General features: G+C 39.4%; 3 protein-coding genes across 4 annotated transcripts; 2 read left to right on the forward strand and 1 right to left on the reverse strand.

The window, feature by feature from the left end:
* The first annotated feature begins 7,584 nt into the window (after window positions 1-7,584).
* On the forward strand, window positions 7,585-13,916 carry LOC146710091 (tribbles homolog 2-like). The gene is made up of 4 exons (XM_085457360.1): window positions 7,585-8,120; window positions 10,690-10,968; window positions 11,164-11,456; window positions 11,906-13,916. Exons 2-4 carry the CDS (start codon window positions 10,690-10,692, stop codon window positions 12,393-12,395), a joined length of 1,062 nt encoding a protein of 353 aa, XP_085313486.1. The 5' UTR covers window positions 7,585-8,120; the 3' UTR covers window positions 12,396-13,916.
* On the reverse strand, window positions 13,575-32,990 carry atrip (ATR interacting protein). 2 transcript variants are annotated; one of them, XM_085457359.1, is made up of 18 exons: window positions 32,650-32,990; window positions 31,935-32,275; window positions 27,873-27,955; window positions 27,320-27,490; window positions 27,119-27,231; window positions 26,036-26,160; window positions 25,817-25,903; window positions 24,937-25,042; window positions 24,297-24,458; window positions 22,662-22,929; window positions 21,819-21,872; window positions 21,527-21,693; window positions 20,203-20,339; window positions 19,820-19,911; window positions 18,578-18,664; window positions 18,416-18,494; window positions 17,490-17,711; window positions 13,575-14,903 (listed from the first exon to the last, which is right to left on the reverse strand). In XM_085457359.1, the coding sequence occupies exons 2-18, from the start codon at window positions 32,272-32,274 to the stop codon at window positions 14,830-14,832; spliced, it is 2,367 nt and encodes a 788-aa protein (XP_085313485.1). In that variant the 5' UTR covers window position 32,275; window positions 32,650-32,990; the 3' UTR covers window positions 13,575-14,829. The 2 variants fall into 2 exon arrangements, with proteins under 2 accessions (XP_085313485.1, XP_085313483.1); XM_085457357.1 differs by having other exon boundaries at window positions 25,817-25,906; window positions 32,650-32,988.
* Window positions 32,991-38,241: 5,251 nt separating this feature from the next.
* Window positions 38,242-47,675, forward strand: LOC146710093 (uncharacterized). Its single transcript, XM_085457361.1, has 6 exons — window positions 38,242-38,577; window positions 40,536-40,759; window positions 42,393-42,495; window positions 43,047-43,142; window positions 43,902-44,416; window positions 44,796-47,675. The coding sequence occupies exons 1-6, from the start codon at window positions 38,536-38,538 to the stop codon at window positions 46,249-46,251; spliced, it is 2,436 nt and encodes an 811-aa protein (XP_085313487.1). The 5' UTR covers window positions 38,242-38,535; the 3' UTR covers window positions 46,252-47,675.
* Window positions 47,676-54,475: the final 6,800 nt, after the last annotated feature.

Raw genomic sequence — 54,475 nt, forward strand, 5'->3', positions numbered from 1 at the left:
ACTCAACTGGAGGCATTACAAAGCCTGATGATGTCATGGTGGCTACATCCATCTTTCAAATACAGTCTATAGATCTCATAGACATTTGCCTAAATGTAGGTGGAGAGTATAATACAGACACAATAGCAACATTAATTGGAAAAAACAAAACAAAACATCAGGCCTACAGTGATATACAGTCCCTAAAAAGAAAGGTTATATACTGTTTATTGCTGTGAGTTTTAAAAGTGAGAGACCATAAATGCATGTAAACAGTTGATTATGTAATGAACAAAACCTGTTATATTGCACTTAGATGTGGTGGCACCAAGTGGCCTAGTTGTAATACATGAAAGTACACCTATAATATTCATGTAGCTCTTAAATATAGCCAATAGGAAACACTACTGTGGAAAAAAAATCAGCTATCAATTGATTTATGCAGCACTTAGCACAGACCACAGAGCGAACAGGTCCCAGGCGAAGAATACGCTCAAGGGTGTTTTATTGTCTAACCACCTCAGGGCTTTAACGGTCTTTAAAAGCTCCCACTGTTAGCCAAATTTTAAACTCAGTGTGTTTCCCTGAGGCTCAACAGATCAGGATGCCCTGAAGCGAAACACAGAGAGGGAGAGACAGACACAGAGAGAGAGAGAGACCACCAGAACAGAGCAGAGACCAGCAGCGGGTCCAAATACAGGAAGTCGATTGAAAGCTATAATACACAGACAGCTTGACTGCAGCTTTAGTCAGCTGGAGATCAAAATATCAGTGTCACAGCAGCACAGGTGTTAGACAGGTGGTAATCCAGAGACTAAGGACGGTGTGTGTCAGAAAAGAGAACAAATGTGTGTGTTTTAAATGAGTGTGTGTCTCTGCGTGTGCGAGTTTGTGCATGCTGTGGAGTGTTGTTCTCGGTCTGTGTGTGTTCTTGTGGCAGGCCGTAGTTGAGTCAGACACTTGGCCTCTGATTTCATCACGTCGGTTATGAAAGAGACAGTAAAGTTTAACACACACACATCAGACACACACATTCCTCTGTTTCTTCAATATTTCATCATGTGGCATAAAAACACGCTAACCATGTGGAGATAACCTGCTATGTGTGTGTGTGTGTGTGTGTGTGTGTGTGTGTGTGCGCGCATGTGTATATAACCAGGTCACTCATTCTCTTTACCTGTCACTTGAAATCTGTCCAATCAGAGCAGAGCTGCATATACTCAGAGGTGACAGGTCACCACACATGGGAAATCTACTTAACAAGGATGGGACCTCATTTCCTGTGGAGCAGCTGGTGTCTGTCTGTGATTACTGTGAGGATTAAAGGACAAGTTTGCCCACAGGTCCATACACACATGCTGCTCCTTCTGTTCTTCCTATCTGAGATGCTGTATAATACCCACAGCCCTCATTATGTGTAAAAATGACTCCTAAAGTTCAACTGAACATAATATAAAGCTCAGGCACTCTAAGTCAAACAAATCAGGAGCAGAGTTTCCGCATTTCTATTCTGTGCTGAGATACATATTACCTGTGCTGAGTAACGACATTCATTCGAGTAGACGCTGTTTTATTTTTCTCCTAAAGTGAAATAAAAATGTATATATTTGTAAACAAAAAAGAAAAGATTTTACACATAAATATGATTTTTTTTTAAATAAAATTATTTTAAATCATAAACTTCTTTTTGACTTTTTCCATTTAACTTTAATTTTGTTTGCTGGAGTGATAGTTTGTTTGTCCACGCTTACTTTTGTCCCTTTATTAGGTACACCCGTTCAGCTGCTTATTTAGGCATGTGGACATGGTCAATACAACCAAGCATGTGAATTAGGAAGAAAGGTGATTTTTAGTCACACTGAACGTTGCATGGTTGATGATGCCAATGTTTTAGAAACTGCTGATCTTCTAAAGCAGATGAGCTTCAGCAGCGTGTGACAAATGCCACAGATGCAACTCCTGTCTGCTAAGAATGGGAAACTGAAACTATAATTTGTATAGGCTCACTAAAATTGGACAACTGAAGGTTGGAAAAATGTTGTGCAGTGTGAGAAATCTGGATTTCTGCTGCAGCATTTGCATGGCAGAGTCAAAATTTGGCGTAAACATGATGAAACACCACTGCCTCCGTGTGTTGTGAATCGGAGATTTAGGTCATGGCTGGGGCTGACAAATCTGCAGTAACTGAAGAAAAAAAAGAATACAAAGAAAATATGAGCTTGAGTACATTCATGTATAGGGTGCAATCATTGTTTAATGTGTAAAAGTGAAGGGATTCACATTACATTTTTGTAATTCAATGGATTCTGTTACTAATAAAGAAAAATGTCATTTACTGCATATACTGCATTAACCTGTGTGCAGATCTGGGCGAGGCGGGGAGGGGCTGAGGCATGTCAGCTGAAATCAAACAGGAGAACGTCACTGGAAACAAAACAAAAATTTAATTAAAGCCAAACGATACGTAAACAAAGCTGAATTCACGTGTTTAAACTGTGTTGGATTGTTAGAACACTGAATGATAATTTGTCATCTCAGACAGGTTGTTTATGGATCTAAATATACCCGAAAATGTCAGAGCTGCAATAATACACACATGTGCAGTGCAGTGCTGGTGAGAGGTGTGTTTCATAGGTTTTAATGCCTGAAAAAACAATCAGACTCAGACAAACCGACACAAACAAGTGCAACTGCTGAGTGTCTGATTGCTCCAGGCTGAAAGGAGATTAAGGTGAGGGGTCAACAGGTGTCTGAAGCTGTGCAGGTCAGCAGTCTGTCTGAATGACTCCAGATTACAGACAATATTGCGATTAGTCTGTGAGTGCCAGAGGAAAACCTCCTAGCTAGTTGATGGTGTTAATCAGAATCAGAATGAATTGTTTTCATATGTAAACAATGGGATTGTGTTTGTAACAATCTAAACATTGTACATGAATGTTGGATTGTCTATAATTTAGCAGCAATATAGAAAGTTTAATAACTTTCTTCAAGCAGCAAATGATGAGTTTTCCATCCTGACAAATTTACTGATTCTTTTTTCTACTGTTAAGACTTAGCATAAATTTTCAAAATATTTCCAAAGACATAAAACTTACGTGAATAGGTTATCAAAACAGCTGGATTCTTCTCATTCTTTTAGCTTTGCGGAACCAGGAGGGGGTGGGGAGTCTTCAGGTTCCCTTTTCTGTGAAACTGTGTGTTCAGCGCAGCTGCCATTAACTTGGGATAAACTGGTGCATTTTTATAGACAAAGGAGGCCTGTCAAAACCCTGGAAATCATTAATAACCTTCCTTTCTGTGGTCTTCATCAGAAGTTTACATACACTTATGGGCATAAATCTCATGGAAATGTTTTTTAGCTGTTCTGTTGGTTCCGGACAGGATTTAAATTGGCTAATATTTGACCGCTCTTCCTTTGTAAACAACAAGCTGGGAATTTCTCCTTGGCGGATCTTCACTGAGTTCTTTGAATTTTCCCATTGCTCTGAGTATTGGCCGATTTCACGAGTGCTATCAAACAAGAACTTTTTATGCTGGCAAAGAGAAACTACCAGTTCTCATCACTCATGTCATATTTGAACCAACATGTTTTTAACCATGTGTAGACTAGAGAAAATACAAAATAAACTAACTTATACATGGAATTCTTATCTTTAAGGTTCTACAGTGATTCTACTCTGGAAAAAGAACATTTCAACCATTAAAAGCCCCAAATTACTATGATATTCAAGCCTATGATGATTGTGTGTAAACTTCTGATCACAACTGTACATCACTAGTGAAAAGACTGTGTTCACTCAGTCTGACACACATGTTGCATTTCTGCTTTCCTAAAAAATGTTCATTTTATTCACGTTTTTTGTCCTCTTTTTGTCTCAGTTTTAGTAACTGCTTCTCGCCTGTGGAAGAAACTTCCAGGTGACTTAAGAACAGACACAAACTTAAAGAGTTCCTACAAAACCTTTCACTGTTTTTGTGATGAGTCATATTTTGCACCTAACGATAATACTCTGTTTGGATTAAATGTGAAAAAAAGACATTAAGCCACAGATTTCACAAGCAGTGAAATTTTTTTATAGTCTTACATGATAAGAGTAGCCACTTCCTGTTAATTCATAGACAATGAGCATTTATTTAAGGAAACACAAAATAATGAAATATGAAGTAGCTGCTCTTTTATTGGTAAACAGTCATAATATAAAGCAGCTTCACTCCCCCGTTTAATAAAAGTTTAAATCATTTTTACTTTTTATCAGGAGTTTCTGTATGAAATTGCATTCTTTCCTTTCGTAACTAGCTTTGTGCAACTTATTCAACAACGTGATACATTTTTTGTTGAATCATACATTTCACAAGTTATCTTCAGTGTTTATGACACAAGCGGCTCTTTTGTGAAATCTGACTATTGCAGCTTCTGACGTCACATCAGTGCTGTTACAATATTTTCAAAATAGTTTGTTAACACCTGCTTTTTCAGAGAGCTGCCTCCCTTTCACATTAGTTGGAAAATGTCTTGTTCTCTTCAGGATAAGACCAAAGAGGTTTGACACAAAATGATCTGCAAATATCACACCCCCAGATACTTTCTACTTTGGCATAAAAAGGAGCTTTTGGTAAAAGGCATTTAGAAACTTTGACTCAAACTATGAAAGTAGACACTAATGATGTAACTTGCGTTATAAAAAAGAAAGCTCTGAAATGACTGACTATGTTGCTATTTTCTTTTTCATTAAAGCCATTCAAGGACATCTTGTGATCCTTCCTGCTGGAAGAAGTCACTTTCATTAGGACTGAAATGTCTCAGGATTAAAAGTTATAATCAGAATAACTTTGTTTTGATTAGCAGAGACCAATATAGCAATACAGAAGTTGGCCAGGTGGGTGTCACAAATAATAAACAACCCACAGCACAACAAAATAGTTTAGGAACAATAAAGGTAACATGTAATATACTCCCCTTTGACTTTTTAGCTACACCTGTTCGAGTACCTGTTAACACAAATCAGACACAAGGCAGCAGCTCAATGAATTGAGGCACGTAGACGTGATCCAGAGGACCTGATGAAGTTCAAACTGAGCAAAAGAATTGGGACGAAATGTGATTTTAGTGACTTTGAACAAGGCGTGTTTGGTGGTGGTGCCAGATGAGCTGGTCTGGGATTCCCCTACACGGCCATTTCTAGGGCTTCGGGGGTGAATGACCAGACTGCTTTGAACTGACAGGAAGATAAGAGTAAATTAAAAAACACAACAAAAAACACACACAGAAGTAGAATAAGTAAAAGATTAAAAAAATGTTTTCTGGCCTGATGAGTCTTTTTGCTGCAACATACAGATAGTAGGCTCAAATATTTGGCAATAATACGAAAGCACGGATCTGCTGGTGGTGGTGTAAAGGACATTTTCTTGGAGCCCCTTATTATGACCCGAGCATCATTTAACACCATGGCCTACCTGAGTACTGTTGCTGAACATGTCCATCCTTTAATGCCTATAGGGTCTGATGGCTGCATCCAGCAGGATGACGCGTCATGTCACAAATCTCAAAACTTGTCAGACTGATTTCTTGAACATGATAATGTGTTCATTGTACACATGGAAATACACCTGACTAATGTTTGCAACTGTGTGATGCTATGAATACGGACATACCTAAATGTCGAAGGAATGGTTCCAGCACCTTGTTGAATCTTTGCCATGAAGAATTAAGACAGAGCACAAGGGGGTTCAAAGCTGTACTGGCAAGATGTACCTAATTTTCCAGTGAGTGTATTAATGGAAAACCGATACTTAATTAAATTCTGGTTATTAATAATTTAATGTTAACAAACAATTAACTGATAACAATGTTTAGTGATTGGTTTACATCTGTTTGCAGGGGTCACTGTAAAGTTGTAAATTATATTTACCTCTGTAAATGGTTAACACTGTGTAGCTCATTTATAAGCATTGCTTGAATGGAAACTGATATTTATAGTACTTGATTGAAAGAACGGATATTTAGGGAAGTGCAATGATAGCGTCGCAAAACAAGCTTGTGAGCTTGGAGTCCTCTTTTATTCACTCTTTAGTTTTGGTTTCACTTTTTTGGTGACCTCGAGTTACTCTCCCTGTCTGAATAGGTTTAGGGAAAGACTATGGCGTGGGTTAAAACCTGATGAGTTAGTAGTGAAACCTGTATCACTATTGCCACCACAAATGAGTCACAGGAAAAATGCTAAAGGAAACCCCGTGGGTGTCTCTGAAATGACAGCAGGGTTCAGTAAATGGCAGTATCTGATGCCCTTGGGATAAGAACAGGTTCACTGATCACCAGTAACCCTCACTATAGTACGCTTTATCTGCTGTAAAATACTACACACTAATATCTTACTCATAAAGTAATTATTTGATGTGTATGAAGATTTTTAAACATTGTTTTATGTAAACTAATAAAGTTTTAATTATTGATCAGTTGGCCATTTACAAGCAATAGTTATCCAACTTAAGGGTTTCCAGGGAGTGCTGGAGCCTATCCCAGCTGCTATAGGGTGTGAAGCAGAGTAGCAGTTCATCACAGGGCAAACACACAGAGAGACAATCGTTCAGACAGTGGGAGAAAGCTGAATCATTCTGAAGAAACCCACACAGGGAGAACATACATCCTCACAATGAGTGGTGTGACAGAAGTGTTAACCACCTTACCCCAAAAAGTCAAACAAATACAACAATTGGTTGAAAATGAAGATTTGTTAGAAGCATTTGGGGGATTTTTTGGACTCTTTAAGCTGAAAACTCCTCTTTACTTTTAGATTTTTAGAATTTTAGCAGTTTAAATCAGGGGTGTCAAACTCAAATACACAGTGGGCCAAAATTCAAAACTGGAACAAAGTCGCGGGCTAACGTTAATATTTATTGAAATATATTTATTCCTCCAGATATAAGAATGAATCTTTTCTTATGGACTCAAACACGTTTTGCTGAAAAACTGAATATGGAACAAGCAAAACTTAATACTAAACAATATATATATTAGCTGTATAATACCAGTAGGCCAGCTCTAATAGTAATTTGGTATGGCTCCGCGGGCCAAAGTTTGACACCTATGGTTTAGATTATCTCACTGCGTTTGTCCTGCTCCATATAATCTCATATGGAGACGGTGCCCCACATGTTGACTTACTTTAGTGAAGTCATGTGAGCCTCACAGGAATGTGTGGTTCATAAAGAGGCATCACTGAACCCCAAAATGCTTACCAGCTGCTGATATGAAGCAGATTAAACATTTCATGCAACAGAAGAACTGAATGCACGAGTGCACATTTATTATAAATAAAATAAACTATTTGTTCTTCATATGATCCATTTCAAACCGGTTTATTAAAGTTACGTATACCCAAATTTCACTCTGCGCCTTCCATATTGTACTACTCAAAAACATTTCCCCACCTCTAGTTTGTTGGGATCTCATTTAGCTGCTCTAATGGGTCAAACTTTGTCGAGGTCTTTCCTTTAATCAGTCACCGCTCTGCCATGCCAACCGTCTATTTTCTGACGACTGCTCGATACAGGATTGCAACATCGAAACCCCGCCCCCGCTAGATGACGACACCGGGGGAAGAAATATCGAAACCAAACAGAGCCGAAGTCACTCTGAGTCCGCTCAGCAGTCCGGCTGAAAGTTCTGAACTGCAGCAGGATCCGTGGAGACCGGAGGGGATCTTATCCGGACCGGGGTCGTTTTAATGAGACCCGCCGATAGACGGATAAACGGACAGACAGGAGGACCCGAGGACTCGCTTTGTTCACTTTATCTCCGGATATTCACACAGAGAAGGACTCAAAACTTTCTCTTCTCTATTTCTTTTTCACACATAAGTTTTGCCGATTTGCTTTCTTTCTGCTGCTTTTTCATTGAAACCAAAGAAGTCGCTCAGAAACCGCCAGCTGACTGACGACAGGTTGCGCAACCTAGACAATAAGAAGCAAACAAAGACGTCACCACCAGTTCTCCCAGTTGCTGGTCCCAGTTGTTTTTATGTCTACACCGATTTCTGCTGCAAAGACAGACAGAAGCCAGCACCTAAACGCCGACTCTACTGGATTTCTACTAAATCTACTGGCTTTCTGTTGACCTGCAGTCCGGACCAGTCTGCCTCAAGGTAAAAAACCCCCCAAAAAACCCCCCCCCAACCTGGCTACTTAACAAAACTAACCAAACCATAAACGAATGCGCCTGTACAGACACATGTAAATAACATTCAAACTGTTACTTATAAAATGCAAAAGTATTATCTGTGAAGTGCACTTGAAGTATTACGTCATATTCACGTGTATTTCACTAAGCTTCGTGCATTGTCAGTTTATAAAACGATAATGCAGGTGTATGAGGCAGAGAAAAAGCGCTGTCCTATCAAATATGAACAATAAGAACAGCAAAGATCATTCCTAAACTTTAAAGTAGTTGCTTGGGAAAATCGAGCTGGAGTTTCGCTTTGTTTCCAGGTATGACGTGCTCATCATCATTTGGGTTTTGCGCTCTCGTTTCCGGTAGTAAAACCTGAAACTGAACTTTTAGACAGCTTCACCCTTATTTTCAGGCCTGCAGATCTGAGCTGATGAAAACTGAAGCTGTAAGTTTTATGACAATTTAGGACCTTGAATGATTTACGTTTAAATGCATGTTACAAACTGACTGGATTGTAGCAGTCTGAGTGTGCAGTGTGAACACTAATCATAAACAGACAGATGCATTAAAAACCTCCCAGAATGACACAGTAGACTCAACAGCAAAATACGGCATCAAATAAATTATGAAAACAGGAAGAAGAGAATAGCTGAAAAGCTCTGTAAAAAGTAAAAGTAAATTCTACAAATCAGATTTTCATTTAAGTTATTTAAGCAAAAATGCCAAAAGAAATTGGGATTTTATTGGAGTGACTGTTGAGTATATCTGCTGCATATCTGAGTTTCTGACCAAGTTAAAAAACAAAACAAAACACTACAGTGCCACACTGTTCCCGTGCGGTTCAAAAGGTTCGGTGGTGAAAACTGCTTCATCTCCTTTTACCTTTAAAGTACATTTGTGGACGGTCAAAACAGCGGTTCTGACTTATCATTCATATGGAGATAAAAGTAAAAATCACAAGTGAGGCTACGTTAAAGACTTAAGCAAACTCAGAAACAGGAATACACACAAAAAGCCGAGATTAAACTACAGAATGAAGAAACCTTGTAACAAATACCAGTGGGATTTTTGATAACTGCATTTACTTAAACTCAGCCTTGTCACAGATCTGCTTTACCTTTTTAGATGATAAAGTTGGATTGTAATTAAGATTAAAAATAAATAAATAAATGTTAACAGTTGTGTAAACTCCCATTTCCCATGAGCTCTAGCCCCTCTCAGTTTGAAAAGTCAAAAGTTTATTCTGTTAGTCTATTTAATAACTGTTGTAATTTTACTGAGCTATCTAAACTATTCCAGCAAATGTTCACTTGTTTTTGAATATGAAGAATAAACAAAAGAAACGGGCATCATTAACAAAATGCTGAGTGCCACTACATTTCAGCACACACTGTTACACACCCCACGAACGTTTTCTTTTAGATTATTTTTAAGAACCGGATTTCTGATTATGAGCTGAACAGAACGTCATGGAGAAATCATTCATCTTAGATTCAGTGTTTGTGTATTTGGGGGTGGATGACGTTGCTGCTGTGACTCAGGGTGTTTCAGCAGAGTGAAAGCAGCATTGCCCCACAGCAGGCAACATAGCGTTACCACAGCGACCACAGGCTCTAAAAAAACTTTACATAAGTCTCACTCACTCACACACACACACACTCTCTCTCTCTTGCATGTGTGTGTGTGTGTAATTGTTGACTGTATTTAAAGCCTGTTTAAACTATAAACTGTTGTGCTCTGATGCAACTATCTGAAAGCTGAAGCACCCATCAGCTTACAGGAAGTTGCATCATGAAGCCTATAGACACACCGACTGTGTAACATGTGAGCAGCGGAGACGCAGAACACGGAGAGATATGATACAAATATAACTTCTCTTACTGTATGTGAAAGTGTTACTGACAAGTGTTCAGCGGACAGAAGGGGCCAAGTCAGAGTGTCACCTGCAGAGGGCGCTGCAGTGCGGTCACGGCCTCTAAAATTAAACAGCCAAATTACCAAACACTGAATGAAACATTACTTAATCATTAACAATAGTGCGCTCCTCTTCATAGTAACTGTTTAGGATTAAGGATTTCTGCAATTTTTAAGAGCTTTTTAATGCTGCATAAATTGAGACTCTTCACCCTTTTATCATACTGACCATATAATGACAAAATGCATTTATAAAGGTGCAATGCACAGATACACACGCCTGTTATTAGTGCTAAGTAAGATACTAATAAATTACCAGAATCTCAGAAAATCACGTTTAAAATGCTCCAGAAGTAACCAACAAGAAAAGCAAAGTAAAGAGGACAAGTTCAGTGATTGAATTAGTGGAGATGAGGCCACCCAGAGGTCAGATTGGGGAAAAAGTGTCTGAAAGTGAGGGTTTGGAGCACTCTGAATCCTGGCCTTTTGGCTCACAGGTATTACTTCTAGATATGGTGGCTTTATTCATTGAAATATTGGCTGTGTTTAATTGGGATAGTTTGGGACTGTACTTGCTGCAGCATATTACTTGGAAGTGTACATTAACCTGATGATGTCCCCAATCACAGATGAGCGCCAGCGTGTCTACAACCAGATCTCAGCTGTGTCTTAAGAGGCTTCTGGACGAGCCTCAAGTCGATTCACTGAAATGTAAACGAGCCCGTCTGGCTCCACCCCCTACCTCTACTGGGATATCACCCTGCCTGAGACCCACAAGCCCCGCCCCCACATCCAACTCGAGCCAGTCTTCATCAAGAGTTGGGTCATATTTCCTCTTTGAACGGTGTGAGAGGGAAGAGACCTACAGGGCTGTGCATGTGCACACACAGCAGCAGTACACCTGTCAGGTAACACTCAGAAAAACGTCACTGTTACTTTTAATAAGAATTGAATACATGTTAAAAACTGTACTGTCGATACTACAGAAGTAGTGTTAATGATAATATTAGGAAGAGATTACTGTAAAACACTTGTGAAAGTAGTGACTGTATTGTACATCATACTACGTTACCCATGACAGTCACTCCTTTTTTTCCCCACAGGTGCTCCCACTGCGTGGATACCAGGAGCGGTTGGCGGCCTATGACCGGATTGGTAAACATGAAAACATCTGCGCTCTGCAGGACGTTGTAATTGGCCAAAACAAGGTGTATGTCTTCCTGCCTGGTCACCACGGTGACATGCATGCGTATGTGCGCAACAGGAAACGCCTGAACGAGGAGGAGGCGGGGCTTTTGTTCGCCCAGATGCTGAATGCTGTCATGCACTGTCATGACCACGGAGTCGTTCTGAGAGACCTGAAGCTCCGCAGATTCGTCTTCATCGACAAATACAGGTGAGACTCCGAGACTGGTGCTTTGGTAATAGCACTATTACAGCAGTAATACCTGGGACTGTAAAAGACAGATGTAGGGCCCAGGTGGAAGTGCTGTGAAATATTAACTTTAATGGCCTGCAGGGGGAGACTCTTGTGGTTACAAAATACATTCACGAGGCATATCATAAATGGATACAGTCCATTCACGCTTACATTTGTAGTCACAAAGGTCCATTTTGAGGGAGTCTAAAAGAATGCATACTACTCCCAACAAATGGACAAGTATAAATATCGCTAGATTGATCTTACTAGCATGAAGGAGGCATATGGGGGGAAAAAAAAGTACCTCTATTAGTACTTTTACTGTATCTTACAGTCTTGGCTACTTAACCAAGACTGTACAAATACTACAAATACTGCTGCTGATAAACTTCTGTCTGACTAGTGTTTTCTTTTTCTTTTCCCAGGACTCGTCTGGCACTACTCGGACTCGATGACTGCGTGCTCCTGCATGGTAACAACGACGATGACTCTCTAACAGACAGACATGGCTGTCCTGCCTACGTTGGCCCTGAGCTCCTGACCAATGGGAATGGGTCGTACTCAGGCCGTGCCGCAGACATCTGGAGCCTGGGCGTGTCTCTGTACACAATGCTGATTGGCCGATACCCTTTTCAGGACACGCAGCCTGCTGCGCTGTTTGCTAAGATACGCCGTGGAGCATTTAGCCTGCCCGATTGGATGTCGCCAGAGGCCAAGTGTCTGATTGGCTGCATGCTAAGGAAATCTCCCACTGAGAGACTGACGGCATCTGAGCTGCCGATGCACCCGTGGCTTACCAAACCTCGCATGCCACACAGCAACATGCACAAGATACATCACAGCTCCCACACAACACTACAGAATAAACAAGAGGACAATGACCAAGTGGTGCCAATATGGACTGAGACAAATTAAAAGACATCTCTATTTCCTTGTGAGGACCTGAACTGCTATACTGAATCCCTGCAGCCTAAACCTGATTCACACTTCAGGTGTAAAACCTAATCTGGACTATAAAAACAGCGTCTTCGGGATGTGTGGCTCCGTCCTCACACTCAAAACTCCAAAGAGGTCTTCACAGATATAGACACATTAAAAGCACAGCCGCACTACAGAGACAGTCTAATCCTGGATTACTTGACCCTTATGTGCCTTCTTTCTCTACCTGTGTCTCAGTTCAAGCCCGGCCTCTTTTAGGTGGCAGGGCCTCCAAAGGTGGTTTTCTTTCTCAAATTTTCCTTACAGTGGACTCCCAGCAGTCACTTGTTCCAGCAGTAACAGACACAAATGAGAACTAATGGTGTGTTCAGGTGCACATCCTCAACAAGTGCAGTGGAGAATATCCTACATCCCAATCTGCCCAACTAACATGTACTTGAGCAATATGATTAAGCAACTGTCATCTACTAGACTGCCCCTCATTAACTGAAGGTTTGAACAGCAGATGGGTGTGGCTTCTGTGCTCAGTGCTATCAAAGCTGTATATTAGGCATACCTCACTGACATCACATAGAGCCAAGTACTGCAATAAATTGCTAAAATAGTGTTTAAAGGAAGGTTATGTATACATATGTTGACCTTGTTATTTGAAAATGTTAAAGGTTTAGCATTATATTTTTATATATAACAATAAGGCATAATAGGTCCCCTTTAAGGGCAAAAAAATGTACTTGAGTGTGTTGAGAATTGCCCTGAACGCACCTTTATATTTAAAACTGTGGACTCAAAAGGAGGTGGAGCTTAAAATGGGACATAGCTTTTTTGTTTCAGTGTTTACAATGCTGATTTCCTTCTGTGATTGTGAGAAAGATCAAACACATCTTTCTGAAAAACATTAGGAACCAGATTATACGGTAATTGTTTTTAATATAAAAAATGGCATTGAAAAGGAATACAGCTTCAGCTATCAGTGTTCTCATCCATTTTTACACAAGCAGAGAGCAGCCATGGTTGATAAAATATTTTTCAGATCTTAGCAGACCTTAAAATCAAAATTTCATTGGGTAATTTAATATAATTGTTTTTTGTGGCCTTATAAAAAAAATCCTGTATCTCATAATAATCTCCACAAATTATTTATATTTTGATACAAACTTATAAACTGTTTTCTCATGTTTGACATTTATTTGTGAATGAATAACAACTGTTTATTCTGGGACACATCTTATTCTCTCACAATGTCACTGAGCAATTTAATTTGGGAATAACAGGATAAAGGAGAAGCAACATTTGTTGACTCATTAAGAAAATAATGAAGTGATGATCTTGAGATAATGGAATACGATTAATCATCACTTACTGGTCTTGTGTGTCTATTGAGGATGATAATAATTAGAAACAAACCTCAACTCAGACAATAAGCTGCTTCCTGGTATGCTGTATGATTCTGGTCCAACTTACAGATGACGAGAAAAAAAATAAAGGTTTTGAAAAATGTTTTGGTGTCAAAGTTTTTTTTTGTTGAATTTTAATTAAATAAACTTGACGTGTTCTGAGCCTGCATATGGTCTCTTTTACATGTACACACACAATCCCCGTATTATCTTAAGACAACATTTTTTCAAGTCTGAAGTGTACCTGTACCAGCATTTTGGTATCATTGGCTTGCAATTTTACACTCTTAATTTTTAAACATAATAATAAAAATAATACATGTTTGTATATAACTGCAAACAAGTGAATGACCCTTAGAGGTGCTAGAAAGAGAGACTGTTGACCTGTCTGTGCAAGTGCAAAGTTTAGGGTAGCTCCATATTCAGAGAGGGTTTTGGGAAAAACTGATGAAATTTCCAAAAGTGGTGCAGAGTATCATCTGCTAATCATCCAGTAATAAAGAACTGGAGAGTTGCAGTAAGAGTAGTCTGAGTATAACTGGAACTGTTTCATAGTATTATAAATTATACAGCAGTTAAGAAATTCCACCCTTTTTTTTTAAATATCAGTAGTTGTACTGATATTTGATAGTTGTGGGGTGATACCCAGCTACATATTAGTTGAAAGCACAGAGAAATAAAAGAGTAGCCTTGACTTTAACAAAGAAAGTAGGAGAAGAGAAAGAAAAGAAAGATTACAAGTAAACATAAATACTGACAGGAGATTTTCCCCCCCTCACCTTCATGTTTTATTATGAAATCCCACCTGAAAGCAGAGTAAACACTCTGTGTTCATTACTTCAGTCAGACCTCTGACTCACCTCTATTCCATTTCTGTGAAACCTTCACTTCACTTAGAAGTCTGATAAGAACCACAGGCTGCTCTGTCCTTGTTCCAGTCTAAAACACATTGCATCAGCAGTCAGTAAACTGTCCCGCATGCGTCACTAAATCAAGAGGTCAGTGGGAGCAGCCATTTAGGAGCCGGCGTCAGTGTCCATGTCATCAGCTTCATCCCCCTCTGAGCGGCAGATCTCGTCCAATGCCAACTCTACAAGATGTGAAAGATGGCAAAAAAAATGTGACAGTTTTAACGTATGAGAACACAAGAGCAATCGGGTAAGGTGTAGAGATGGCACGATACCACTTTTTTATGTCCGACACCAATATCATAAATTTGGATATCGGCCGATACCGATATGAATCCGATATAGGGTGTTTTTTAATCAATAAAACTGTTTTTTTAATATCTTGCTGCTTTTTGTATAAGTTCATACTCAAGTTAAAAAACCCCAAAAAAATCCACTAAAGCTATTCCTGTTATACCTGTATGCAAAAAATGCACTGCACCCAAAATATTTCATAGTTCAGCAAAACCCATCAATCTAATAAACTTAAACCTACTCCATCCTCCCTATTCTAGTATTTTAAAGAGTAAGCAACCTAACTAATAGGGCTCTAAAACTCCCAGCAAAAAAAAAAAAAAAAAAAAAAAAAAAAAAAGGGAACCACCCCCCACCTCATGATGCTTAATCGACGTAATCAACTTTAATTTGATGCAGTGTGGAAAAAAATGCCCAGAAATCAATTATTTTTCAAGAATAATTAAATAGATTCAACATCTTTCTTCAACAGAATTGCAGACTGCACAGATGGTATCTTCCCAAAGGAAAAAGTACTATAGCTTACTAGGGTATATTAGACTTAATAGTTACTATATACAGTAATGGACTTCTATTCATTTTACATCAGATTAAAACTTTGGGTGTAAGATTCAGATAATAATTTAATAAAAGCTAGACATTTTAAATGAGAATAAGAAAGAAAAGTATGTCTTTGTGCCCCCTTCTCCCTGTTCATGCCCTATCGGCCCCCCTGGCTAAACTTTGCTAGATCCACCCCTGCACAGTTACCAGCCGTCAGCTGCGTAGAAAAGGATCCTGGTCTAGAAAGTAATATTAAATAAATTCTAACAACAGATTATCAAGCTTAAACGTGCTGCTGTTATTCAGCCGCTGGTTTCCTCTTTCTGGTGCAAAGTGGGAGATAAACAAGCAAGAGAGACGGACTCGCGACAGAAAAGCCGATCAGCTGATCACTGATCAGTTTCATGATTGAAGTAGCAGCAGGAGACGGAGAGAAGAGGCAGTCGCTCCATATATCGGTTGTTAAGCTTAACGCTGGAATGCTTTACAAACATTCAGAGATGAACTTACACACTTGCTTTACTTCTCTCTGGGATAACTTCCTCGGAGATGAAATGCTGGTTTGGTAGTGAGGCTACAAATACACACAGCCGCTCTATCACGTGAGCACACTGCGCTACTGTTATGAGGAGAGTTACGCCGTGTCGCAAGTTTTGTGAGGTGCTTTTTTTGATATTTAATGGATCGGATTACATTTTTTATTTCTCTCCGATATCCGATCCAGTAATCTACATCAGTATCGGACCGATACGTAATATTGGATCGGTCCATCTCTAGTAAGGTGTAAATACTGGATGATGTAGCTAGCAGTCATACTAAAATGGTCAAATTGATAATATCAATGACATTCAGACATGATTATGTTTTATTATGAGCAATGCACACTAAGTAGCTCTGACGTGGAAGACAGACAACAAAGAGAATTAGTTTAGATCACTCAAAGAGAAGCAGACCTATAAAGCTGCATCATGCATTAAATATGGAGAAAAAAAAAAACAGAAAGCCATCCTGTCATGTTGGGCTGATGAGTATTTGTTTTCTTTTCTTTCTTTTCGTTTTGCACTACAGCAATACTAAAGTTACATTTAAATATCCAGTGATCCTGGTACATACAGCTAGATTTAAATACTGATGAACAAATAAAAAGCTGTTTAGGTTCGGAGATCTCATCAGGATGCCCCCCCAGAAACTGCCTTTGGATGTTATCTGGGCACGTTTAGCTTTGAGGAGACCCCAGGGAAGACCCACAACTTACGGGAGGTTATAAATATATGATGTGACCTGTGAGCACCCAGCAGCTGCAGCAATGGGAGGTGGAAAATGTTGCTGGACAGAAGGTGCTGTTTCTTTCCTTAAGTTTTATTTCTGGCTTTTCTGATATAATACAGGAATAACGGAAGGTGGGAGAGAGAGGCGGAATGACATGCAGTGAATAGTGCGGGGGCAGTTGAATATAGGAGTGCTGCACTAAGGATTTTAGAGTTAAATTTATGGAGCACATGCTCTACCAGGTGAAATCCAGAAGCACCCCAAACCTCAAGTTTAATACCAGCATAATCACAGATCATCAGGTGGAATTCTAGTATAAAAATGGTTTGACAACACGTACTACCAGAGATGCCTCATCACACAACTGAAGACAGACATGTTGTTATCTAACAGCTAAAATTATCTGCGTGATACATGTAAGATTCGAGGTGGTAATTAGTCATATCCAGGAGGGGGTGTGTGAGGAAAAACTCATCATGCTCTTAGCGGTTAAGAGAAAGGAAAGCCAAAGCTCTTCATACAAAATTCAGCTATGTTTGAGTTGGTGTATTCCGGTGTAAACAGTTATAGTGGAACTTAAACATCACATTAAATCTTCCTAAATAGTTTAAAAGATTAATTCAAGGCTTAGATTCAGCGTGCATGTTTCTGTGCGTCCATACCCTCGCTCTCGGTCAGATCCGGGATCTTCCTCAGCGTGTCTCGTACAGCAGGGATCACCTGGTCGTACATGTGCAGCAGCGGCCTGCAGCTCTCGGAGAAGCTGCCATGATGCAGAAGCAACCAATGCAACAGCAGCACACACTCTCTGAGCAGAGATGCCGCTGAGTTGTGCCACCATGGCAAAGAGGAGCTACAGCATGGCTGCAGAGGTGAGGCAAACCCTGGAACAAGAAGCAATGCAAAGAAACCGTGTTTTTAGAGACAGACTGTCAGAATTATTATAGTTTTGTATTTATTATTGGGTTTGTATTGTTATTGTCATTTTGATTTTCAGTAGATTCAGTTTAGTTTTAAATTCAAATTTTATTTGTCACACACACACAACCATACACAGTATGACATGGGGGTGAAATGCTTGTAGCTGTACAATGCCCGACCATTAAGTGACAGTTCATTTAAAGAGTGTATTTTCTTATTTCAGTTTTATTTTTATTGTTTGAAATGTTTAGTTTTAGTTTTTTATTAGTTTCAGTGTTTGTTTTAGTCTTTTTTATTATTATGGTAAGTAGATCAGAGGCAAGATTTCAAAATAAATGCAAGTATTACGATAAAAACCTTTCCAAAGCAAGTTGACTCAGATTGTTATAGACATCCAGAACTTCATCCATCAATGGCTCATCAGCCAAGTTGTAACAACATTTTATCAAAAACTAAGGATAATTCCGTTATATTTTTATTTTATTTATTTTTCCAAGTTCCAAACCTGCTATCCTTAGTTTTAAAAATTTCCAAGGTCTAGTTTACTTCTGTTAATTAATTTAGTTAATTATTAAGTTAATTATTTTATAATAGTTTTTAACTATAGTAATCTTTCAGACCATTGTGTTACTGACATTTCATGCTTTCAACCTGAAATATGACCAACCTGTTGGGTCTGTTTGCTCCTGAGAACCACGCAGATCTAACCACTGACGATGGAAAACAATCACTGCTGTCTGAACCAGCTGTGAAGGAATCAAACACAAATGCATAAAGATGCAACACTCGTCACTCTTCACAGGGACACAACATTGTTTCACACAGTTACCTCAGTATAACACTGACAGCTGCTCCGCTGGTTGGTAGCCCAGCTCTCTGATCTCTGAGTCATCAGTCTGCTCAACAAACGAACCACCTGACACACACAAAAAACCCCACTGATTATTAACGCAGACATATCGTAAATTCTCAAATAAAAGCAGTTCATGTGTTCACAATAACAGCATTCCCAGAACGATTAAGCAGTGTATTAAATGCATTGCTTAAAGTTAACAACTAGAAGAGGGAAAAGATTGTTTAAATCAATGCAATTGATAATTAGTAATATTAATTAAATCAAACATTAATAAAATCAACAAAGCACTTTGGGAGAAATGTATTGTGCAAATGTAAAGTGCAAAAGAAAGAAACACGATGCAAAGAGGATAAACAGTCATAGAGAACAAAGAGGATGAGCACATTGGTGTTTTTTTTTTTTTTAAATAAATGCATCCTTAGGGTTTAAACACTAAATTTCAAATAAACCATGAAATAATTAGTGACCGATATTTTTTCATATACATTTTGATGGCCTTTTTTAAGATTAAGAAGTATGACTCAGGGTGTATTTTAAACTTCAGGGCTTCGCGTGGCCTGTATATTCTCATCCTCCCATTCTAACTTCATCTGGCCTGATCATCATTTCAGCTGCCAACAACTACAGACATCTTACAGTTTGTTCTTAGCTGAAGGAAGCAACTGAATATCTAAAATATTTTCCACATTTCTCTGAACAGGAGACTCACATTTGTTACATTTTCTAGGACTGTTATAAAAAAAGTAAAGAAAATATGTGAAGGTTAAGATCCTTAACACAACTACTTGTGTAACTTTTCATAACATTAGCATTCTTAGACAAGATCCTGTCTAAACATGTGGATGGCGATAGAGAGATATAGAGATAGATAGATAGAGATAGATAGAGATAGATAGAGATAGATAGAGATAGATAGATAGAGATAGATAGATAGAGATAGATAGATAGAGATAGATAGAGATAGATAGAGATAGATAGAGATAGATAGAGATAGATAGAGATAGATAGATAGATATCTGATTCAGAGAGTTTAGACTACAAAGCCACAGAGTTGTTGGAGGGAGATAGAGGAGCCCAGACTAACACAAAAAGGATTTTTCTTCTTCCCAGTTTGGATATTCAGAGCACACACAAATCCTGGCTTCAGATGCAGCTGACACACATTAAACAGAATACTGTACAAGTCAGTACACCTTTACAGTGTGTGTGCACTACCTGAAGGTCTAGCTGAATCCAGTTTGTGTGCGCTGTGTGGTTGTCTGGTCTTGTCCTGATGAACTGAAACAACTTCAAGAAAACACAGGGATCTAAAAGAAAAAGAATAAAAACTGCAATTGATTTATTCTGCTTCACACAGAAACTTCAATAACTTTGTGATTTTTTGAGCTGAAATAAAGATACATAAAAGCATAACAGCACACAATAAATGTCATCATCAGAAACATAAGAGGTGGAAACATGGCACTGAAATCTATGGAAGGATTCAATTAGATATAAATAAATAGTTCTGAGACTTGCTTCTTGTAGGACTTTGGTCGAGCATATAAATGATATTAAACTTCAGACAAGGTAAAGTGCTGCAGAGGGGGCAGCCTCACCATGCTGAGAGCATAGCTTCTTCGCCAGTGCTTCATGGTCAGACATCGATGTGAGGATGGACACACACTGTGAAACTGTCTGGAACCGGCTGTCCACTGACACACACGTACACACCACCGGCATCACACACTCTAACCTGTGAGAGGGAGGAATGATGCACACATGACTAACAGAGATTCATACATTTCTAGGTTTACACATATTGAGGCCTATATAAAAATCTTGAACATGGTTACGCACATCTAAAAATGAAGAAATTCATCATAAGCATCTTTCACATAAAATGAATAAACTATAGAAAACAAACACAAACTAGAAATTGCAGCTCTGAATCTCTTTTTGATTAAACTATAATTTTGGACTCTTGGACCCCTGTTGGTTTGGATGTTTCACAGACAGGATTTTTGAAGTTAATATCACAATGAAAAACTGATATTACCAGTAAAATTCACATTGTTGAAACTGTCAGGAGTCATGTTGTTAAGAAATGCATTTAATGATTTATGCTGAATAATTATCATCATTACTTTCCAGCACCTTCATCCAGGTCTTGAATGAGTTGTTGTGATTTCAGACTTGGTATGAAATGATAAAAGGAAAATGAAATTCCTGACACCATCTGGAGTTTTCCAGTTTAAAAGCTGGCCCCTGTGCAGAATAACTGTGGGATGAGTTTCACCATTTTCCAGAAACGTCTACAACTGATGGTAATGAAGTTTATATTTACATTTCATCACATTTCTACTTTTAGTAAGATGACCGCATTGACCATGAATCACCGCAGGTAGTTTACACTAAGATGTTACGCAAGTACTGTGAGCTAGTGGAAATTCAAACAACCCTATCACTCATCACTCCTCTGCCTGCAGCAGTATTCCACGCAACTGCAGCTGTATCATATTCATGTGTATGTATAATCCTGCAGACTTTGCACAATATATAGAAGCATTATCAAGCATTATCAAGCATTAAAATGGAGTTTCTGGTCACTTTCTCTCTTCTTTGCAGTACTGACAAACTTGAGAAACATAAACATAGTTTTTTCTTTGTTTCTTTTTCTCTTTATGTTTTCTTCAAAATCATGAAGAAGTCCTCTAAAAGACAAAAGCAACCATCATGGGATCTGCGCATGTCTATACCAAGTAAGTAACAGGCGAAGTTTCACTTCCACATTACTTTTTAATATTATATTATTTAATGAATTGCTTACATTCTTATTCACAAAGTCTTTTGGTTTCCATATTGCTAAACTATACTAAACAAATGTGTTGCCACAGAATAAGATCTCTTAACCATCAGATTTCAATTAAAAATTTTGTGTACCTGTCAACATGTTTGTCTGGCGTTCTCTCAATTAAGACACACAGAGTCTTCATGGCATTGAGGGAAATCGCCTCAATCTGTGGGCTGCTTCCACCGGGCCACGGATCACACAACCGCAGCAGTGACTGTAACAAAGTGTTCTGAGAGCAGAGGTCCACTCCATCCGCCTAAAACAAGAGCGAAGATGAAATTACATCATATAAATCTTATTCTCTGTTCTGGTCAAGACAATGAGGGAAAGTTAATAATGTTTAATATAGCACAACAAAGTGAGTAGTAATTCCCTCAGTACCTTACGGTCGATGGCTCTGCTCTGACTCTCCTTTGACAACACAGCCTCCACCACCTGAGGACCACGTAAAATGTCATTACTGCACAACTGAACAGCATTACAATTCATTTGGATAACACTTTACTGATAAAGGTGTGCTATGTTTTTTTTAAAGTCTGAAAAATATTGTAGCAGTCGTCTGAAACTTTATTATTTTTCTGGTATTGTTCTGTTATGCACATAATGTCACAATAATGCATCTAGTTCATGCTCATATTAAACAAGGACAAAGTTTCAAATTAAAATGTCAGCGTATGTAGATGTAACCCCTGTGACCCCAAAGTTCAGGCTTCAGACAGCTCTAAATACTCAGGTTCTGGAGCTTTTTTCTACTCTTTTTTTCTCATATTGTTGGATTCATGTAAAATAATACAGATGTTTTCTTTATATTATTGTAGGGTATTTACCTTACAATATAAAGTGCCTCGAGGCAACTGTTGTTGCGATTTGGCGCTATATAAATAAAACTGAACTGATTTGAGTATGATGTCAATAAGTCCAATAACAAGATCACTAATTATCCATGCCATTGCCAAAGGGCAAAAGGCAGGGTACCTAATGGTAACTAATTAATAAGCTGTTAATTAGTGAGTGCTAAACTCAGATTAATTTTTCAACCAAAAAAATATCCAATGAAGCCAAGGCTGTTTTAGACTAATAAAGAGTATTTAGAAATCTGAACCATGCAACGCTACTATTGTGAAAAACAATATGGAACTCCCGACATTCACCATGCAGTTTGCAATTTGTATATTTGAGCCACCATTACACATTGTTACTATACTGTTGTTCTTGTGTCATCACCTCATCACTGTGGACAAGCAGGAGACAAAGGAGCCTCAGAGCAGCTAGGCCAATGTCCTCCACTTTAAACCCACATAAACGAGCCTCCTCCAGTCTTCGCAGCCCAGCAGAAGCTGCAGCAGTGCGGCCTGCTGGAAGTGTATTGGCAGCTGAAGAGTCTAAACCACTGCTGCTAGCGGAGGAGGAGCGGAGCGAGTCCAGAGACTGGCATAGCTGAGACAGGTGAAGGTCCAACAGAGAGAGGAGGAGGACACCTCCAGGACACGACCTATTTACATACACAATTTTTATTTTATTTTTTTAGATTTTTCTATCCAAATCGTTTAACCTACAACCAGTGGGTTATTTTCCATGAAGATATTTTTCTCGTTCTGACTTAAACCATTCATCCTTAAAAAATGAATCTGCCCTGTATTCGCCTTTCTCAATAGCCATCTAATGACTGATATGTCTATCAGCAAGGCAGTAGCTGTCATGCTGTTTTCACTCCTTTAGCTGCCGTTGTTTTTAAAGAGTTTGTCTCCATAATTCTGTGTTAAAGAGGAGAGTACATGCAGGAAGAACAAAGCCAGAAATTAATCAGGTTTAATGATAAAATTTTCTTTCCAGTCATCTGTTTCAGACTGGAAAGTTAGGAAAATTTATTCCAGCCATCCTCTTCCACTTATCTTTATGAGGGGGGCTGGAGTCTATCCCAGCTGTCACAGGGCGAGTGGTGGGGTACACCCTGATCAGATCACCTGTCTATCGCAGGGCTAACACATAGAGACAGACAACCATTCACACTCACATTTACACCTATGGGCAATTTAGAATCACCAATTAACCCAACCACACTAAGTGCAAGTCTTCGGACTGTGGCAGGAAGCCGGAGTACCCAGGGAGAAACCACGCAAACACGGGGAAAACATGCAAACTCCACTTCTGTGAAAATGATTTTTTTTTTATTATTATACTGGTGCTTTAAAACCAATTATAAAAACAACATAACACTCCATATAAATATATGGCCCTTGTAGCAATGCCCACAAAGTTTCTCACCAATGACAAAATAAGTTAACATAACCACCAGGACTAAAATGCTAAATATTTAGCTGGCCTACAACTCTATGTAGCTTTTATTGCTTTTAAAAAATTGTTAGTAGTTAATAAAAATGTATTTTTACACCGAGAAGTTAAAAGGTTAGCAATGTAAATGGACAATTACACTGCAGAAGTGATATGCCTCAACTCACTGACTTTGGAAGCTGCCATTTACTGATTCTGCATTTTATATAGATTCCATAAAATATTTTAAAGCAATAATGAATAAAAGTATCAGGTATTTCACCACATATCTTGAAAAAAACCTATCAAATTTGATTTAAAACAAATGAAACACTCTTTTGATGTGCTCAAAAAAATATCAAAGTAATCTATATACAGAGATCCTTCAGAGCCAAGGACAGAATTCATGTACGATATGGGGAGAATTTTCAGCATATTACATTAGACCATTTAATCTGCTTTTACACTGTTTATCCACAAGAGGACTCTGCTGTCTATAGATCAGAAAGTGTATGCTGTTCTTCTGCACTTTGCAAAGAGAGACTTTTTATTGTTTCAACTGAACGGCATCAGGGTCAGTCATCCTACCTGTTTTTGCTGCTGGCTGCAGATGCCGGTTGGCTCTGACTCAGCATGTTGAGTCCAGTTACAGCCAGACTCTGGACAGGATTAAGAGCAGCTCTGGGAGCTCCAGCTCCACTGACACCAGCTGCAGCATCAGAGTTGAGCAGAAAACCTGCTGACAGCCGACTGAACACATAAACAACACACAACATCAGCACATCAGTTAGTCTTACAACTTCATTTAGGTTTGAGAAGTATGACTAGTGATACAATCAATGCTACGGCTGTTTTTGAAACACTATTAGGGTAAAGTCAATGCTATAAAGTTTTGTATATTGTATGAAAAAGTTCTGTTTTTGAGGACTTGGCAACAGCATGTGATGACTGATTATCCAAATTTGAAGTCTGGTAGCTTGTTGAAGTCAGTTTCAACAAACAACAACATCAACAACAAAAGAAACCCACAATATGTTTGTTCCTAAAGTTGGATAAATTAATTTATTGATATACTTCATTTAAGCTGTTATTACATAAAATTTATTCTATCATCACAAATGTTAAACCTTTCTTTCTACTTTGCCAGTAACTATTACAGCACTGCTTTATACATATTACACTACATGTTACTGCTCAGGCTGTCAAGATTAAAGTGCAAGGTGTTTACCTGGATGTCAGGTGAATGTCAGTCAGACTCATACTCAGCAAATGAGAGAGCCCGAGGCTACTGGGAGAAAGAGGCTGCTGCAGCAATAGCCCCAGCAGGATGCCACCTGGTTGGAGGATGACACAGAATAACAGACACAGATTTTAATCAGATTAATACTCACTCATGTGATTTTCTCTTATCTTTGTATTATTGTAAGGTAAAGCACCTTGAGGCAACCCTTGTTGTGATTTGGCGCAATATAGATAAAAGAAAATATAACTGAACATATACCAATAAACGTTTACATCGGTTCCTTTACAGATTCTGATAGTTGACGGCAGCTGATAACAGTCTGCATATGTGGTGGAACATTTATTGAAGCTGTTACTGTTTCTGACCCATTCCGTGTATATTCTGATGACCCTACATCAAGTGAGCATCAGAAAACAAATAGCTGGCAGAATGCTGCATAGATGATGGTGAACCTCACAGAAATGAAGGAACCGTTAGGAGGGTACAGAAATTTATACCTTCCACAGTACAAGAAAAATCGCATGGTAATGAGGTCCCAGATGCAGAGTCACTTTTGTGTATTATGTCATGCTTTATGAAATAAAACAACCTACATGCAACCTATTTCAAATTCTGATACATACATGAGCTGGATCACAATCAGGCAGACATTGTGTAGCCTGACTGTAGCATAAGGGTGTACAGGCTATTTTCTGACAGACTGTGTGTGGGAAACAGAACTAGCTACAAACAACTCAACTGTGTAAGGTCAGGAAGGTTTAATATTTATTTCAGTAAAATCTCTAAAAATCCTAAAATTTCCTGGTAGCTTTAAAATATGAAATCTTTCAGGAACCCTTTGAAGGCACACTGCAGGGGGACTGACCTCTGTGCTGCAGATGAGACGGTCTGACAGACAGGAAGGGGTCTGGTCGAGACACATCACTAGATTTGCTGCTGGATGCTCCTCTCTCTGCTGCAACATATACATAGATATAGACAGGCAGAGTTTAACCACGAGCAGATAATTTTTGTCTTTGTAAATATATTGCTCCTACTACTGCCCCTATATTTTTCATGACATCAGCGTTGTCATACAACCCACCATCTCTCCGTGCCTTCACTGGTGTCACTCTGGATGATACCTGGGCTCCAAACATCTCCTTGGTGATGAAACCATTTCCTATTGGAGAGGATGAGCTGCTGCTCCCATGATTCAGGATTTTAGGACTGTGGGGAGAAAGAAAAAAAAAAACAACAACCCAGTAATAATTGTGACCTCTAACTCTTCTGGCTGTATTAGAACTTGACTGAAGAGTGGAATTGACTCAGTTATCTGGACTCTACATGATAAAATGTGGCATTAAAACATTCAAAGCTATTATCTATCACGTTTTCCAGTTTTCCTGTCATATACATTCTTACAACGGCAGCTTCCCGTTTTTTGTAGTCAAAGTTGTAAATAATGAAGTCTGAGTATGTATAAGTAATCCCTATGAGTTAAAAGCTGAGGATGACATTCCTGGTTCAGCAAGGCTTAAATCTGTTCTAGGAAGCACCCTGGACCCAGTGCAGGTGGTGGGAGACAGAACGACTCTGGCCAAAATAACATCTCTGATGGACAGAGTCTCCCACCCCATGCATGTAAATGTTGCTGAATTGTAGAGCTCCTTCAGTGACAGACTGCTGAATCCTAGATGCGTGAAGGAGTGTTTCTGCAGGTCCTTTCTCCCTGCAGCTGTCAGACTGTACAACCAAAACTGCTCCCAACAAACATAGATGTTTACATCAGCGCTGTAATTTGCACTAATCAACATAACTACTACTGTTACAACTTGCACATTACATACACACTGTGTGTGTGTGTGTGTGTGTGTGTGTGTGTGTGTGTGTGTGTGTTTGTTTCTGTTCTGTCCTGTTTGTATATGTGCTTTTATTCTGCTGCTGTTACAACCAGATTTCCCCTTGTGGGACAAGTAAAGGATTATTCTAAGGCATATTTATTCATGTTAAACTCTCCCTTTAAAGTAAAATAGTAAAAGCAGAAAGCTGACAGCAATAAACAGAATTTTGCAAAATGTTTACAAAAATAAAACAGTAAAAGATTAAAAATGTTAAGACAATCTAAACCCCTAAGTAACAAAGTATTTGATTATCAGCTCTGCTGATAATGTTGAGGATGGCTGACCTGTTCCTAGGCAGCGGAGAGGCTGTTTTGTTTTTGTCTGAAGTGTGCAGTTTGGTCTTCATCTCATTGATCTCTGCTTCTTTAAACTGCAGTTCAGACTGCAGAGACTGAACCTGTGCACAGAAAACATGCCAGTGTCACATTATTCCAAAGGATCATAACCACCATATGCTCTATGCTTATGTGTTTTTAGTGCCTCACCTTCCTGTTAAGCTCCTTTTCCCTTTCACTATACTCTTTCTGTCTCTGAGTGTCCAGTAGGGTCTGATTCTGTCTCTGAGCCTCCTTCTCCTGTTGAGCTGCTTTTAGAGAGTCCCTCAAGACCCGGATCTCCCCGCTCTTCAACACAATCTCCTCTTCCACCTCCTTCAGCTAATAACATACACAAAACACAATAACTTATCTAAATAAACAAAAAAATGCAGAAATCCTGCTTTGTAAGACATTTGCTACTGATGAAAATAGATACATACATCTAACGTTCTAGTACAGATATCCAAATTTGAACCAAGGCTTTATTGTATACTTCCATGTTATGGAGAGAAACTAGAAATGGCATAGAGTCTCAGGTTTGTTAAGGAGTATAGACATTATAAAGTTAAAATACTATAATAATTTTCACAAAATATTAAAGCTACGTGAGAGGAAAAAAAATGAAGGAAGGAAAATTTGCAGCCTCCACTTTCTTAAAAAAGAAATCAGGACCTTTTGGATGTTGTACTTTTGGACAGTCTCCATTTTAAAAGAGCCTCACCTTCCTCTTCAGCTCTGCATGCTGAGCCTCCAGGAGACCGTAGGAGTCCTCTCTGTCTGACCCAAACTGCTGCTGCCTGTTACCTGAACAGCAACAGCTTTATCAATGTGTTCAGTACAAAAATCGACTGTATTAATACTTTGATAATGATTTTTGCATTTGCATGTTAAAGGACTTTACAAAAACTTTTCAAATACAAACGATTAGCTACACACTAATTTTTTCAAAGGTCTTTTTCAAAATGTAAGGAAACACATGAGAAGATATTTTGTTTTCTTATCCTCCTGTTTACAAGCAAAGATCGATGATTTTACTCAATTTGAGCTCTTGATTGGATTAATTAGCAGGTCCATATCAAATGTTTTATTTACAACTTTTAGCCATTCATCTGTTTTTGATGGTTCTCCTGACTCCTTCACAAACATCACATTTTGTCATCTATTGTTATATCATCTTGTCTATCTATACACACGACTGTACTTGTGAATCCTGTCTCTGAAAGGACAAAACACCATAAACTGTGCCCACGTTTCAAATGCCCACTGGCTTTTGGTTACATAGAGGAGCAGATTCTGTCCCAGATGAAGGTCCAAAACACTTTTCTTAACGTGATAAAGAAAAAATAACAGGAACAGATGAGATGGAATTCACACCTTTTCAATTCTGGACTGGGAAGATAAAATTGCATGTGGTTTATTGTGTTAAATAACTGTTGTTAAAAAGAATACTACCCTCACAGGAACTGTGTAGACATAAGCATAATTCTTTTTTGAACACTGACAGTGATTTATTCAGTCTCCATCTCGTATATTAAATTAGTTTTTATGATATTTCAAGAAATACTACAACAGGTTAGGGGTTTTTTTTTTTTTAGAAGGAAGACACTGAAAAGGTACTTTAATGTGCTGCTTGCATGAATATCAAAAAATAATTGAATTTGCTTCAGCTATTCCTAAAGGCAGCTCCCTGAGTTTTAGATAAAAGAATGAAATATGACATTTAACACATGTAGGACGGTTATTACACTGGTTTCCACGTAATTTTAGAACAGATTTTAAAATCTGAATGCTTGCTCTTAAAGATCCTGCAAATCTTCATCTTCATGAACTATGAACCAGCTCCACCACTTGGGTTATTTTCCAGGTGTCTTCTACTACTACTACTGAAGACATAACCTTTATGCTACTGCAATAACCTACAAAATCCTAATAATGGTGTGCCACCATTATCAGTATGTGTTTAGCAGTGCCTTTCAGAAATCCAGGTACTTATCAATTAATTTCATTTTGCTTATTGCTCTACTTTTACTTTGGGAGTTTTATCATATTTCCAAGGCTACCATGATTTATATTTATTATTTCTACTTGTTTTGCTTAACTTATTATTTTTTTCATCGAATGCTTTTTTTATTGCCTTGTTGTTGAGTGCAATTTGTAAAGATTTTATTTATTCACCTGCTCAAGCCCATCTATGAACTAACCAAAATTGTATCAAATTACATTTTTCATATAGTTTTGTGGCTGCAAAACTGTAATATGGACTTTTTTATGCAGCTCATTTTGCTTCTACAATGAAAGTGCTACTTTTTTTTTTTCAGAGAGCTACATAAATAGTTTTTCTTGCTTGCAATTTTCAATGGTAGACTAGAAAGACAGAAATCAATCTATTCAATGATTAATGCACACGATGAAAAGGAATTAAGCATACTGGAATGTACAGTGGGGCAAAAAAGTATTTAGTCAGCCACCGATTGTGCAAGTTCCCCCACTTAAAATGATGACAGAGGTCAGTAATTTGTACCAGAGGTACACTTCAACTGTGAGAGACAGAATGTGAAAAAAAAAATCCATGAATCCACATGGTAGGATTTGTAAAGAATTTATTCGTAAATCAGGGTGGAAAATAAGTATTTGGTCAATAACAAAAATACAACTCAATACTTTGTAACATAACCTTTGTTGGCAATAACAGAGGTCAAACGTTTACTATAGGTCTTTACCAGGTTTGCACACACAGTAGCTGGTATTTTGGCCCATTCCTCCATGCAGATCTTCTTGAGAGCAGTGATGTTTTGGGGCTGTCGCCGAGCAACACGGACTTTCAATTCCCGCCACAGATTTTCTATGGGGTTGAGGTCTGGAGACTGGCTAGGCCACTCCAGGACTTTCAAATCCTTCTTACAGAGCCACTCCTTTGTTGCCCGGGCGGTGTGTTTTGGATCATTGTCATGTTGGAAGACCCAGCCTCGTTTCATCTTCAAAGTTCTCACTGATGGAAGGAGGTTTTGGCTCAAAATCTCACGATACATGGCCCCATTCATTCTGTCCTTAACACGGATCAGTCGTCCTGTCCCCTTGGCAGAAAAACAGCCCCATAGCATGATGTTTCCACCCCCATGCTTCACAGTAGGTATGGTGTTCTTGGGATGCAACTCCGTATTCTTCTTCCTCCAAACACAACGAGTTGAGTTTATACCAAAAAGTTCTACTTTGGTTTCATCTGACCACATGACATTCTCCCAATCCTCTGCTGTATCATCCATGTGCTCTCTGGCAAACTTCAGACGGGCCTGGACATGCACTGGCTTCAGCAGCGGAACACGTCTGGCACTGCGGGATTTGATTCCCTGCCGTTGTAGTGTGTTACTGATGGTGACCTTTGTTACTTTGGTCCCAGCTCTCTGCAGGTCATTCACCAGGTCCCCCCGTGTGGTTCTGGGATCTTTACTCACCGTTCTCATGATCATTTTGACCCCACGGGATGAGATCTTGCGTGGAGCCCCAGATCGAGGGAGATTATCAGTGGTCTTGTATGTCTTCCATTTTCTGATGATTGCTCCCACAGTTGATTTTTTCACACCAAGCTGCTTGCCTATTGTAGATTCACTCTTCCCAGTCTGGTGCAGGTCTACAATACTTTTCCTGGTGTCCTTCGAAAGCTCTTTGGTCTTGGCCATGGCGGAGTTTGGAGTCTGACTGTTTGAGGCTGTGGACAGGTGTCTTTTATACAGATGATGAGTTCAAACAGGTGCCATTCATACAGGTAACGAGTGGGGGACAGAAAAGCTTCTTACAGAAGACGTTACAGGTCTGTGAGAGCCAGAGATTTTCCTTGTTTGAGGTGACCAAATACTTATTTTCCACCCTAATTTACGAATAAATTCTTTACAAATCCTACCATGTGAATTCATGGATTTTTTTTTCACATTCTGTCTCTCACAGTTGAAGTGTACCTCTGGTGCAAATTACTGACCTCTGTCATCATTTTAAGTGGGGGAACTTGCACAATCGGTGGCTGACTAAATACTTTTTTGCCCCACTGTAATTGCCGGTGGAATTAACATTCCACAGCATATTTAAATGTTTAATAATTCTTCTTCTCCTCTTTGCTGCTTCCTTTAGAGTTTACCCTAACAGATAACTTGCTTCCATCTCAAACCATCTTTAGCATCCTCCTCTTTTACACCAGCCCTCTGCCCATCCTCCTTCACTATATCCACAAAACTTCTCTGTGGTCTCTCTCATTTCCCCTGCCTGGAAGACCCATCTTCAACATCCTTTGTCCAATATATCCACACTTCCTCCTCTGCACACATCCAAACCTTGTTAACCTTGCCTCTCTAACTTTGTCTCCAAACAACTCCACCTGAGCTGCACCTCTGATTTACTCATTTCCAACCTTGTCTATTTTTGTCACTCCCAATGAAAACCTCAACATCTTCCACTGACACCTCTAGCATCTCCTGTCTATTTATCGGTTTCCAAACCCTGCCATCTTGTAAACCTTCTATTTCACTCCCGTTCTGTTCCTTCTGTTACAAATCACATCTGAAACTCATGTCCGCTCACTCCACCTTTCCTGCACTCTCTACTTCACCTCTCTTGTGCACCTTCATTGTTTTGAATGACTGACACGAGTTATTTAAAATCACCCACCTTCACCTTTCCACCTGTCTTCCTTTAATTTACACACATAATGCTCTGGTGTTTAATTAAGGGCATATTTTTACATAAATAATGTTAATAATAGTGTAGATTAAAAAAATACAAAATAAATACTCACCCAATGGTTCTCTACTTGGTATCCCCGCATTCTCTCTGTGGCTACTGTTTAAAGAAAATGCATTTTCTCTGCTATGATTAGATGTGGTTTTGTTCACAGGTTTGTTCTGCCCAAAGGAGGATGGCCAGGATGACCCGCGGGCTGGCTGAGTCGTTTTGGATCCTGTCCCTGGCTCTACACCTTCCGAAGCCGACGTGATGGCTTGCGAGGCGATATCATCGATTTCATCTAAGACTTCCTGGGTGAATTCTTCATCATCTCCAAAAGGGTCATCAAAAGCCACTGCTGTCACTACATCCTTGTTCAGGCCACGGAGACGCTTTGTTGGGGGACAGTTCATGCTGCATGGGGGGAACATATCATTAGCATTTGTGAGTAATTCTCATGCATGCATATTCACAAACACTAAGAATAGGCGACTGTGTGGGTCTCTTAGGAATAACTAGTATAACTGAAGATAACTATTTTAATTAAACCCGTACTTTGCGATTAAAACTGATTCGTTTAATCGCTTCAAGACTAGCCCTGAAATAACTTCGTTAGGTACAGCATCAGCTAATAACTTATTAAGCAAAGTCACGTTCAGGAATTGAAAAAAAACTCAGGCTAATGTGACTGAAGCAAAAAGAAAAAAAAACCCAAAACGCATGTTTCTTATTTTAGCTTAACTACATGCATGAACACGTACAAGTTTCTTCTGACTTTATTGCGTTACCTTGCCTCTGGCTTCTCTGGCTGTCGCTGCTGCCAGCTAAGCTAGCAAAAACTAGTCGTGATTTCCAATGGGAAGTTAGCCTGCTAAGCTACAAAACCTCATTCAGTCAAAACAATATTTGGATTTATTGATTAAAAAGACATAGAGAGTGTCTTAAATAGAACTCCTTTACACGGCGCCCATGAATTAAACTGTGAAATGCTGTATAATATGGTACAACAACACCAAACTAAAGTTGACAAGACAGAAGTGTGTCGTTCATCCCGCTCCGGTGTGCCTGATAACGTGACCAATCATAGTACTGCTTTCGCTGTTCGGCCAATCATTGACACCGAATTCCTAAACTGGGTCTTTTACAGGTACCCGTTTGAGACAAACTATACTAAACGCGCAAATTGGTATCCTTAAAGGAGTAGCTACGCATAATAGTTACTGATCTTGTTAAGGGTGAACTCATGACTGAAGCTTTCCTTAGAACACTGTTTGGAAATAAGGGAAATACCTTTATTATATAGCCCAGAATGTTTTTTCTTCGCCCACGTGTGTGTGTGTGTGTGTATGTGTGTGCGTGCGCGTCTGAATTGGGGCAGGGGCAGAGACTATTTGGGCTATTTCTTACGTGTAGTAACTTCTTGAAGTGTCTGGTGGTTGCATGGCAACCACATAGTGATTAAAAAAATCCGTTATCCTGTGTCCAATATCACTGCCTTATTCACCCTTCTCTACATAACATTAAACCAATATTCTTCATCCCCAGTGGAAATTAACATGGGTGTAGTAAGAAAATGAAATTTTATTCATTAAACTGTGCCCTTGTAACACCCACCACGTTGGCGTGTATAATCTGACATCAGCTGCCAGTTTTGTATCCACATCCTATGAATCCCTACATGTACGCTCTCTTCATATAGAAGCTTCTTGTGGCTTCTCAGCAACAGCAAGTGTGCTTTCCATTTTTAGACACAGACAGGTTTGCGTGTCGCAGCTGAGGCTCTACTGTGTGTGCGTGTATGTCTAACACTGACACATGCTCACTCTACCGCTGCCTCTCTTTCTTTTTCCGCCTCCGTACTTCAGTACAGAAATGGCAGAGCTCAACGACAGGCATCCAGATGCACCCTTCAGCCTTATGAGCAGCAGCACCATGACACGCACACGCGCGCGCGCGCACACACACGCGCAATCATCACCAACATCTGCACTAGCACAGTGATGCCAGTAACACCAGCATTCAGCACCACTGCAGGTCTCATCTGCACAGATTATTCTCTTCACGTTTTAAAAAGACAATTGAGTAAATTAAGAAAGCAACATAAATACACTCTCTCACACACAAACACATATATTTGGCAGGGAAGCTGGTTACCATAACAACCAAACAGTCAAAGCTCAGAGTGAATCAGATGAAATGAAGCCCACATACAGTACATGTACATGTGACTGCAGAGCAGAAGAGTAACCCTGTGTGTTTTCTTTCCTCTTTTACAAGATCCTCTCAAAATCCAGGTGTTTGTTCTGCTCACCTTATGGTGGTGTGTATATACATTCCTTGCAATGCACCCACCACATCTAAGGTATGAGTACCATCTTCCAAGAGTGAGACAATGCAATGCATTTAATTAAGCATTAAGTAAGGTAAACCCACCTTATTCACTGTCATGCCTGTCAGGTTTTCTGTTCTGCACTGCACACGTGCGATTCACTGTTTGCTTTGTGACATTCAGACGTGGGTGACATTTAAAGAAAGAGCTGAAGGTGCGTGTAAAATTGGGTACTTTGATGAAAGGGGAGGTAGAGAACATATAAGGAGAGACCAACAGTGCATGTTTTCATTCTCACTCATTCTGCATCACTAATGGATTTTACAACTTTGCCACTTAAGACATAATTGATGACGATCCTCATGAGTGTGAGGGACACACTGTTGACTTCTCACAGATTCAGCTGCATCATTGAACTTTATTATAGCACACACTTTGAGTGACATGACAGTCAATTTGGGTTCTGTTTTATTCCTTCTTGTCACTTTCTGCATACAATGTGCTTTGCTAAATATTAATTTGTCCGTATGCAACTGTATGACTAGTTCCTTTAGGGTGTTCTCACCAGTTTCACGGTTTGTTAAAATTATTTTATTTTCATTGTGCATCAGAGATGAAGCCTGAGATAATAAACTAATACTCTGTAGAAAGGAGAACAACATATAAGCAACATATTATTCTGATATTTATTTTAATTAAAATTTTTAAGGTGTGTACTCCTGTGATTGCAGTAAAAGTGACTGAACACTGACATGTTAAGTTGCTATCAGATTAAAGGGGTTCATGTGTGAAAGGCACTATTACACAAAATACAGTAAACATAGAGAAAATCAATTTCTCAGTTGTCACTGTGTAACCATGTTTTAATAATTTGTGTTAAAGCAAGAGCTGAAAAGGGTTTTCTAATGGCTGCTGAGATCATATTAAGGTAAAAGACAGATGCTTGAGGTGCATGGATCATTAGGTGGTGAGGTTGCTGACTTCTAAAAAAGTCAGCAACCTCACCACCTAATGATCCAGTTAGATGACAGAAAAAAAAAAGCACCGGACTGTTTCCGTGCTGCAATGCAGAGATAGCTTGTTCCAGTATGATCATACAGTAATGGCACCATAATAAATTAATTTCTCAATATTTTGGATGGCATACTAATATTTACAGTTCATGTTTAAGCAAAGATGCATGCCTAAAAGCAAAGCAACAGTGCACTGTACTCTTGTTTTATATCTTTTAAAGTCAACTCACCACATTTTTTTATAAAGAGTGTTTTCAGATATATTCAATTTGTGAATGTAAATTCTTTCTGTGGTCTGTAAATTCAGATGGTTATAGATCTGTTGAATATTTTGTTCATTGATCTTTACAAGAAACAGAAGTACACAAACAAAGAAGTCCTGCCACTAATTATTGCTTCAATGTTAATTATGATCAACCTACATATAATAATTGGCCATGTACCACAGGCCTTCAACCTTCAGAATCCAAAACATTGCAGCAAGAGTACTGACAGGGACTAGAAATAAAGAGCATATTTCTCCTATATTGACTTCTCTTCAATGGCTCCCTGTGAAATCCAGGATCAAATTCAAAATCCTGCTCCTCACGTATAAGGTCTTGAATAATCAGGCCCCATCTTATCTTAATGACCTTATGGTACCGCATCAGAGCACTTCGCTCTCAGATTTCAGGCTTACTTATGGTTCCCAGAGTATTTAAGTAGAATGGGAGGCAGAGCCTTCAGCTTTTAGGCCCCTCTTCTGTGGAACCAGCTTCCAGTTTGGATTCAGGAGACAGACACCCTCGCTTTTTTTAAGATTAGGCTTAAAACTTTCGTTTTTCCAGATAAAGCATAAAGCCTATAGTTAGTTACACTGCAATAGGTTTATGCTACTAGGGTATTCCAATGATGCACGAACTGGTCATGGCAGATGGCCGCCCCTCCCTGAGTCTGGTTCTGCTGGAGGTGTCTTCCTGTTAAAAGGGAGTTTTTCCTTCCCACTGTCACCAAAGTGGTTGCTCATATGAGGTCATATCATTGCTGTTGTTTCTCTGTTTTCTTTGTATTATCATAGGGCACCTTAAAAAATGGAGCGCCTTGAGGCAACTGTTGTCATCATTTGGTGTTTTATAAATAAAATTGATTAAATTGATTGAATAAAGTTTGTTTCATGTGTCACATTCAACGTACATTGCTCGTAATTTAACAGTTACCACAATTTGTATCCGCAATGGAATTTTGTTGGACTAACCATTAAATATCAACTAAGATTTGAAAAACCACCATAGGGCAAAAGCCAAGATACACCCCGGACGGATCGCCAGCCTGTTGCAGGGCTAACACACAGAGACCATTCACACTCACCAACGAATTTAACCACACTGACTAGATATCTTTTAGGTGTGGAAGGAAGCCTGAGTACCTGCAGAAAACCCAAAAAGACGCAGGGAGAACATGCAAACTCCACACAGACTGGCCTTGAGTAGATTAGACCCCAGGAGTGCCTTGCTGTGAGGCAACGGTGTTAAGCTAACCACCACACCAATGTGCTGCCTACACACTGATTTTCGCTTGTAGAAATATGCTTGGATTGAACAGATAAATTGTAGCAAATAATAGCAGGGCAATGCAAAACAAGAAGGCTGAGGCAAAGGACTTAACAAAAAAGGGCTAGAACTTTTTGTCAGTTTTGTTTTAGAAAATATCTTCCTCTGTTAGAATACACTTGGATCAGGATCTGTTCGAGACACTTCCAACACTCTGTCTGACCATTTCTGTAACTTCCTAAAAATTACAATTAACACTCACACCCACTTCACGACATGATTGGCTATTGTGTGAAGGTGGTGACTGTACGCTGGGTGTGAATCTCTCACTATTTTTTTCAATTCGTTACGCAACAACTTGTCGTGCTTTTCGTGAGTACAACTGAGTGTAGCACTATAGGTGTTTTTAATCAGAGAAAAGGCACTGTATTATTAGCTGCACTTACACAATAACTTAAAACTGCAGACATTTGGTACAGGATAGATGCCAGGCCTCACAGACTGGTTCTGATTATGCTCAGGTCCCTCTCTTTTAAAAATAATTATTAAAAATAAATTATTTATTCATTTTAAAATGAAAATCTGCAAATGAGCTCCAGCGCCGCTTCATCACACCTGCTGTCCTATTCCAAATGTATTAATTTGATACTATTTTTTTATTGCTTTGAATCATTTTCCAATTCATTTCACAATGAAATCAATCAATAGAGCTATTTGGCAAACTTTTTTATTTATTCCCATTAAATGCAGAATCTATACGTTTCAGCTATATTTCAGCCTCAATATTTAACCATTTTTCATTTATTCGATAACTTATTCAACATTTTTTTTCTGCCTTCCTTTCAAATTTGTCACCCGCTGCTATTAAAGCTGGTTCTTTTTAATGTTATAATTCTAATAAATCTAGCCATTTATATTGATACTATGAACTGCTATTATTTTTTAACAGTTTACATTTAATTTCAGCTTCACCCATTTCTTTTTAGCTGATATATTTACAAACTACCACTACTACGACTTTTTTGCCATCTATGACTCTGGTGTGCTTTTTTAATTGTAAGATGTATAAACTCATAAAGCGAATGTATCCTGTAGAGTAGGATGCGATTTATAGTACCGCAGGATACTGTAAACTATGCTCCCTTGTTATAAGCAATCAAGTATACTCTCTTGTACAGCATATACCACCTCGGTATACTTTGTATTCACTACACCTCCCAGCATGCATCAACTGGGGGATCCTGGATGAACAGCAAGAAGATGGATGTCTGGATGGTGTGTCTCCTCTGCCACTGTGGGTATATTGCTGCAGTAGAGGCTGCCTTATGCATGAGGCTTTGCTGAGGAGTTTCAGTCACAGAGGAAGACATCCACAGGGAAAATGCTGCCTCCGATTGGCTGATGATCCTTTAAAGACTACCAATCAGACACCATCCTCATAGTGTGACTGCGTGTTTCCCTCTCCATCTCTAAATGTACTGTGTCAGCCTGCGCATATTTTTATGTTTGCAGCGTTGCATGCAAGCGTGTCTGTGTGTGTGCAGGATGCCAAAATCAGAAGCCGTAAAGGAAGGGGAGGGGCAAGGATAGAAACGCTGAAGAAATAGATAGAGGGATACACAGAAGAGAAAAGAGGACAGTGGAGAGGGGACAGATGCCGAGAGACCAAGAGTGAAAGGCACACTGAGGAGAGACAGAAAGCGTGAGGAGGAGGAGGAGGAGGAGGAGACGATCTGCTGAAGGAAGCAGCAGTGTCGTTGATTTTCATAGGAGTCAAGGCAGCTGTCCTCTGTCACCGTGACGATGGGCTGCTGGCTTTCTGGACCGTGGATGGGCGACCAAACGGTGAGCCGCCAAATACCTGCCTCACTGTTACAGATAATGCTGTAACAGTGTTTTATGATGTCTCATTAAAGTAGATGGAATTAAGCTTCATTCACATCCAGGTTTGAGTGCGTGCGTACGTGTGCATGTCTGTGTGTCTGTATGTGCAGATGCAAAAAGGCATCATCATTTCTGCAAGACTACATTTTTGTGTGAGTGCGCATGTTTATAAATGGATGATAAACCCAATTCTTCAGCATTAAATCTAAATACTTTTTGTACGCGTGTCAAATTTTTAATGTTGTGTGTATAACATCTTCATCATCTCCTGAAGACTACTGCCGTCCTCTGGCTACACACACAGGTGCCATTTTGTGCTTCTCAGCTCATGGTGTGTGCGCGTGTGCCTGTTTGCTAGTGTGTGTGTGAGTGTGCAGTTGAATGTAGAGGAGGGTGACTCATGGTTGTGATGTGCTGGAGTTAACAATACTGTCCATGCGTCTAATTCGATAGCCACTGAGCTGCATGTGTGTGACAGTGTATGTGTGTGTTTGTGTGTGTGCATGAAGCAGGACGCTGCTTGAAGGTATTAACCCTTTAAAGCAGCCGTGGATACCATGTCACTATTTTTCATATTTCCTTTAAACTGCCATAATTCAGCTGTTTGGGTGTTGCATACCGGAAAAAAACTACCATCTTTCTGCAGGCGGAGGGTCTTCTGACCTAGTTGCGTAATATTGAAAAATTGAGTCCGTTTGTGGTCTGTAGTGTGTTCACACTGCAAAACAAACAAACAAACAAAAAAAAACCCTACATGAAGTGCATTTAAAATGGCAGCGGGCAAGCATAAATTTGATTGTGATGTTGATGAATGCAGTTTTCCCACAGCACATTACCAGATTATGTTTGTTTGTAGAACCTCATCATTCAATTAATTCTATCATGTCATTAGGGCAAGAAGCCACATCTTTAGTCCACACCACCCACTCAGTTTGTAACTCAGGTGTCCAATTTACACATTAGTGGTTTCTAAGCTTAAGGCCATGTATCTGCAATAAAATCACAAGGGTTTATTTTTCAGACTTGACAAAGTTCTTCCAGAGCCACATAAGGCCTGCCATTTTCACAGGCTGTGAAGGATTAACCATAGCTACTGTTCTATGTAGCAGCTGTTACATGTATTATATTTAATCAGGAAAAAATAAATCCACAATAAGACACGTACTAACAGTACCAACTGTCTGCAGTGTGGAGTTCTGTTTTGTTCTACCTCACTACCATAGGGACTAAAAAAATTCTGTTGCTGGAGAAAATCTAGGAGTCAGAACCAATCCAAAAAGATGACGCACGAATTACACAAATATTTTATTTTGACCAACCCCTAGCTAAGAGTAATGCTAGTTATCCTTCAAGCTGTAGGCACTTTTTTCCCCTCGAGGCTGGTATTTATAATCAAAACCAACCACTACTCTGGTTATTATTTTTTACCTGTAGCTGAGTATAGTTCTTTTGGAGCGCTTTGTTCTAACCCATTGGTGGCAGGACTTCACTATGCAGTTTGCATGTTGTCCCTGTGAATGTGAGTGGAAATAGTTGTTTTTCTTTTCCTGAGTCAGCCCTCTGATGACCCAGGGTGTATTCCTGCACTCTCAAAGTGTCACCTGAAATAGGCTCAAGCCCACCTGTGAGCTCTAAAGTTTAGAAAATATATAATTGAGATGGAAACCCTTTGTTATCAGAAGATTTCACATTTACAATCAGACAGTTTGACGTGTTAAAAATGAGACACTTACTCTGTTAAGTCTTAAGCATATACAAAGGTTATATTAGTTAATGAAGGCAGGATTATTAGAGTATCGAGCTAATGTTAATGTGTCCATTGGTGGCGATTGATGTGTCCTTCAATGAGCTTTGTGTCACATGAATTCAGCAGCAGGCAACTTTGCTAACATCACAACCCTTCTGTCTGTTTGCCTCAGATGAATGGGCGGAGTCTAGCACACCTGAGCCAAAGGGATGCTCTGCGAATCCTGGCAGCCAATCAGCGTCCAATCACCATGCAGATCAAGGGCCAGAGGAGGCGTGGCACAGAGGCAGATAGGGGATCCTGGGAGCCCCTTCCCCTTGACCTGAAGCACCTCAATCTGCCCCTCCCTCTGATGGGGGCGGGCCTTAACACTTCTAGTCCCTCTTACCAACACAGGTAATAAAACATATGATTTGTTATGTAATGTTAAGAGCTGTAAAACCACTTTGTCTCACAGTGATTTTAAGAAATGCCGGTATGCAGTTACATCGGATTTCTTATGACCACACTGTACTAAACAACTAAATAACAATGTCATTATACTGTGCAAACATCCTTGTATGCCCTGAAAAGTTAAAAGGAGCCAGTATCATAAATAAATTATAGTGTTTGCTGCATCCCTGTGCAGTGATGATTGGAAACTGTTTAATTGAACAAGAAAACTAAATGCTTTACTGATATTTGTAAAAATGTAAAAACTTTTTTAGTAAGAGGATGCTTCTTGGGGTTTTTTTTTAAAAGCAAAAGCAGTAAATATTCAATCACTCCACTTTTAAAGACCACAGAAAATGACTTTTCTTAAAAGTAATGCAGTACATTACTTAATTATGCTAGAGAAAGTAATTTGTTTCACTACTCATTTCATTACTTTCTCATTACTCTGTAAAATGATCTAAAATACGCTGTCTCATAATTATCCATCAACAATATAAACCTGAGGCTACAGCTTCACATACCAACACAAACTCCTATCCTAAAGAGGATACACATGGGATCTTTCTTTAGTATTTAAACATAAACACAAAGCTGACAACACAATGCAAAGTTTAAAACCAGCCCAAAGAGACTTAAAAGCGATCGTCACAGTGATTCTCTTGTAAAAACATGAACAGGTAGAAACTGAGGCTGTAAACATGACTGCCCATCATTTACCTGTTGAAGTTCAGGCTCTGGCTGCTGGGTTGGGGTCAGCATACACTCAGCTCTATAGGTTTATTACTCTAGATTCTTGGCTAGCTTTGTGCTAGCATGCAAATAACACAGTTAAATTACTGCATTACTGAAAAATGTAATGGGATTACATTGTAATGTATACATATACGTGTGTGTGTTTGTGTGTTTGTGCATGTGTCTGAGTGACATAAATTTCATTATCACACGTTGAGTACAATGTAATGATTACAATGATTATGCATGCGCCCCAGGTGGCAGGCTTCAACTAGAAGCCTGTCAGAATCAAGGATTACATGAATGACTACTTAGCCGTTGTGTCTTTGGCTGTTAATCGACAACAGTACAGTCAAAGGATTTTCAAAGCCGCTATCATATATTGCGGTGTTCCTGAGATGCCGTCACATGTGGTTCCAAAACACCAAGATGATGATGTAAACACACTCAGGATGAGGTGTCACAATAGACTTCATGACCAGTTGATCCCGTCATGGTGACTACACCCGTCTCTCATACTGTCGGCAGTCTCATCTTTAGTTTGTCTGTGAACTGTTGATTGTAAGAGTCAGTTGTTATTTTTTTAAATGTGTGAAATAAAAATAAATAAAATAAAAATTTAAGTAACTGGGACAAAGTTCAACTTAACAGACTATACAGTGAAACAGACACAAATGTATAACCATGTTATGCAGCCTGAAAGTTAAGGAACGTTACTTACGTCTTCCAAGGGGGATACCCACTTGTCCAATGAAACGTTATCCATGTTTGTTTTGAAGAACGTTAGTGTCTTCGGACCTGTATAATTCCAGGATTTTTGCTTTAAAATGTCTGAATTCTGTGTCCTTGTCATCTCTTTCAGACATTATTACAACCACCTGTCTCTGCCTCAAGATCACTGTGATGGCGGACGGTATAGCTACCTGTCTAGCTCCCCACGGGACACTGTGGACATTGGTCGCCAGGTGATATTAAGAGACAGACAGACAGACAGACAGACAGACAGACAGACAGACACACACACACACACACACACACACACACACACACACACACACACACACACACACACACACACACGCACACACACACACACACACAGAAGTGCATCAGAACACTTGCATCCAGATTGTCGATGAGGCCATATAGCACAGCTTATTACTATTTTCGTATTTTCATAAAACACAGCTCAGTAGCTTCTCTCACGTGTTTTTTTGTTTTGTTCTGGCTGACATGGCTGAAAAAGCTCATGAAAGGAATATTAAATGGTCTACCAATTACACCTCTCATTTCTAATCACAGTTTGATTTCCAAAACAACCAACAACAAAAAAACAACCCTCATGCACACTCATCTGTGATTCTAGAGTTGCACTGCGGATGAATTTGTAAAAGTTCATTTGCAATATATGGGTACCTTCACACTGTAGTTTCTGATTTGACCAAGAATGAGTTTAATCAGTAACAAATTGTATTACACATTCTCATGTTCTTCTGTCACTTCCTACATTACTCAGGATCTAGAACTAGCTGGCCGTCGATCAAAGGGACAGAACTGCCTGATGGGATGCTGCAGTACTAACTTAGAAGAGCAAAACGCCTGCCACAGTCAGGTATGTAAAAATCTGCTTTTCCATAAAATTGTTAACGTTGTTGTTTTAAACATATATCTGGCGAGTATGCAAACCCTGTTTGTTAAATCAATTATGAATTGCTTATACTTGCTAGTACTCTCTGTGCAAGTAGTAATAAAGCTTACTCATTTCAGTCATGGAGTCATTGAGCCTCACAGCTGCACCGGCTGACACGTTCCTTCATTAACATAAATGCACCCACTATTATTTATTCTCAGTTCAACTTATACTATCTGGAAATATTTTCTGTTTTAGTAGTGTTTATTTTCAGTGACTAGCTAGTTTTTTAATAGTCATTAAGGGTTTTTTTCTATTTTTATTTTTTAATGAAACATAAAAGATCCACCTCTTTCATATTAGGCGATATGAGCTTGTGGTTCAATGCTAGACAGACTGGCAACACTATTTACAGGCATAGACGATTAAATTTGTTTAGATTTGTTAAAATCAAAAAAGAATACTGGCACCCTTCCTCTTTGGCCATTGATGTTGATTTAACCGTCACTCAGGAACTTTTAAAAGCAGGAAACAACTGAACAAAATGCAAGTGAATAAACTGAGAATTAGAGCAGATCTCAATGCTTACCTTTAGTATTTAACAGTTTTTCACTCTACAGACACAATCAGCCAGGTTTCACTTTTTACTGAGATTCTTCACACATTTAAAACATAAAACATGTTGTCATTTTTAGTGTTTGGTGTCATGATGCACTGGACTGACCCTGCCTGTTTTTATAGACAGATGATGAGGATTTTATGCTAGAGAAGCCAATGGGTTTCCTGCCCCTGCACCATGAGTTGGACAGTGGTCTGGGCTGGACAGATGGCTCCCTTCACCAGGGTGACCTCTCAGGTCTGGAGACCGAGGAGGGAGGTCTGGAGGACTGTCATTCACATGGGGCCCTCGCCCCAGGAGGGTGTGGGGGTTTTGGAGGTGGTGGCTCTCCTTCCTCAGAGTCCTTCATTTCCTCAGAGCTCAGCGACTCAGGCTTCTATAGTGTAAGCACCGGGGAGTTCAGGCACTTCCAGAGGCTGCTGGAGAAGCGAATGCGTCTCTACAATGCCAGGCTGCAACATCAGGGTGAACCATGCGAAAGGCAGGAACGGCGTGACAGCTGCCCCAAGAGCCACCGTGAGCTGCTGGAGGCCATCCCTGAGGCGCTGACAATGCAGCCTCAATGTCAGCATCTGCAGATTGGGATGGAGGATGGTGCTGGGCCTGTCATGGACCTGCCATCACGTGGCCTAGTCAGGTAATTAGAATATCAAATTTTTATCGTGGTGCTGGTTTCTCTAAGGTCTGTCAGATAGGTGTACATAGTTAAACCAGTCTTGTTTTTAATATTACTCACTTATATAATACCAGTTACAAATGATACCAATCTAAACGAAAGCCAACACACAAAACAACCATTGATTGCAATGTGATTTAAAACTTGTTAAAAAAAAAATTTAAAACACTTTTTTTTTTCAGAATAAAAAAGAGGTATGCTGCTTGGAACTCAAACATTTGTGTTAATTTACCAAAAAAACATATCTTTGTAAAATACAACCCATGGATTACAGGGACTACACATGACCTAAAACCTTTTCTTTGGTGCCTTTTTTTCATTAAACTCTTTGTATTTCCAGGGTTTCATCAGTCCAGTTCCACAAAGCTGATCGGCCCTGTCTGAACCGTCACAGCTCCAGCAGTGGCGCCCTCTTCAATCCCTCCCATACACACACTGCAGTGTCACGAATGACAGGCCCAGTCCTCTCAACCTGCAGCACTCCCTCTAGCCACCGGAGACCACTAGTGCCAGTGCAGCACCACCAGGGGTCAAGCTCAGTTGGGATGCTGAGGAGAAGCAGAACATTGCACCATCGGCCACCTCCACAAGAGTACCGTCGACGAGCCAGCCACCCAGCTTCCCCATCCTACTGCGCTGCAACCCTGCACCACTGTGGAGGCGTCGCACCATGTAACGTCTTGCCACCAGGCTTGCCAGAGGAAGCCGAGCTAGTGACAGGTGTGATGGCTTCCCACCCTGGAGGCATGGCCCTCTCACCCCAACAACATGCCACCACTCTGGGGCACATCAGAGGTGCCAACAACCATGAGCGTTGCTATGACAACAACTCCAACAGCCAGCTCGCGCACCATGACTGGTGGCACTCACAAGAAAGAAGCTTGATGCCTGAGCCAATGTTGGTAGAAAGGAACAGAGAGATAGAGAGGGAACTGGAGCAAAAAAGGCAAATTCAAAAAGAGAAAGAGCTTGAAAGGGAGAGGGAGACACAGATTCAGGAGGAGATGGAAAGGGAAAGGCAGAAGGAGATTGAGAGGAGCCGAGTCGGAGAGCAGCAGCACCTCCAGAGTCTTGTCTTGCCTCCTCAGGCCGGTGACGTCAATGACACATGGCCAAAACCCGCCAGCCGTCAGTCTCATGGAAGTGGAGGTGGCAGAGGCCTCTACAGCACTCTGGAAGGTCACACAGGAGCTTGTGCTACAGCTGGACAGGATGTAAACAAAGGACCAATTAATGCAGGTTCAAGTTTAAACCACAGTTCTGGTCTGCAGTCAAAATTTAATCCAAACTGTAAACCCAACACAACCACACGAGTCTCTAGGAGCCAGTTGCTTAGAGATCGAGCCTCTCAGCTAGCGGATGAGCGCAGCGGGATGAGCACCGACGAGGAGACCAGCACTGACATGCTGATGGGTCGATACTGGAGTCGAACGGAGAGGAGGGAACAATTTCTTTTGGCCCGTGAGCAGAGGCAGCAACAGCAGCTACAACAGCTGCAGGCCAGTAGAGGGACTGTACGAGATGTCGTTAGCAGGGGAGGACCCGTGGTAGGAGGAGGAGGAGGAGCCTCCGCTGATGATGGAGGTCTTCTGGACAGCAATGGAGTCAGAGGTTTTGCAGAAGGCAGGTGCAACACGGTCCTGGAGCTGAGTCAGAGGAAGCTGAGTCGTATGAGGAACAGAAAGCTGTTGGATGACTGGACGACAGTAGAGGAGCTCCTGACTCATGGGACCAGGCTGGACAACCAGGATGACATGCTGTGTCCCAGCTCCCTGCTGACGGTCACCACTGTCTAACTGCATGGACACAGTGTCTAACTGCAACTCTGCGTGTGAATGTGTGTGACATTAAGCTAACAATACAACATTTTAGCAATTGTTCTTGTGCTGTCTCTCCGAGGCCAGATGAGACGATGATATTAGTTTTAACTACATGTGTCACTTACAGAGAGGTCCAGGACATATTTAGCCTTGCTAAGCACAGACTAGCTGCAGCTTGCTTCCAGTCCTTGTTAAGCCAGGTTAAACACTGCAAAGCCATTCATGTATTTTTAAAAAATGATCCAGGGCAACATGAGGTATTTACAGCTAAATAATCCTTTTATGTCTCACCCAGTTCAGCTGGTTTTTGGTCAGTCCAGGATTTTCAGATTTGAGTTAATTTATGGTTGATAAACAGATGGCCATAAATTTCATGTCAAACCAAACCCAAATTATGAGCTGTGAATTTTCATAGTAACATATGGGTCCATATGACTGGCATTTGTCCCCGGTGCACATACAATGGAGCGTGCAATGTTTACCACACTCTGCTGTTCATACCTTTGTTGCAGCAGTAATGTGTAGTGACTTTGGATGAACAAGGTCCTCACCATCTCTGTATTTGAAGCATAATGATGAACCTAATACTCATTTTCTCAAGTCTCTGGGGAAGACAGAGAACAAGAAGACTGACAGAAAGTTGAATTGTTCCTTTAATGAATGTGTGAATGGGAGGGAACCTCACTGTCATTGCTGTACATCACCTCAACTGATAGCTTTATGTGTGGGTGTTTGACCACTGTATAGCACTCTGGACAAAACGTATGTGTCAGTGCATGGCGCTTGTTATAACACACAAACGAACAAGGTCAGATGAGTGTGTTTGTTTGCATCATTTCTTTCATGCTCCATCTTATGCCCCATTTATTTCACCGAAGCTCTGATAGATTTACAGAGATTTAGGTTTTCACTTAGATCCTCAATCTAAGACGTTCGGGGAGCAATACTGTTCTACGTGATGCACCTGGCTGCGCACTAATGATGAATTACATGCTTTTTTATCAGCACTACAGAAACCATCAACTGTAGCAATTCAGACAATGACAACTGAGATTTAATGCCAAATCCTAAAGGTTTCTTTTTTGTTTTTTAACAGAAACTGTTTACAATTCAAAGGTCAGTGGGAGCTTTTCTAACTGAAATGCTAAATAGTGTGACCTGATTGACTGGCTTGGGCAACATGAGTAAAAACATGCTGATCAAGGGGGTAAAGAGTTTGCCATGGAGGTTTTTCACAGGTGACCACAGCTTTAGTCTGTGAAATCAGTTGTAATAGTCTTTGGGAGTCAGTTTTATGCTACATTCACATCACATTTTTAATGCCATGAATTACATGCAGCTGATTGGAATATTTGTCCCACTTGGTGAAAAGAGAACCAAGAAAGTGCCAGTATAAAAAAAACTAATGGGAAGCCATAAAATAAAAATAAAAGCCATTGCCACTGGCAGTTACATCTTAATGTAATTTAATAAGATGGATACAATTGATTCAGATAATTAAAAAGGAGCCAGAAGGAGCTGCACATATTTGTTACCTTCTGGTAAGCCAAACCTTGTATTTTATTTTTGATCGTTTAACTATAGGTCACTTCTATGATGAGACCAAATGATGGCAATGGACATTACTAGCTAGTGTTTAGCTAAAATACACCATTACTGCTGAGTGGCACATTCATATTGCAAAGATGTTATGACAACATTTCATTCCTTTCTTACTGACGTGATGAGAATGCAGCATCAGATTTCTGGCTCTTCCTGGCTCATGGGTCTCTGTTCTTGGTGTCTTTACTGTTGGCTGGATGTTTACAAATCTATCTGTGCACTAAATGTTTATGCATGTTTACTGAAATCTACATGCGTTGACTTTGGTGAGAGAATTTTCAAGAAAAAAGTTACACCTCAAGACAGCTTTAGATTAAGTTTGCAGACTGCTGCTGCATATGGTTACAGTCAGAAGGTTGCTTACACTCATCATAAATGTTATAGCAGTTTTGGGCTTGTAATGATTGCCTTGAACTGCTATTTTTTTCCAGACTGACATGATTGTAAAGCATATATCTTTATTGACCTCTAGAAACAAGAACTAGGTGCACAAGTTTGAATTTATTTAGGATTTCTCAAATCCACACAGGATCAAAAATAAACATACTTAGTCAGAAGCGCACATGCTCCCACACTAATGTTTGGTTACATCTCCACCAGACCCTTTTGGTAGCCATCAACAAGCTTCAGGCAAAATTCTGGCTGATTATTTAACCACTCTCCTTGAAAGAATTGGTAGAGTTCATTAAAATTGGTTGGTGTCCTGGCACGGACCCTGCTTTTAAGCATAGTTCACAGATCTTAATTAGCGTTTAGATCGAGGCCAACGAATTTAAAGGTCAGAAGTTTAATTTAAACTTGTGCACCCAATTCTTGCTTTTTAATGACCTATACTGTACAATCTTTCCCTCTGGAAGAAGTACAGTTCACAGAAACCATTGCAATCCCCAGAATTACCATGACATTAAGGCCAATGATGACTGTATGTAAATTTGTGAACACAACTGTATGTCTGCCCAGAACAGACAGAGCTAAAGTCAGCGTCGACATTCCACTAAAAGCTGGTATGAAGCGTGAGTAAATCTGAAAACTTACTGATTCCAGGTCCGCGGTTCAGGAAAATGTGCAATAATACCTCAAGCTAGTTTTAATATGACAATGACGGTGTTGTGTACGCTACCTGTCAGGGTTCCATCGAATGCAGTAACTTGTTTTCGATTCAACAGATGCACAAAGTGACAAGTCACCACAAGTGTACAGCAGTCGTAGAATTTACAACAGCAACAGCAAAGGTTATGTATATATTTACGTTATTTCTTTACATAGTTTTCCATGAGAGGGACCTAAGAAAACAACTTTTTGCACATCGTTTTTATACAAAAAGTTTTCCCTACTTTTCTGTACCAGGGACCGAGGCCAGTGGAACGACTGTAGATAGAATGACAGTGTGTGTTAATGTTTTCTTTATAAACTAACATAGTGATTTATGGAGGAAAAAATCGTTTATTGTGATTGTGTTGGACATATTTCAATATTTTCTTGTCATGGTTTCAAAACCAATGTGAACCGTTTTTATGATCTTTAAAATCTTTCCGAGCTACTTTAGTTAAAAAGCTGGTTAAACCTTGATTTACTGTTTTCAAGAAGTGAACACAAAATGTGAATATTATTGTCTCTTTAAATGGATCAATTGAATTTTACTGTTGTTTTGTGTCATTAAGACATGTAGATATTGATTTTGTCAGATGGTGCGTTTGAGGACTGAGTCGGTAACAGGACATGAAAATGCCATCAGACGCCTCCAGTGGTTTATGATGTGATTCTGTAGGTTTATAGCTGTGTTACGGAGGCTGTATATACAGCACAGAGATGAACACTGTAGTATTAGTATGCTTAAAACTCACATCCACATTATCAGCATTCATGGATAGTGGCTCATTTTGGTCTGAATGTTAAATGTGACTTCCATGAATTATGAGTAAGATAACAAACACTGTAATGCTTAAAAGTGACACAGACAATACAGACAAATGTTTTCTGTCTTCTTCAGAGTGAGATGTTTCAGATATATATCAGTTTTATCTGATAGTCAGTTCCAGACCCTTTTACTGTGAAGCTCCATGAAGCTTGAAACAAAGGTTGTATGACTTAAATCTCAATGTTATCAATCTGTGAATATGAAATGAAAAAAGGAGAAATTACAGTTTTGCTGTGTTTTAAAAGCGAAAGACTTAAAGGCAGGAAACTCATAGACTACTTATTTTAGAACTTGTTATTAAATTCCTCATGAAGCAAAACTAGATAGACGGTAACACGGAAAAAATAGCCCTGTGAAAAAGTAAAATGGAGACATAACAGCTGATTAATATCCTCTATCTTGTGAATTTTGAAACAAGCTTCTCCTGTTTCGTGATGCGATGTACTGTGCTGCATTTGCACACAGTTCAGTCATGGCTGGATTAGCAATTGGGCAAGTTTAGCAAATGCCCAGGGAATTCAGACAGCCAGGGTCCACAACAACCAGGTTTACTCTGTATTATTTGGGTCTGCTTCATTTCATTTATCTCAAATTAAATCAAAATCTGCAGATTGTGAGTACAGTGTAAACTTCTGCTAAATCAGAGTTTCAGTGTATAGGTTTAAATCATTGTACTTTGTTTCTTTTGCTGTAAAATCTGCTTCATTACATTATTATTATTATTATTTTCACATTTCCAGAAACTAACACAAAGAACACCCACAACAGGATTATCTTAATTCATTATCAAAGTGCTGTAAAAAAAAGAATTTTAAAATTAAATGATTTTTTTGGCGTTTAAAATATTAAAAATAGTATTCAACCTTATGCTAAGACACTAATAGCCATAAGTTGTATTAAAAGATGTCAGCTGAAGGTTCCAGTTTTTGTGCTAAACTAAGAGGATCCTGCACTTCACAGAAATTGCCGCTTTCTAATTAATTAATCTCACTCGGAAGAAGACAGACAAAATCTTTTTTTTTTTTTTTTAAAGAAAATTCAAACAGTTTGAAACCTGTTAAGCATTCAGTGAGGAAAGACATGAAATCAACCTTGCACCCTGTTTATTTCCCCGTTTTACCTCTTTCAGCTGTGACTCAAACACTCTGAATAATGGATGACGAAGAGAGAAATTTTCCTTCTCACCCACCCCCCTCATTCTCTTTGCTTACGTTACACAAGGACACAGAGGGCTGAAAATAGCGCTGCTGTCCTCATGTGATGTGAAATTAAAAGCACACTGGAGCGGAGATACTTGCTGCTGGGGGATCTCAATACTTGTTTTACTCCATCTGACAATACTTCCATCCAGCTTGCAACACCGCATCCATCTGTCTGTGCAAGGGTACTTTTCACTACGGCAAGCTTTTTGGAATATAATGATGTACATGTGATTGTAATAAAGAGATTTTAATTAGCTATGAAATTGTTGTTTTGTGCTTTTATTCAAGACTTAACTTTTGTTGCCAGTCAGACACAAGCAATAAACTTCTGTCTGTACACAGCTGTTTTGAACAGGTGAGGGTTTTTTGAGCCTAGCCATTTTCAACAGATTGCTGCAATTCAGTCTTATATCACCTTTATCACTACTACTCTAGAAAACTCGGCTTTCAATGTGTCTTTGACAATATTTGAATTAAAATAAATAAAGCCATTTCAGCTTCAGGTGTTTTAAAGGATAACTCAAGAGGTCCCACATTGCAACCAATCAGATCACCATTAGTTAATGCTGCATTAATCCATAAGTAAAAACAATGAAAAGTAAGGACTCTTAAACTAAGTAAGAGTCCAGCTGAGACAAAAGGTTAAGACATCTAAAATTTCTGAACCAAGGTTAAGATAGAATTGGATGTAAAAAGGAAATCCTGCCCATCTGTTTTCGAATAGTCTTACATTGGTGCGTGTTTATATTATAACGACACTGACTTAAACTTTATGTAAAAAACTGATGATGCTCGCTATTGTTGATAACTGTCCACTTTAAAAAGACTATAGGCATGTAGTCATTTATTACTGTATTGCTACACTTACTATAACATCATGTAAATAAGTTTCTTTTTTGTGATGTACATTAATTCAGTTTTTACCATCATGTACTTTGCTAAATGAAACATGTAAAATATCATAACCAGATAAAATGAAATAGTCTCTTTGGGACCAGTGCTTTGGCTGTATCAATCTAGGCTGACTTCTCTCTCCTGTAAGCTCCACAGCTCAGGCCAGCATCTCCAAAGACAAGAATCCGATCAACAGCTCCCTCTGGAGGACGTGGGCAACTGCTACAGGCTGGTTTTAATATCAGACAAAATGAGATGTTGTTTTTGGATATCACTAAAATCAAATCCTCTGACTTTTTTTCTTCTGTATGTATAGATAAGCATCGTTTTTGGATGTTTTTTTTTTTTCTGAATTAGTGTTCAAAGTAGTTTCTTAAGAAACAACAATTGGCAGATAATGTAGAGCAGTGTTTCCCAAACTTTTGAAGCCACAGCTCATATTTTACATTAGAAAATCACATGGCGCACCACCAAACAAAAATGTTACAAAATGAATGTTGATAATTTTTCCGTTTACTGTTTTTGCTTTCTTTTGACCACTACACATGCTAGGGCCTTCATCTGGGTCGGAACTTTCTCCAGGACCCACGTCATATTGACTACTTTTTCTTTTCAAATATATTTATCTATTGTTATTACTCGCTGTGTTGTCTCACTTGCAGCATGACTATTATATAATTTCTACTTCGTCTTCTTCTGTTTTACTGGCAGCTGGCAACCCATTTAATGTAGTTGTACACGGTCACTTAGTAGTAATCAGGTGGAACCAGATAATCTTCCACGGCACACCTATGTGGCGCGGCACAGTGGGTAGGAGACACTGGTGTAGAGCAGGGGTCTCAAACTCAAAGGAGCTGTGGGCCACTGCCGGCAATGTCATCTCATACGAGAGCCACTTTAGCCTTTAAGTACTACAAACAAACAAGAAAACACCCACAAATATTTCTGAAACTGCAAACGTGAACACATTTTTTTCCCTCACTTTTAACTAACTGAAGCTTTTAACTGAACAACCAAATAGATAAACTGGTACTCTCTTTCTGGCCAGACACGTGACATCGCAATTTTGTTTGTATTTAACAAAAAGAAATGCAGACATAAGTGTACACATTAGTGAAAACTGTTTTCTTTACAAATAACTCACTGAGCTACAACAGCCAATCCCTAACGTTTGTACTCTCTGCTCATATTGCCTTCATATTAAATAAGATTTTTCTTTTTAAAGAACTTATTTTAACATTGCACTCAACAACAAACAAATCTTCCCTAACAAAAAAAGTAACTTCAAGGGCCAAATTGCATTATATTTCTTCACGTCAATATACGTGAAGAAGTAGGGGTGATGTGGGCCACTAGTTTGAGAGCCCTGGTGTAGAGGTTTGAGGTTGTGTTAGGCAATACGTTTCTCACAGGCAGTCATTCATCCAGGAATGAAGAACAAATGCTAGCCAATAGATCCCCCCCATGACCCCCCCAATAATCAGACCCAACCAATATAACCCCCCCCCCAATAAAATTATGAATTATCCTGCATAAATAGGCTGTTGATTTTCTTTACTCACTCCAGGTATTACCAGCAAACTAGTTGCATGTTAAAGCATCTGGGAATTTACCCAGGTTTATTTATTTATTTAGACAGAGATCTTGACACCCCCCCCCCCCCCCCTCCCCCAGTGTTCAGCACAAAGTTACGCCGATGATTAGGCAGCTTTGGTAGAAAGTGCAGATAATGTCATTTTTAACAGTTTAAGTAACGCTGATGATGAACCTCGTAATCTTTATGTAGAGATGACAGTTGCTCTGATATTTTTGAGTGAAGTGAGAAAACATACCGATGTGATGTACCAACACATCCTACCTTCCCTGTTTGTGCAATTCCTTTGAATACACACAAACACATCTAGTCCTTTGCATTTAGGCTCACATGTCCTCTTTTAATTTGTTTTTTTTTTGTTTTTTTTTTAAGAAAAGACTTATTAGAGGATGAAGATTGACTGTTGTGTGCACATAAAGAGATCTGATGAACTGACACAGTTCTTCTTGCTCTATTGTTAAAGTATTGAGGAGAAAGTTATGGAAATTTTAAGGAAACAAAAGGTGTTCCCAGATTAATGTGACACATAATGAGACACAAGGTAGTGATCCACCAGTAAAAGTGGTAAAGGGACAGACTGTGAGAAAGCACAGAAGAGTCCCGGTCAGATCCCCAGAGGGACAATACACGAGACCTTTGACCTTAATAGAAAGATTAAAATGAATATGATCACACTTAAGGAAAGCTATATTTGTCAAATCAGTGAGCTTGGTAGAAAATCTGGTGTAAATCAACGCTGCTAAACAAGAAAAATATTTATTTGCAAATTTAAGATGAGTTGAGTCATAATATGTCAGTTATGTAACAATGTAACATGCTAAACTCAATGTAGTGAGCATAGAAAGCTCTAAGGACAAAATTCAAGTTGATTTGCATCCTTAACCACTCCGGTGCCTGACTATTTTCCTGGGGGATTTGGCACACTTTCAAAAACAGCTGCCTCAACCTCCCCCTTCATGAAAACATATGACGTTCATCAGCATCCGACAG

Source organism: Copadichromis virginalis, linkage group LG5, assembly GCF_057382275.1.
Source record: "Copadichromis virginalis isolate Kocher_CV1m ecotype Utaka linkage group LG5, C_Virginalis_male_GT1.1, whole genome shotgun sequence".
NCBI lineage: Eukaryota > Metazoa > Chordata > Actinopteri > Cichliformes > Cichlidae > Copadichromis > Copadichromis virginalis.

Bases quoted from the DNA above. Each gene is read 5' to 3' on its own strand.
- LOC146710091 (XM_085457360.1), top strand. From the start codon at position 10,690: ATGAGCGCCAGCGTGTCTACAACCAGATCTCAGCTGTGTCTTAAGAGG. The intron at 10,969-11,163 runs GTAACACTCAGA...TTTTCCCCACAG, and splicing joins AGCAGCAGTACACCTGTCAG to GTGCTCCCACTGCGTGGATA. The intron at 11,457-11,905 runs GTGAGACTCCGA...TTCTTTTCCCAG, and splicing joins GTCTTCATCGACAAATACAG to GACTCGTCTGGCACTACTCG.
- atrip (XM_085457357.1), bottom strand. From the start codon at position 32,274: ATGAACTGTCCCCCAACAAAGCGTCTCCGTGGCCTGAACAAGGATGTA. The intron at 25,907-26,035 runs GTGGGTTGTATG...TATATGTTGCAG, and splicing joins AGTGAAGGCACGGAGAGATG to CAGAGAGAGGAGCATCCAGC. The intron at 18,495-18,577 runs GTAACTGTGTGA...ATTCCTTCACAG, and splicing joins GCTGTCAGTGTTATACTGAG to CTGGTTCAGACAGCAGTGAT.
- LOC146710093 (XM_085457361.1), top strand. From the start codon at position 38,536: ATGGGCTGCTGGCTTTCTGGACCGTGGATGGGCGACCAAACG. The intron at 40,760-42,392 runs GTAATAAAACAT...CATCTCTTTCAG, and splicing joins AGTCCCTCTTACCAACACAG to ACATTATTACAACCACCTGT. The intron at 42,496-43,046 runs GTGATATTAAGA...TACATTACTCAG, and splicing joins CTGTGGACATTGGTCGCCAG to GATCTAGAACTAGCTGGCCG.